Source organism: Nothoprocta perdicaria, unplaced genomic scaffold, assembly GCF_003342845.1.
Source record: "Nothoprocta perdicaria isolate Ctin4 unplaced genomic scaffold, notPer1 scaffold_128, whole genome shotgun sequence".
NCBI classification, from domain to species: Eukaryota; Metazoa; Chordata; class Aves; order Tinamiformes; family Tinamidae; genus Nothoprocta; species Nothoprocta perdicaria.
In genome coordinates this window covers 2,218,895-2,290,983 of record NW_020454405.1, presented here as the reverse complement: position 1 = coordinate 2,290,983, position 72,089 = coordinate 2,218,895, and the positions used below count along the sequence as shown (strand labels likewise).

Genomic DNA, 72,089 nt, shown 5'->3' with positions numbered 1-72,089 from the left:
CACAATGTGCATTATGTGTTTGATTAATATGTGAAATGAATTACTTGAAACATGTTGTATTACTGAACATGTTGTATTCTGAATTCTCTCAGTTCTGACTGAATTCTCTCAGTTCTGACTGATTCTGACTGGTTTGTGGTGTGACGGGGGCTTCTGACCTCAAAGAAGAGCAAAAGGACTATAGCTTTCAAAGAAAAACATAAGGGCTTCTCAGACCTTCTTAATTTTTTTTTTTAATGTGATAAACATACTTTTTTATCTTAGTTTTAGAACCAAATCTAAATTTCTTTGACTGTGGAGAAGTTGATGTAATATCAGCTTTAGGACTGTGTTTGGGTACATGTAGTATGTGCAATATACTTTAGAAAGRTTTTTGGGGAGGTGATGTGAGAAAGGAAGGAGACTTTGAAGTAAAAGGGTTTATATGACACACCTTTCCAGACATGCCAGGTTTTACCTAAATGTCCGTYGTGGTCATTGGTCTTTCTATTAAGWTTTTATTTATTTTCTAATGGCTAGTAACACCAAAGAGATGCAGCCAAGCTGTAAAGAAAAGAAAATAAAACTTTTTAAAGAGATTGTCAACTTATTTAACACAAGAACAAGTAAAGCATTACTCCTGCATGTTACTCTTTTCATTTTGAAGTCCTTTAACRGGATAAAACAGAGTGCCAGAGCTCTACCTTCAAGGTTTGCGTGAGCTTCCATTAATGTACTCCTGATTTCTGTTTGCTACTGCTCTGGATGTGGTTAATTATCTTGAGTATTAAGGAAGTACAACCGTCCTATAGAATATGTTGTGCTGTTGCCCAATACATGTGATAGCTGCTGACTTTTAAGATATCTAATCATAATAGTATATTTTGATTCTGACTTATTGTTTACTTTGTGTAAACAATGTGTATTGTTGTGTAAACTTGTGTATTGTTTACTTAAAGTATTTGAGTGTCTAAAGTTTGATCATAATATTCTACTTAATGATAACAGGCAGAGATAATATGGACTTGTTAAAACTTCTTAAAGTTCTATGTCTAACAGAAGAGTTAATACCATCAATATAAAAGAAATAATGTCTTGGCACAGATGCACATCCCTTTAATCAAGTTTCCTAAACAAAATATTGATTTTTTTTTTCTCAAACAGATATATGTCACTGGTACACACATGTGTGGTCTTATCCTGTTTCTAAAAAATAATTTAATTGATAAGGAAATGCATCAGTTATTAGCTCAGTTTCTTTAAAAACAAAACAGAGGTGTCAYTGTCTATTCAGTAACACTGATCATTAGTTCAGTTAAAACAGTACTGAAAAAATGAAATACAAAACTATCAAAAATTCTTTCAGTGACAAAATTTAGCTAGCACAGCCATACATGCATTAGCTTTTCTTCTCATAGGAAAAAAAAGTATTTTTATATACTCTCAAATTAATTAATGCTAGTTCAGAAAAAGGCAAATAAAAGAATAAAGRGAAGACAAACTAAACATCTTTAACATATATTATGTACAACAATCTGCTCTTAGCCCACTCTTAGGAGAAAGCCTTACCTTCAATACTTCAACAGTTGCAACCAGCAAAAATATTTAACCTTTCACGAGAGTGGTCCAACACTACTTTATGACCTTTTCCAGTGTTCTGGTTTGATTACAGCAGCATTCCCACAGATGGAGGGAAGAGGACATTTGTTTATGTCTTCTTTCCAAGAACTTCTTGGGAAGAGGAAATGTTCTCAAAGCTGTGATCTCTATGTTATGAGTAAGGTAGAAAGTATGCTTTTTCTTTTTTCTTTTTTTTTTTTTTTTTAAATCAGTCATGTTTTTCACAGTTAATTTCACTGATTTAGTATCTCCTGTTTGTCAAGAGTTAGGAAACATCTTGAGAAACACTGATGTGTAATTGTGAGATTTAAGGGTAGGACACCTCTTCTGTGACCTTCTCTGTCCTCTTGCAAATACACACTCTCTTCCTCCCAGATTCCTTAGGGATTTTTCAACACTTACACGATTCTGTGTGGTCAATGCTTCAAAAATACATATTGTGCAATAATAATTTGGCTTTAAGCCGTTTGCAGTTATATTTATCTAATGTAACTGAGTAGCAGGAAATAAGTCTACAAACCACCAACAGAATTTGATTAAAAATACATAATACAGAGGTCCACAACTGAAGTATCCATTTTTAAAAGGAGATAAGATTTCTCATTTTGTATTTCAGAAGAAGAGATTTCACATGTCTTAAAAATATATTTTGTGCTATACTGAGTTTAAAAAGGCATTTTATTCAAGTATTTGCCCTTTGAAGTACCCRGACTCTTTGATACTAGAGGAGCTCACCAAATAGAGTTAAATACTCACRTTCTCCCAGAAATAAAGCATGATGTCTTCACAGCACTCTGAGCTTCATAGTTTTAGGGTGAGCTAGAACTTAAGTGTATGTCTCAACTCAGCCTCTATCTCTTCCTTTGAAGTCATAATATAAGATGTATGAGAAGAAAGACTTATCCCTCATGTTATCGCAGGGAGGAGATGGGGAAATAAATTTGTATTTGTGGTCTTGTGTGTGAACACTTGCACAGTGGTTTGTCCTGCTTTTCAGCTTATTCAAAAGAAATGTCCCATCTTTGTCTGGCAGATGCCCGCCTGCAGCTCACACTGCACCTTGCACTGCTGGTCRTAACTGAGTGTTAGATAGTTGAAGGTGCTTTTAGGCTGCATCTTCCATGCTGTGGATCTAGTCAGGTGTCATCTTGTTGTCGTCCTACCTTCTACCTAACAACCTGTTTTATTTTGACACAATTAAGGTCCACATGTTTTCCTTTCGCAAGAAATAGGTGTGGAAGGATCTCTCTCAGATAGCTTTTCTGTCCATCTGAGACAGAATACTGTGCATAGTATCGCATATGTGAATAGRGGGGTTTCATGATATTTATGCCTTTACTGTGAACAATGTTTTGGAAACCTTGATCTTGTTCAGCTGTACAACAAACTAATGTAGATTCTTTTGCATGTAGTATATTCCCTGATAGAAAAAATAGCTTAGAGCAATTGATGATCAACAGAAAGAAGCAGAAGAAATACACATAGCAGATGGCAACCTGCTGGGATAGTATCAAACAAGTGAAAATGTCAGTGTGTGATTCAGAGCTAAGAGCTGAACAATCAGATAGTGTTAGAACAGTCCATCAGATTATGAATGACTGGATGAAACATGTCCTCTTTTTTTAGGAAAGTTAAAGAAAAAGAACCTTTTTTTTTTAAACCTAGATGGGAAACAAGAAAACATGGCTAAAAGATGCAAAATGCTGCAACAAGATAGCTATCAGATCCATCATCTTGTAGAAGTAATAGATATATTATTTAAATGACCATCTGGTTTTATGTTGTAAAGCGTATTTCTGGCATTGACTATTATTCATAACTGCACTTTATCAATCATTATGATGTGAGCAGTCTAGTTATGGCTGAGTGAGCCACAACTAGATTTTTGGTGGGGGGATATGGGATAAATATTTGACTATTAATATTCAGATTTGCTGGGATGTTTTTGCTAATTACTTGTGTAATTATACAAACCACTTAAGAGTTATTTAAGACTGACATGTATGAAGACAAATAGGGAGAAGCCAGAATAATCTTTGCAACATTTGAAGAGCACTTTAGTATTTCTTTTAAGTTAGAAGATTGGGAATGACAGACTAGTGCAGTAATGATAGTTCTGCTATCTCATTTTTGTATGGAAACATAGAAGCAGGGAAAAGGATAGTCTCTCTGAGCCACTTTTGCTATGTTTTCTTAAAAAAACACTTTTATTTCTAGTGTAAGATGCATATGACTTCTTCTGTTTATCAACATTAAACAAAAATCCGACTTAGATGATCATGAAGAGAGTGGCAGATGTTACCATCAAAGTCCTGGAGTGCAGAAATCCTTTTTCTATCTATGCTTATCTCTGTTCAGGTGACCAGTCAGCATTTATGAAGTCTTGTCTTTTCTGTGACTGTGGTATAATATGAAGGGCTATTTCATGCTGATGAAGTTTGTGAGCAGCCTCCCACGACTGAACRTTTTAAAGAGTAGACAAGCATAGTCTTAACCACGGCTATTGAGTGAGATGTTGACCCTATAGATATTCTAGTGAATATATTTTCTGTGTTGATGTCAGTTCCTTAACAGAGTTAGCAATAGCTTGGGACTGTTCAAATATGGATACAAAAGTTAGGATTTAATGCTTATTAAATGATCCCGTCTTTCAAACATTCTCAGCCAGTTGTTTTTGTATATATGTTGCCCTATGTTCCAGTATAGTTATTTTGAGTCGCAGGGTGAACTTAGTGGAATTATTTGAATTTAAAACAGCCTAAATTAGTTAAGAGTAGGTGGAAAGGCACTGCAGCTGAAGTGATTCTCCCTAATACTAAAATAAATTCTTATTTAACTATAACATTAGGATCAGTACCTGCTTATGAGAGACCTTTATTTGGATTGCTTTGGGTAATGCACTGATTTGTAAATAAAATTACCCTGCTATCTAGCATGGGATGGAAATTCAACTCATGTTTTTAATCTGATATCCTAACAAATCAAAATGTTCTCATCAGATTCAGTGAAATTACCACAAGATTCTGTGGTTTAAATTTGTATTTCTATCTCTTTGATCCAAACCATATTGAAGAATTAGCTAGGAAAATAAATGTAGCATTCTATCTTTAATTTATTAGGTTCTCTGAAGTGGCTTGGATTCAAGTTTTCCTACTCTCATGCTTATTCCAGATAGGCAAAGAAAAAACCTTTCCAAGTATTATTTTCATCCTGATGAATGTATTTTTAAATGGTTTTCTGATTTTTTTTTCTTGAGACATTAAAGAGATTTGTAGAATGAGAGCTATTTCCAGCTCAGCCTTGTGTATTTGAAACTGTTAAATACTGAGGTAGTGAGAAGGGAGCTCTCTAGTTTGCTGTGTGCAAGCTTCCTAATACACTTCAGCATCATTTTTTATGTGATTAGATACCAAAAAACTAAGTTCATTACATTATTTGGACTATTTTGTTCACCAGCTAACCATAAAAAATTATTTATTTTGCATGTGACAAATACASTAGCAAAAGCACAGTATTATTTGCAATGAAACAAATCCTCCACTACAATTTCTTATTGATGGACAATTCATCAGGTATCCCTGTTGTTTAATATACAAAGTTGTTGTTCTGCCATGTATGATATTTTTCTTCCAAGATAATTTTACTCTGTTCAGTAGAAATTGTCTGAAAAATTGAATGTCATTAAAGATATCTGTGTCTGTAAAGCACAAGTTAGCTGCCTTTCAGACTTCTGAGGTTGAAGTTATSAGAATAAAATGTGCTTCGTTTGAGATATGTTGAACTCCAAAATCAGTCCTTTTTCTGTGAAATCATGATCAGTGACAGATCTTATTACCTGTATTTTATCAGGGGAAGCAAGTAGAATTCAGAAAAAGATTTAAAATGAGATTTCTTTTTCAATTTGATACAGACAATCTGTATGTTCATCTTGATAAGGTAATGGGGGATGTCAGAAAAGCGTGTTTACTTGTAATCTTTCAGTACTAAATCTAATGAGATTGTGATGTACACATTCAAATATTTATGCTTTTGTCATAAAAGGTAGAATTTTAGCAGTTAAATATGAAAAGATTTCATATTTAGAAATATGAAGTCTAGCATCTAGACAACTTTACAGTAATGAGAAAAGTGATGTAAGAAGCCAAAAGAATGGAGTTATTAAAAGAGTATGAATGAATTATTTTCTGTGCCATTATTTGTTCTTGTGATTCAAACACAGAGAGCATGGTAGGTCCTTTGGGTGTTTCAGAGATATTGCAAATGCAGCATGTTAAACTCTCTGTAATGAGTACACCCCCGCCCCTTTTTTTTTTATCTATTGAATCAGATTAATAGCTTTCACTACCACGTTTCATTAAGTTCTTTATAGCTCTACTTTATTGAGCGCTCTTCCCCTCAAGGCAAATGAAGGGACTGAGATACTGGAAAAAGAAAAGTGCAGGAATCTGCAAAGCTACTTGTTTCATTTGCTTGTAGTCTGAAAAAACTACTTCAAAGTTGGATTTTTTGGGGGGCAATTATAACGTTAGAATATTTTGAATGTTATACTCTTAATTTGGACTGTGAAGTGTTTATAGTTTTAATTAAAAACAACAAAAAAGTTAAAAATAATAAAGAATTTCATATTCCTTTTGTTTTTGAAATTGTAAATGCCGTATGTTAACATTCAGATGAAGAGTATTTCTAATCTTAAAATAATCCCAAAGCAAAATAATCCTTGCAGTTTCATTTTAGGCTTATTCTTACCAGTAATTTTGTGCATTAATTAAAATCATTGAGTAAAAATGCAGAAAGCCCGAAAATCCCAATTCAGGACATTAGAAAGCTGTGCGTTAGCTGTGCGTTGTACAAGAGACAGCAGCAAAAGACTAGATTCCACAGCAAGGCAGTTTCACCTAGTTATMTCCTCAGTTAGATCTTGAGCTAAAGCTTATCAGTGTGTGAAGCTGTATGATAAATCAGTATTATAAAGTTCTGTTAATCTCAAGAAGTATTTTTTCATAGGCAAATTAAGAATCTGCATATTTGATTTTTTTCGCATAGTATTTTGCATAGCATGTCTGTTGCCTGGGAAGAGCACTATCAACAGTTAGCTATGAAATAGGTAAAAGCTTGGATTTTGATTTAGCTTTTGAGWAGGTGAATTATTTGGTATGCTTTCTAGCCAGTGGTGGTGTAAGAYTTGGAAAAAAATAATGATTCAAGGACAAAGAACTTCTATTGCCTCATGTTAGGCCAACCCCTTGCATCCATTTATCTGTTATATAGCAAAAGCTTGTTTTTACCAAATGTTGTTGACACTTTTATTTGTACTTTCTGTTTCAGAGCAGCAGTGGTGATTGGACTAAAACCCAGTGGAGACAGATTAATGTGAAACAGATGGATATAGAACTCGAAGGTTTGCCAAGGCAGGTTCCATAGCTGACTGTGYCTACAATTTATCTGTCTTGATGCCACCCCTTTCTCTCTCTTCCCACCCACTTTGATGTTTCAGTGGATTTGTTGCTCATGTTCAAACTGAATATTCAGGAATGTGTTTTGGTTTGGGAGCTCTTCTTTAAAATTTTATTCTTCTGGCTGAGTTTTCAGTCTCTGTGGAGATACATGGTAAAACCAGGCTGTCACTTCTCTGAATTGAGGCAGTATATAAAAGAATAAGGAGGGTAGGATTTTATGTCAGACCCTGCAACATGAAAGTCATTAGTTTTATAGACAAGTGGGATTTGCAGAGGCTTCTCTGCTGTGCTCTTGGACATAGTTCCATAGTGTTGGGAGGTTCAGCAAAGATATTTTTAAAGAGAAGATGCTTTCTGTGCTYGAAATACTTACAGTGTCTTTTATACAGTAGTCCTACAGAAGACAAAGAGGAAGAGAGAAATTTGAAGCAAAAATAAGAACTAAGGCCCTCAGCCTGTTTGCAGGTCCCTAAAGGAATGCTGTGATTCACAGATAGCTCAGTGTATGCAGGGTAGAAAGTCTTGAACCTAATGGATAAGACTTATCTTCTTCATTACACATTCATTTCATTTTGAAGTAAATAAGTTTCACTATATACCCCACTAGTGTTGCTGCAAGAGAAGAATCAAGCCTACAGTAGGTCTCTTCACTTAAATTGCTTCAAAATGTTGAGACTCCACTCAGTCATTTGCTGCATGCAATACCACAGACTTAAGATATGATAAGAATGGGAAGAGCAAGGGGAAGGTCAGAGCAGCTTCTGTGTTTGCATTGCTCAGTGTAGCAGACCAGGGCATGGGGCAGAAAAGTTGCTGAAGGCTTGTGTCAGGCTTATCACTTGCTGGTGTTTTTATTGCCCCTCTTTATATTACCATGATAAATATAGAAAGAGTGAACATAGTAGGATGTTTCTGTTCTAGTGTGCCAAGCATTATTTGCACACACAATTTTAATGAAAAGCCATTTGAAATTATTTCTAATGCAGAAAGTTCCTAAACAGTTCTAGTTTTTTTTTTTCCCCCTTTTTGAGAGGGGGGAGTGGAAAAAAATCAGGATTGACTGTGGTAAATCTTTTCAATATCTTGATTAAAAATCTGCAATTCAAAAAATTAAACCGATATTCCGAAGTAGTAACAAAATATAATAAATATAAAGATTTCCAGAGTAAAAACACTGTCTGTGGATTTCRTCAAATTTGATGGCAGATGTTCAAATAAACTTGCCGATTACTTCTTTGTATGTGGTACATAGTACATACTGTATGTTTAGATTTCATTTGGATACTTTATTGTAAACTTGAATGTGTTTTCTTGTTTACTTTGTCCTGTGTTGTCCTTTTTTAACAGGTGAAGTTTTTAGTAGCAGATGGTACTACCTTGACAAACCTTTTGGGACTCCAGCTTCATAAAGTAGGAGGTGAAATCGAAAGTACAGTTTACAAAGCTGTGAAAAAGTTGGATATTGAAAAGGTGGGAGAGCAATTCTTCCTTCTTCTGAACAACTGTATGTAGCAAGTTATTGTCTTGATTGTAATTCAGAACACCAATTAAGTTTTGTTTCAAGAAATCATGATAGAATTAAATAATTTAGTATGACATATCTGTTGAAAAAAAATTGCAGCCGAAATGAAGCATAGTGAAACTGCCTTCTTGTCTGTGGTATAATTTAATATCACTGTGCATTAAACATAATTAWTTTACAGTTCTAAACTAAGAATAAGAAATGTAATATGTATAGATAGGTGTTTTTACTACTGTTCTTATCCCCAGATTCCTGCAGAAAGAATGAGTTGCATTGCAGAAAGAATTTACTTATGAAGAGTATCAGAGGAGTGGAACWCCTTTGTTAGTCAGATGAACAACTGGTTGAAACCTTATATGACAATTAAGTATTTAATTAATAGTAATATTAGCATATCAGTATCATTCACTATCTTGATACATTTGGTTAGTTTAAAGGTTTTTATTCCTTCCTGAATCTTTACTGCAGAAAGCTGTATTTTCTCCATATGTTAGTCCTGTGAAATTATATGTATGCCTACTAACTAAATATATTCTAAGGAAAATTCCTGTCTCTGTGTAGGAGTTAACAAAATTACAGTTTTCAAGCTTATATTTTCTTAGATTTTTTGAAATCTTTTAATAATATGTTGTCATGTTACCATGTTTAAAAATATCTTCTGTTATGATTTACAACAGTAATAATGTACAAGAAAATTTGTTAAACTTTTCTTGGAAATGGTTCCTGTATTTGAGATATTTATTTCAATAGTGCATTTTTTTTGCTGTCCATTCTTTTTTCCTAGGTTCATCTACAAGTAATTCGGAGAAATACATATGTGAAATATTTCACAAAAGAAATGAAAAGTTTGCAAAAAAAATGGAGCATGGTAGATTGTCAGTTACATTTGGATGGGCATTCAACATACATAGACTCATCTAGAAAGTATTTTGATTGTATCTGAACATATCAGAAGCCAACTGCCTAAAGATGCAGTAGGGCTGTTTATTTAAGAACTCATAGATTTAGATTTTATGTTCATTTATCGGTATGACAGACCATAATGTAGATTATATAGTCTAGTTACAAAATATGTGTTCTAAATATAGATAGTCTGTATCTTGTATTCAGACTGTATGTAATTCAGACTTATATGTAATTAATATTAAATACATATTAATTATAGGTATCATGTATGTTTTTATATATTTATAGATGTAAAATATACCAAATATATATATATAWAAATATATAAATAATGTATATTCTCTMTATATATTTATATATATATAGTATGGATAGTATATATAGTTCTGTACAAACTGAGGATCTCTGTTAAGAACAGTAACAGAACCTTAACAGATTTCCTCATTGAGACATGTTGAAAAATTAATCAGGCTTGCACCATATGCATCACACAAGCAGAATTAAACACAGATTAATTCTTTCTGTTACTATTGTTTTTCTTGTTGTTGGAAGAGAAATTTTATAATTAAAAATTACTTATGTAAATTTATTGTTTATATGTTTATAATTCAAGTGGAATTTTGCTTCTGTTTGTTTGTTCAGTTTTAATTTTATAGACATTATTTCAAAAAGAACACAGCCTAAACTGGTAAAAAAATTATGCAAGGAAATTTACTTCAGTTTTTCTACAAGACAGCAGATTTCAGGATGAAATGGAAGTATCATAAAACTGCACTTTTGTTTTGAAGTTTTAATTCACTTAACAAATACGGATATTTTGTGTGCAAAAAGTATAAATAAATAAATAAATAAATAATATTTTCCCTAACTGAGGAAAGTACAAAGCCTTCAACATTTATCTTTGAGAGATAAAAGCATCACTGTGAGGAAAGTATTTGAAATTCTGTGCTGCCTCTTACTAGAAGCATAGCCACGTGAGATTTGTGTTTGGATTGTAGGTTTGCACGAGCAGAAAATGGAAAAGACCAATGAGATCCTCAAATTTATTCTGCTTCTGATCCAGACTGGTCAAATATCTGATATGTTACACACTGTAATGATAAATAGCACTGAAGGGTCTGTGGTCTGTATTACATTGCTACTGAGTGAGCTGCTGGCCATTGTACTAAAAATGTTTTTTGTAGTTCTCTCTTAAACACTCATCTGACAGGTTTTGTGGCAGTTTGAGGCAAATTTGTATTACACAGAGGCACTTTGATGCATTTCAGAAGCTTTATGCTATGTTATCTGCACACCGCAGGATATTCCKGGCCTCAGTGACTATCCAGCTCCGGCCATTAATTCTCTGAGTACGAGAATTATTGGTATGTTTCGGGCAAAACTTATTCAGAAGGAATGTGACAGAAGAACTGATACTTCCCCAGAGTCTGAAGGACTTGTGTGAAGCTTGAACCCTCAGCTTTATAAAACTATATTCATAGATCTTCACAGATTCTTCAAATCTCTAAATTCCAGTGACTTGCTTTATCCATTTGTTGTTCAATGTTACATACAAGAAGAGCAGCCAAGTAACTGTCCTGCTGCACTTATCAGAAATAGAGCATTCTCTATTCTCTATTGTCAGCAATCTTCAAGCTCCATACTCTTTGAGGTTTGTTGTTAAAAAAGGTATTTAGACCTGAATTGACAAATCTTTGTGAAGTAAGCACTTAACCATAAAATAGTAACAATCTCAGGACTTCGGTGTTACACGGATCTACTTTTATCCTTCAGACTTATCTGACCAGTGACAATAGTGTAATTAACTCTATTCACTACCAGTTTTGTGAACATCTTCTCCCTGCTCTTTTTTCTTTTTTTGTGTAGCAGAGATCAAAAGTAGTCTTCTCATTTTGTTTGAATGGCATGACTGTTCCAATAATATGGAAAAAATGTTTTAACTTTTTCTTGTCTCTAAATGTTAAGAATGAAGTTTTAACTGATCACTTTTTGTTGAGTGCACTTTACTCAGATCAGTCAAAATACTGTGTGCTGAAAAYATTAGAATTAGAAACACAGGTGTAATGTTATTGCAAAACATATTATTATATTATTCAGTTATCATATTATTCAGTTTCTAAAATCTATGCATGAAAGCACTTGGACAGAAAAAAAAAGAGATAGAAAGTTCATTTAAATTCTGGCATTTTGGCATGCAAGTGAGCAATCATTTTAGTGAACTTTTTGACAATGTGCTGTCACAAATTGTAAATTTGAAGAGCAAAAAAACTCTGCAAATACTGCCCTTGGAATGTACAGTAGAAAAAAAGGAATATTTTCCATTCCATGAAGAATGTGGATGGCAATGATCAGGTGTTATGTTAAATTTTCTTAATGCATTTTTTCATTTCTTTGGTATGTAAATTAAATAGGAAATTAATATTGGCCTGAAATGCCACTTTTTGAAATGAATTTTTTAAAATCAGCTTTTAAAAAATTACAGTTATTTTTACAAACTGAAGAAAAAAGCCCAAAACTGCATGATAATCTAATAATTTAATAAATTGTCTATCTGTCCCTCGTACATAAATATTTAAAGATGTGCAGAGTGCTAAGAAAGTATTTAGGAGCAATCAAAAAAAAATATTTCATCATCCCTGGCATTTTCAGATCCCTTTCTCCCCTATCGTTTATCAAACCTCTCCAAATGTCCATCTCTCTTCCATGTTCCCTGTCAGTTGGACAGGATTTTAGCTGTTTCTGAGCTTCACGTTTGCTAATTGCCCAGCCAGTATGTGTGCTGAGTAGCTGTAGGTCAAAAAGCACAGATCAGCAGTTTTCTGGACAATAACTTACTGTTCTCAGAACAGTGCTCAATGGGTAAGTGTTCACATTGCAGAAAGTCAATGTTGCGTTGGTTCCAATGATTGATTGTCTCAGTAGGGAGGCCTCCAACTGAATTGGCTAATATATGCAGCTTGCTTCTAAGAGATATTTTCTCCAAGATACAACTACATTTGAGTACCTAGCGACATAAATACGATATTGTTTGTGTTTATGTTGTGTTTGCAGAACAGAAAACTTAAAACTTCAGTACTTGAGGGACTAAGACAATGTGTCTGTTGATTTAAATCAATTGGATATGTAAAGAAAAACAGTGTCTGGTACCCTAGTGGTTGGGAAGGGCACCTCATCATGAAGTCGTGATGAAAAGGAAGTGTGGAGAGAGAAAATACAGAAAAAAAGAGTTAGTGTAAAGAATGTTGATTTAAAAAAATCATTTAGAAAGATAAGTTTCCTATATCATTAGAACAAAATGAAGTGTTTATGTAAATTTGGGTTTTTGTTTTTCTTTCAAAAGGTATGGGCTTGGTTACAACACTGTGAGGAAACTGTTCACAAAAACAAGTGTCTCTGTGTTATGGAGGCAATACTGCTTATTAAGAAAAGCAGAGAGAATGGTAGGTGATCAGAAGTCCAAGTTGCACTTACGAGTTCACAAATAGGCTTTAGATATAGATAGATAGATATAGATATAGATATAGATATAGATATAGATATAGATATAGATATAGATATAGATATAGATATAGCCCTCTGGATGCCCATCAGACTGGACAAGGGCCCTAATCAATCCTGAAGGATTACAAGAAACCGATATGGATGTCTTGTTTAATTCATTGACAATTAGTACAATGAAAATGGTTTCATTGAAACATATGAATAACATAAAAAATAATTTAATCCTGCAGTAAATTAACTGTTTTTAATTTACTGGACCTTTGTATCACATTTCTGTTACTGGATTTTCTGTGGGATTATTCTGAACAGAGATGATATCATAAAGAAGTGGCGCTTTAGTTTGTTTAAAGGAAGGTACCAGAAATATTCTGGGATGATAGACAACTTTATCAAAATTTTGAAACATCCTTTACTTTCATGCTGATATGATATAGGCATAAGAAGCCCAGTAAAATTGCTTGCTGTTTTTATCTTTYTAGGCATTTTCAAAATCAATTAGGATTTGAGTTGTGATTCTCAGATAACTTGCTTGCATGCAGTATGAGCCTATGCACTCTGAGCCTTTAAGTCTATCTCAGTAAAATCAAAACCAGTAAGCTTATATCTATATTACATAGTATAAATAATACAGAATGTATAATATTTAATATGTCTTTAATTCAYCCCTGCATTTTTGAACCCGTTTTAAAATGTAAAAGCATAGTTAGTCTCACACTAGCTAACCAGTAATTTTCTATTAGGATTATATTTGTCTTTCTAAAATTACATGCAGTAGTTGTGTGCATTTTTTTCTATTTGATATGAAACCTAAAATAACTTCCATAAGATATTTCTATTATGTAACTCCAAGCATAATCATTGATAYTGTGTTTTGTAATCTTTCCCTCAATTCCCTTACCTTTTCAAAAGTTCAAAGGCTTTTAAAAATAAAATCACAAAATTAAATCACTGAACTCTTCTAGGGTGTATTTCCAAATATTTTGTACAAAAAAATATTCTCATGCAATTAAGACACTATTTTTTTCAGTCTAGGGGATATGCAGATGGTAACCACAAAATTTGCAGTTCAACTTCATGAAAATCTTAAGAAAAATCTTCATCCTATTCTTCTTCTCCTGCCTACTTGATTATCTTCAGTGTTTCTTCTTCTCTGGATTGTTATTGTGGTTCTGATTGCCACTGGTGGTTCAAACATAGAGTTTGACCAGGGTTTATTCTGGTTTCTCAGGAAGAAGAAAATGTTTAGCAACAGTGCTAACTGGTACTGGAATTCATCTATTCTAAGAGGATTATTTTAAATCTTTTTAGGTCACACAACTAAATACTCTTATTGCCMTGTAGGATAACTTCCCTCAGGTGATTGACAGACCATTCAATCAAATCATGACCATTTGTACCATAGATGTTAATGCTAAAGATATGATAGCAATCATATCAATGGTAGCTCAAGAGATATGCTTTGAATCTGTTGTATTTTACATACACATTTGTAAGAGTTTTGAAAAGAATTAATATTTAAACTAAACTTGGGCCTGGATCTTCATGTGGAAAAGCAGAGTATTCGTAATCATGGGGACAACCTATTTCAGAGCTTTTTTGCTATGTCTGCATTCTCATGGGCCACTTCCGTCTGAATCTGGAATTGGATTGAAAGAAAGAGCCAAGTGTCATCTTCTACTTCTGAGAATCCTTCAAGTTTTTCTTAGGTTCTCTGTGAGCAGAAAGATATGTCTATTAAATTTCAGATCACAAAACTGAGTATAGATTATCCTTGGGCAGTCTTTTTTTTTTTTCACATGTATTTAATTAATCTGTCTTTAATTATTCCAKCTTCAGTTATTGATAGTGTGTTTTATTCTCTTCTTAGAGGCATCTATACATATCTGTAGAGCAAAACACTCTTCTCCTGGGTGGATTCTGTATAAGTTCATTTTGTTAATAATTTTAAGTGTTTGTGTAAACCAAAGTGTTCTCTCTTAGATATAGATACAACTTTGCCCAGGTAAACTAAGGTATCAGACACATATTTCTTGTTTGCATACACAGAAACTTCCACTGGACAGGAACTGAAATAATACCTAAAATGAGTTATGCATAGAAATTTTGGGAGTGTTCTTGTGACCAAGTCACTAAATTTCTGCTGCAGTGCTCAGCTTTCTCTGCCTGGAGACTCTGCTTTCTTTCTGTACACCAGTGTTACTGAATACTAACAATCAACAGAGCCTAATTAACTGTTTTTACTTTGAAGTAAGCTCCTTGTTAGCTCTGACTGACACTCTTAATTGTAACTCTCTTGAGCTCTGTTTTAAAAATGTTTGCACACATCAGTCATTTAAGTGACTTATTCTTACTGTGCTTAAATAGTATCTGTGTRTTTGGATTATGGGGTTTATTTTGTTCCTTAGACCCTCTGCCATGGCCGTTCCTGACATTGAACTGATCTGTGAAATTATGCTGGTTTGCTGAAGGGTTTATTGATGTATACTTCTTATCCAGGAAGTTTGCTATCTTCTATACTCTCTGCAAGAACCTGTTTTCTAGATGAGTGATCATCTTTTGGGGCTTCTGGATTTGACTAATTAATGCACATTCACTTGGAAATAGTACAGATGGWCATTGTATAATGATCATTTTTTATGTACATAGYCTTTGGACATTGTATAATGATCATTTTTTATGTACATAGTCTTATTTTTTATTTTTGAGACACTTCAAATCACTGACAGGTGTCAGTCCTCATATCATCACCAGGTATATATTTGAAAGAAAATACCCTATACTCTGACCTTGGAACTTGTAGTGCATTAATTTTGCAATAAACGAATGTACATCACTGCTTAGTACTTGGGATGGCTAAACTAAATTGTGCTGTTCTATAGTATCTTTATTAGAAATGAACCTATTTGATAGAGAGAAAAAAGAACTTAAAATAGGAATTGTTACAAATTATAAATAAATATTCCACTTAAATGAATGTTTGTGTAAACATCTTCTGGTAAATATGATAAAGATTAGCTTGAAAAATGGAAATACATCATTGTTGAAAAAAACAGTTAGCATACTAGGAATAATTAATATTCAAAATAGTTACTATAAACTCTATAATTTTTAAGACTGATAAAATTAATAATTTCTTCCCTGTAGGTATGCTACTSTAGAGGTACATAGCTTGCTTTTAAGCAACCTATTAAACCAAGCAAGAATTTACAAAAATCTGAAATACATTTAAGCAAAACTTATCAATTTTTGATTATTCCTAAATTTTCTGCTTTCATAACTAATTCTATGTTCAGTTTCTTTGGCTAGGTATAATATTTTGTAAAACGTGGAGAATCATTTTCATTGCTGATACTCTGCATCTTTGATATTTCAGAAAGCAAAAGATATTTTCCTTGCTAATAATGAAATGTCTTGAATTTGTAAATTACTTTTTCTTTTCTTACCTACATGATATATTTTGTACAGTTGATTCAGTTATTTACCATGATAGTGACATGCTTTGATAGTGACATCTAGCTTCTAAGAACTGCATATCATTAAGTTGTGATTTTGCTGTTATTCTTTCCCCGGTACCTTTTTTTTTTTCTTTTTCTTTCTTAATCTTATCAATTGGCCTATATTTTTGTTGAAGTCAAAGACTACAGTTTATGTTCATATGCAGTACCTGACTGGTAGCTAGCTACTACTCATCTGCTTTTTCAGTGGCTTTTGCAACTTGCRCTAACCTCAATGTAGGCACAATTTTACCACTAATTGTACTATTATTAACTATSTATGATCGTACATGAGCTGCAAGAACACCTTTCATGTTTCAGTGAAGTGGAGGCATAGCCTAATTTAGAGAGTCACAAGTTCATGGTAAATATTTTGAGCATTGCAAAATCAATGCTGTTACTAAAATGACATTAAGCTCTGTAAGAGTCTTCCCTTCAATCATATAAAGTGCTGTTATTCAAACTCTGTGCAAAGCTCCTAAACATTTCAGACTAGTTCTCTTTCTACTTCTCTGTTACCTAGGAGAGTGAAAGTCAATGTCACACAGCCCTGGAAAAAGGAGGAAGAAGGACTGAAAAGCACTTGTAAAGCGGGAAAAAAAAAAAAAGTTGTCCCTTCTAACATGAGATATTTGTCTTCCTACTGGCAGGACTTAACAGAAGATATAGGCTTCATCTATGTCCTTCCATTTTCAAATGTGTGTAGGTTTTTCCTCTAGTCCAAGTACCTGTCTAACTTGGGTAATAGAAATGTTTTTAAAAGATACTACTAATCTGAAAAAACTTCTTACTTGAGAACAGAAAGGTGTTGCTAACCTACAACTCAAAGTAGTAGATGTTTGGCAGCAGTTTTCTTTTGTTTGCTATGATACATCATTGTGCTGAATACAATAAGACTTGGAAACATCTTAGAAGAGGTAGGAGGATTTAGTGAAATACAAATTGTATGTGTAAGTGTTGAGAATAACTAAAAAGGCCAGCTCCCCAGGAAAACATATCATCTTTTCTAACAGAATTCTTCACTTGATAATTCCTTCCCCACAGCATACCTCTGTGATGGAAAGGAAAAGATTTAAAAATTAATAGAACCTAAGGAGTAAGGAACTACTGAACATTATGCAATGCACTCTAATTTCTCAAACTCAAGCCTGTTGAATTCTCAGCCTATGAGAACAGGGAGCCAGCATGTTGCATCCCTCTGTTTGTTACCAGAGGAAAAAAAAGGCTAAAATGGACCTAAAAGCTTCATAAAATCAATTCCATTGATGTTTCTCACAGTGTCCTCCTGGAATTTTTAGCTGGTGGTACATATCTTGGCATATAGAAATAGAGAGCAGAGTACTGGAATATTAAAAATCAACTAGACATRCACATTTCATCCCTGTATGCCTTTCTTTTGCTACACTTTAAACACTGACCTAAAAAGGACTGCAAAACAACATAAATAGTGAAGAAAAGATATAATGGTACTCGGTGTAAACCAAACTTCTTAAGCATTACCATTTACTTTAACTAATCATGCTAGCATAGGAAATTAAGGTATTTTCATAATGGACTTCATGCTATAAAGTCAGATTTGGAAACTGTGGGCTCGCTGAAATCAGGAGAAAAACAGACTGGAGGATCAGGTAAAATCTTCATTTAAAAGCATACAAGAGAAGGTGTTTCTTCTTTTCTCTTTGTTGCTTCTGTCTTTGAATAAAAACAAAATCCTGGAAAAAAAAGATTTAAAACTCTAGCAGTATGTGCTTTACCATTCTCTCCAGGTACATATGAACTCCTAAGAAACTTTGACTGAAAAGGTGATAGATGATATTCCAATTTTCATGGGATCATTGACCTGTTTACAAATCTGGACATTCAGAGGAAGAGGGACCTGCAGTTTGAGCAGATGGTGAAACAGTCTGCCCTAGCACTTCACTTGCAGCCTGAAAAGAGCTTTACTCTCAAAGTAAAAGAATTCATTGCTTTTAATTGCTCCCTTTAAGAGCTTCAATCAAAATAATTGCAAATGAGTTGCACTGGACATGAAGGTTATCTTTCATTACATTACAGAACAGATAAGGCATCCTCAAAGTCTTGCCATTTCAAAGGCATTTTATCATGGCAATAATGTGTCTCTGTAGGGTAAATATACCCTTAAGGGAAAGTATACTGTTAAAAAAAGAGCTGTCTTCATTGACAAAATGGTATCTGAGTGTACACTACGAAGTGCTAATACTCAGTAGCATAGTAATTACTATTGATTACTTATAGGGAGAAAAAATGAATGAGGGATCAAACAGATTATAAAAACAGGAACATATAGAATTGTAATCTGCCTGGTTACTTATGCTTTTTTGCTTTGGGGTATTTCTGTATAAAATAACTCATGTTAACTATTCTAACCACATAGAAATAGGCATGTCATGTTTTCATACATATGAAAAATGATTTTATGTAAGCTAAAATTAAACACGAATTTTAGTTTGAATTATAGAGACGGTGGAAAGGTGAAAGGTCAAGATATATCAAGGGGGGGGTGAGGAAAGCAATTTTKGTAAATACCTGTGTCTTTGTAGTAAGGGAATGACAGGGGAGCAAATGTGCTTATAGTATGTCCATTCTGTGTGGTAGGTTCTTCAGTTGGAGCAGCTGCTGGTAGTGCGTCAGTGCATCATTGTGTTTGTTGTTGGAAATGCAGGGACCTAAAAGAGTACGGTAGCTACAAAGAGTTTTTTCTRTCTTATTTTGGAAAGAAATCACTCTGTTTCTCACCAAAAACATTGTGTCTGGAATGTAATCTTTAACTGAAGCTCCACGATAATAATATCTTATTCCGGCCAGCCAGCCAGACACGATGTGCACTTGTAGACCTCAAGTATTACAAGAAAATTATACTTTTATATATTGTTTATGTGTTCCAAGTTGAGATTAATGCWTCAAATAATGAGTGTTCTATTTGACAGTCAGACTAGATAATACTACATTGTTCTAGAAGGCAAAGCAGGATACTTTAATTAGGCTTTTGGACAGAAACAGTGGAATATACTGCCAAAACAATAGATGAATATTTCTAATAGACAATGCTTGTCCATTTTGGCTACTGAATGTTGGCAGACATAGCTTTTTCACATAGATCAGGTTTTTTCACATAGATCCCTTTTCTATCAGGGAAGATGGACTTTATGCAGCTGTGTCAGAATGGGGATTCTCCCTTGCTCTTCTGACATGGCTATCAGTGTGGTGGAGGTAGCAAGGAGGCACCTGTAAATAAAGTAAATAAAGATGAGTATTTGGCCAATGAGGATTGGCAGTCTGAGGCTTGGCTCAAGAAAGCTAGAGGCTGTATCAAAATTGTGACTCTAACATGCAGGCTACGCCTTATTTTTAGGTTCTGAATATTCTGCATCACACACACTTGAACATGAGACAAAAGTTGATTTAAAAGTTTGATTTGGGGTTAGGGTTTGATTACCTTAACCCAAAAGCTGTATCAACTAAGGAACTTTGAATTTGTTTGGATTTGTACATTATTTAAGCTGAGAATAGAGAGAGGACATATAGTACAAACAGACACGAATTAGAATTTACTCAAATTTGGAGGAAATTTTGGAGATCAACTTCTTGTGTTTTCCTGTGTTTTGATGCAGTAAGATGTGAGTATAGAGCACTGATGGTTCTGCAAAGACTAGAGACAAAATAGCGTGCTAGAAGATAAGTACTAACCTGAATGATGCTGATGTTTTTAAATATGCAACAAAAGCTGTTTGTTGTTTCAGTATTGCAGTAAGACTTTGTAAGTTTTAGTACTGTTAAGTAAATTACTTAAGCACTAAAGTGATGGAATTTTACTGAAATGTAATTTACAGATTTCCTATCATCTCTTCTGTGGGACCAAGCTAAATATTACCAAGACAGGCCAAGCTGGCTAGTTTTGGATGGTGATATAGATCCTGTGCTGATTGAGTCAGCRCTGTTAGGGTTGTAATAAGTTAAGCGAACAGGAGGCCTACAGACTTCCCCTCTATCCATTTTCATATTTCCATACCCTTTTTTTATGGGGGGAGGGGACACAGGAGAGGAGGGCAGGGAGATGGAGGAGAGAAGGGAGTGGGTATATTTTTGGTATGAATGCTTTTTTTCTCTCAATGCTTTAGTTTTCACTATTGGAAAGCAATATTTTGACATCTGATTAACATAAATTACCTTTTGCCTATTTTGTACAAAAAAAATCTTAAAGTCATTTTGCATATACTGTAAGAGCGATTGCGCCTCCTAGTGTGCAAGTTGATATAATTCAAGATGTCAGTCATAAAGATTATTGAACCTGGCATTTGGAATTCCTTTCAGTCAGTCAGATTTAAAATTCCATTAATTAAATCCTCATATTACKGCAGCAAGAAAGCCTAGTATTACGGAATCTAAATATATGAATTTGAAAACTAGCAGTAATACTCAAAATCATTTTTCTTAACCTTCACTTACTTCAGTTATGCATATAAACCAATTCTGTTGCCTGATTGAAATGCTGTAACATACCGAAATCCAGATCTAAAATCTCTATGTAACTTCAGAAAGATTATTGTAGTTTACCTCTTACTCTTAAGTTACCTCTTACTATTAAGGTTTCCTCTTTTAAGTACTTTGTCTAACAAATGTAGTAATATGTTTTCAGGCTACTTGAAAAGCTGCCAATTTAACAATCAGGTTAAACTACGTGAATAGTTTATATGTGAATAGTTTAACCTAAGCTAACGAGGAGAAGACTTTTCTAAAGCATATTCATTTACCCTTCTGCTCTGAATCATTTTGTTTTTCATTCCATTTTCTCTGAGAAAAACTTACCTTCCCTCAACTAAAATCAGCTTTTAGGAGGCAGACTAGTCTTTTGAATGAATTGAACTGAAAAAAAAATCTCATAAGATTAAGCAAAAGCTTACGATTTTTTCCTTCCCTGTGTTTTTGAAGTAAAAACTGTAACTGAGATTCAACAAACTTTGTTTAGCTATATTCAAGAAAGTGTTTGTGTGTGCACGTGCAATGTTACCAATAATTTTCAGTCCTTTGTGGGGCTGTTAGAAACACAGACTTTCTCTGAATTGTATCTTTCTCAAAGTGTATATCTTCACTTGCTTTTACCTGGTATTTTACTGATAATATTGAGGTTCTGAGTCTCACAAGCAATGAACATGTGCCTCTAGCTCCATCAATGCAGTTGGTACATCAGATACACCACTTAAGAACTGCTACTCCATCTGCAGTGTCCAGAGCTGCTATTCTTTATCTCAACATCCAGGACCCCGAGTGGAATTCATGAGTATTTTACAATATTGATTAGCATTTTTAAGAAATATCTTGGAGATTAACTAGATCAATGGGAATAGACTCCGTCATTTATATTAATTCCTCCTTCAAGTTTTTACTGTGTTAATTCATGGGTGTGTTTTATATTTCCTTCTTATCCCAACTGCTTAGACAGGGCAGTAGTGTATTGACTGTTGACTCTTGACCAGGACAGTGTTTTAAGCAGTGAAGTGAATAAGTTGGCTAGTGTTTTCTGTCAGCATTGTCACTTATAACTAACTTTTATCTGAAACTGTTAAGGACATGGAGGTTTATAAATGACTTCAAAATGTCTTTCTGTTTCTCTTATCCCTCTGGATCACAGTAGTGTTTTTTTAACTGGTTTTGGACCTAGGTTTGCTTTTTTCTTAAGGACATGGATTTCAGTTTTTTTGTTTGTTTTTAGATTGGGAAGGGGTTCTGTTTTGTGTTTTGTTGTTGTTGTTGTTGTTTTGTGTGTGTGTTTTCCCTATAGCAGCATGAAAGTAGGGAATTTAGTCAAAGTACAACATGTGATTTTGAAACAGGCTCACTTGATTTTTTACCTCTGTTGACCTGGTCCAAAACAATTCCTATAAAATTGTCTAAAAAGCAATTTTTAATATTTTTCAAACAGTGTTTTTATTTCCAAACATCATCACTGATGTTTGATTTCAAAATTCATTTTTTTTCAGCACACCAATATGCCATCAGCATTTTCAGTCACTTCTAACTATCTATGTTAAAATAATATGTTGTTAGAACAACTGAAATTGAATGCCTTCAGTGCAGATATTTCAAAGAGAAATCTTGTCAGTAGGAAAACTTAAACAGCTTGAGGCTGTACAAGCTGCTCGCATGCAGGGATGAGAATCAGAGGGCTAGTATGAACAGGKAGAGGCAGCATGGTCTCTTGCAGCACATAAACAAAACAGTAGGCAACTGTCCAAGCAGAGTAGTTGTGAATGAGTAAATAATCATTTTAAAGAGCATTTGACTAATACTACATGAGCATAAGCAGCAATAATATTGCTATTATTGCTATCAATGTCACTGCATTGATCAATTATCAATGTTAATATTATAATATTGTTATCAATATTATTGCTATAATATTGAGATAATCTTAATAATATAGATGAGCATTAGTCTATTCTAAACTTAAGCATATTATAGTTACCATAATGATAAAGAATTGTAGGTTTTGGTTGTGATAGGAACTAGCAGATGAAGGGTTTTTTTTATTGCCATTGTCTTCAATCAACTACAGTTATATTTTCAGGCTGCCCAGGATTACATATATATATATACACATATTTATATATGCACATACATATATATACTACTAAAAGTATATGCATATTATAATTATACTATATGTATACTATACTATACTACATGTATACTTCAATGTRTACTACAAAATGTATAAATATATACAAAAGCACAAAATGTACTATTGTGTAGAGCTTGCACACTGGTATGTTAAGTAGTCTGTTCTCAAAAAACACAAAATACCTCTAGAATCCTTGCTACAACCTGCCTTTTGATGTGCCAGCAAGCTTTAAGAGGGAACRAACTATCAATGAGGACCTTTCTCCCTACCCTCCTTAGAGTAAAAGATGCAATCAAAGAAAGGGAGTATAGCCATATGCCAATCTACTCATAAGAGCTATCATTATAGCAGATTCTCATAGGCTCTCATAAAAGCCCTTAAAAATACAGCAGCATGACCTTTACATGAACAAATAAAAATGTTGCAAGACCAGCAGCACTGAAGTGCAGTTTACCACACTACTACTGCGTTGTGTGTGCAGTGCACTAATGGCAATTACAAGCAGTTCTCCAAAGTCAACAAAACCAATCTGTTTTTCAGAGCCAGAGGGAATTATTATTTTTTTTCTTTTCTTAATTTCCACCTCTCAAAAACTTGGATGCTGTCCAAATTGTTTTGCAGATATGTTGCTAGCTGGATAGAAACAAGAGGACACCAAGGAGAAAAGGCTAACTAATTCTCTTTGGTAAATATGTGCCTCCTTAATTAGAACAAGCTATAAACTGTCATATCTATTCCTGAGAATCGTATGATACAATAGGATTAAATCTATTTATATTTTAGAAAACAGTATTTCTGAAACATTTATTGAGCACGTGGCTCAATAAAACACAGGTGAAAAAACACTTGAAATTACCGTGAATCTTCAATGTAAGGGATTCACAGGTGTTCTGTTGCAGAGGTCTACTTGTAATGAGCTGAAAGATATTTATGGTTCTGGCAAACTTCTGAGTTTTTGTCTTGTTTCAATTATTACTGTTTCATGTAATTTGAGAGCAACCACTTAATGTATATAGAAGATTTTTTTCCTCTCTATAATGAAGTGCTAAAATTAGTAGTTATACTCTTTCTTTGATGATTATGCTATAGATTATTAAACGTTCTCACAGAATAGAGTTGAGCTCCATTTATTTCATACCCAAACAGTCTGATACTGCACATCATTGTGCTGGCATTTTAATTTCACTTAATATATCTAAAAAGTTCTGAGTGTTTACCTTACATAAATATGAGAAGGGAAAAGTAAGAGTTGTATGTTAAGAATTTACCATAACATATGTGCCTGCATTTTGTGCCTCTCCATGCTTTTGAGCATGCTTTTGAAAGGAGCAACTAGACAATATGGAACAAGGAGTTACAGTGTCACTGTCACCTCACTTTGTGGTCACCTCACTTTGAGGTCACTGTCACCTCCTCAGGGAGCAAGACTCACAGGTCATTCTTTTTGCTTATTTATTTATTGCAGACACGGTGTTCTCTATTGAATTGGTTTGTTGGCCTCTGAAATTGTGCCTCTGGATTTCCCGAGGGAGCACTATACTAAAAAGTTGTATTTACTTGTAGCTGCACATTTGATGTGGCTCTCTAAATATCAAGTAAGTTAGAGGAAGTGACTGCACTATCTCACTGTGCTTGAAAAACACATATTTTAAAACATATATATATATATTTAAATATAAAAGTTTGTATATGGCTTAATTTTGGTTCTACCTACATTAAGTGGACTACTCTGCACTAATAGACTCAGAACAATAGCCCATTTGTTGGCCTGTAGTGCATTAGTTGTTAGAGTTCATCTGAAAATGAGCTACCTCCACTGGAAGGAGTAGGCTGTTTTCCAGGACAAGACTGTGTGCACACTAGTTTACTATGCATGGAAAAGCTGAGTTTACTTAGGAAAGTGTTATTGGTTGTACCTTTTTATCGTACTAAGTCTCTAGCTAAGTAATCTCAAGGTACTCCTACCAGAATTAAAGGATCTGGTGAAGGGACTAGAAAGATTCATTAATCTTTCTGCTGGATTTATATCAAAAAAAAAAAAAAAGTAATATCTCCAAGTCCATTATCATGCTGACATATTTTGATATAAGGCTGCATAAAGTTTGTATAAAAAAGCTGTAAAACTTGATGATTTGCTTGGATAGACCTTAATTTTCTTGACAAATAGATAGTTATACCTGCTTACTAAAGACTAAGAAGAATACAATTATACTCAGTATAAATTAGATGAAGCCCCTGTGAACAAGGCACAAATTAATGCATACATAATCTGTAAATAAAGAAGCAACTTACTTAAGTTTAATCAACCCCTTATTGCATCAAGAACAAGAGACAATTGCATCAAGAACAAGAGAACAAAAGACAAGGAAATTCATGCACTGAACTGATAAGGTTCCAAATCATCATGTGTCTACAGATGCACCTTTACACGTGAGAAACATATGTGCCAATGACTACACTGCTGAGCAGTGTTAGATGCAGCARCATTTGGGAGCTTGTCATGATTTCTGATACCTTCTCAGATGCCCTTAAAGTAACATTCTCCATGTGTATATGGATAAATCTTCACAAGTCTGTGCCCTGAGCTATAGATTGGAGATTGGTGGAGAAAGAAGCCTTCTGTAGAGCTTTTTATTACTAAACCAGTAAACAGTATCCATATTCAGTTTGATTTTGGTAGAAAATCTTTTTCTGTAGCTGGAGAAGTTCTAGTTCCAAGTCTGTTTAATGATTCGAACATTGGGAGTCATGTGCACAACAACTGCACAGCAAAAATTGAAGCGTTAACATTGTTCTATTGCYGGGTTTCTGCACAGATATTCTTTTACCAAGTAAATTCTCCTCAGACTAGCAGAAATCTATGAAAGCAAAATGGCAGCAAATCATAAGAGATAGAGCCTAGTGAAAAGATGAACTTACAAAATTAGAATTAAATTTGTGAAATGTGATTTGTATAAATTGTGATAAAATTAAAGTGTATCCCTCTCAGTGGATGAATAGAAATCATAAACTAATGATTTAGTCCTTTGAAAGGGAAGAGGCATTCATATCAAGATACAAAAATGAGCAATTTTTATCAAATCTTGGTTCAAAAATAACACCTTAAAAGCTGAACACTCTATCCATAGTTTAGAAATTAATTTTTTTTTTTTACAGATAATATCACTTATAATTTTCTACTGGCTCCGTCTTCTCTATATCTACATAACCTTTTTTGAGGTACCTGCTAGAGTCAGTGAGATTAGTATGTAACGTTGCATTTTATTTAGTATTCCTTAAGGCATATGACTCATCAACTCTGCCTAGAAAATCAGAAAGCTGAAAATCTTACCTGATGGAGGCAGGTTCTGATGCAGACTAAATATTAGTACTTTGGGGCTTTTGACAGTACTAAAATCTTGAATCTGTAATCTTTAATACAGATTTTCAAGCAAATGATCTATACATGTAAATCAAGTGACTGTTCAAAAAAAAATTGCCAGATCTTGTTGTTTGTGGATATGTGTGTTGTTTATGTAGAAGCAGGGTTGCCTGTGCAATTGCAAGTTAAATGACCCTGAAATTTGAATCCTTTATTGTGAATCTGTGGAATGTGACAGTGAAAAGTTTAGGACCACATCATGTTGAACTTCAACATTATAAGAACGGTTAACACTGGTGGTTTTCTCTTTCTTTTTCAAGATGACTTGGAGGTTTACTCTAGTTATCCTTTTCTAGCTGTAAGAAAAAGAGATACAGTCAGCTAAAATTTCTATCAACTCAAAACTCACATCATAAAGTATAAAGATCTAATGAATGCTTTAGGGTATTTGAATTAATCTGCTTGCTGTTGTATTAAAACTGTTATCTGGTGCTTGGCATTCAGTGTCACGTAAGCACCTCAGTATATGAAATAGGCTGCAATTTGATATAATTGGACTAGTATTTTTTAGCATGAGAGATACCACACTGTATTCTTGATTAAATGTGAACTATTTTTAAAGGATATTTATCATTCATACTTGTGCACTTTTAGCAATGTTGATTTAAATGAATACTTCTATCCTGTGAAAAAAAATGCAGAAAAACACCATGTTAGATGATGAGTGGCTCCTTCCACTCTTCCCTTCTACTCCTCACGTCCAAAAAAGAGCTAGCAAATTTAGGATAATTAATTTAGTTGTTTATTTTAGCTATTCTTCAGAATACAAGTACATGTAGTATTATTAAACATGATAACAGAATGATAACAGAATTTTATAAAAGTGACCACCATGTACTGGAATAACAGTCTAAAAGGCATACATAACAGTAGCATTAAATGCTTATATATGAGATTCTTCCATATCAAAATAAAATCAAATTGAAAACTTTCTCTTTACACAGCATCTCACAAAACGATATTACCAAAATATTTTAAGTACCAAAAAAATTGATTATCCTAAATTCACTAGCTCTTTGGGAGAAAAACTGAAAAAAATGCTTGTAATTTTTTCTTTCAGTTTTCCTATTATCTCTTATTTAAGTTCCTCTGAGGAATGTGCTGACAGAAATTTCAGTATGTGCCTCTAAAAACAATTTCTGTTTCCTAAAATAGCAGTTTTCACTTTTAGGGTCAAATCTAGATGCTCAGTAAGTGAGTCAGAGTACATGTCACTCTGTGTACATGTCACTGCAGAGCAAAGTGCTGGCAGGATAACATGATGACTGCTACCACAAAGAATTCCAGGTGTGCATAGTTATAGAAAACCTTCCAGAAGTAAAGATCAAATAGTCCCACAATGGAAATGGATCAATGGAAAACAAAAGTATGTTGCAAAAGTTAGAGTTTATGGCCTCTTCAGAAAAGGATATACAGATTCTTCCCAGGTGTGGCTAAGATTTCCTGCATCTCCTACAAGGAAAGCACAAAATTCTTTTGCTTATTTATTTTGCAGAGGTGTGAAGAAAAGGTTTTTCATTATTTTTATCTTTTGGATATCTAGTGGATAAAGGAAAGAAGTGATCAATGATGAAAAAAATTAAAAGTACATAGAATCATGTGCGTGTTAAAAAGAGGTGGATGGAGAGACAGGCACCTCACCCTGTGGTGAAAATACCACAATACTTGGTTGAAAATACTAATTCCTCACAATACTTGGGTGAAAATACTAAGCTGACTGTCTGTACTCAGTTCTCTACTTTTTCATTATGTCTGCAGGATTTTTTTTTCCATATCATTAAAATTGAGGTTTCATAGAGAACTTTGCTTTTCCTGGCACTTATGTAGTTATCTCACTGTAGTTGTGACCAAAGCCAGGCTGTAGAATCTGTGCTGTTTTGATATCCTTTGGTGGCGATTCAGTTAAATTTGATAAACTTCTCACTGAGTCATACTCCATCGCAAAAAGCAATGACACCAGGTGTTAGCTGAGGATCTTGTTAAGGAACAAGACATAAGGAGAAAAGAGAAAGTGACTGCTGAATTCTAAAGCATCTGTAGTTTGACGAATCAAAACCAAGACATAAAAATCTCCATTTTACCAGACAAATTAAATTAGATAAAAGATGACCTTCCCGTTTAGTAATTTTAAACATATGCATCTAAAAATCCTAAAATGGAATAAATTTTTAGTTTTGCTGCAAACATATTGAAAAAAAATGTAATTCTTGGAAAAAGGAATAGAATGCATAGAGTGATGTCCTGGAAAGGATGTATTGATTTATACAGGGAGTGCCTGCCTTTTTCATGAGTATCCTTTTTCTGTGATTTTTTTTTTGAAAGATGGTGATTGCTTGGTACCTGTTGCAGTTGTGAATGAGTTATTTTTCCAAGTAAAAAAAAAAAAGTATGCTGTTTTCAAATTTGTGCAATCAGAACTCAAATTGTCTAATATTGAAAGATACTTTAAAAAAAAGAAAAAGTGGGCTTCTTAATTCACCCAAGGTTATGCAATATATAATTTGGAGAGACAGAAATAGAGTCATGCTCCCAAGAAAGAAATAATTTTTCTAAGCATGTCCCCTCCCTATTATATGATATTTTCTCCTAAGTATGCTTGATTCCCTTTTTTTACATAGCTCTCAGATCATTTTTTTTTCATTGAGAATCCCCTGAATTTCATACCAACTGCAGTCTTAGTCTGGCCCTTCATTTGACAAATATTCCCTTGAGACTTTTAGCCAGACATGCAACTGCTGTGGAACAGAATCAAGAATGAGGCTAGAAGGAGAGTGGGTCTTTTGATATGACAGACAGGACCTTGTATTTTCTCCATGTTTTCTCCTGTATTGTCTCTATTGTCATCTAGCACTTGATTGACTCTCTTGTAATGAAAAACCTTTATCTCTTTTTGCCTTTTCATTTTGTGAGGCATTTGGCAGTATTTGCTTTGAACCTCTATTCTCCAGATTCCCTGATTACCATCTGTAGCAAGATAGTTTGCTTCCACTTTCAGCAACAGCCCTTGCTCAAGCAAGCTCAAAACAAGCTTTTGCTCCAGTATTCAGTATTCAAGAATATTCCAACAATAGTATCATCAGCCATGTGTCTTCCCTGGTCATTCAGAACTTCCTACCAGTTGCTATTAAGTTCCACTSTATTTTTAATGTGAGAGGCTTCTCCAGCATCTTCAAGGTATATATCCTAGGTTATTTTTTCTGCCTAAAAATAGGTAAGAATTAGTGTGGGAATTGTGTGAAGGATATAATTCACACATTATGGTCCTTCTCATCCTATATTTGGTTTTCACCTGCTCTAATGTTCTTTGGAGTGCAACCTGTCATCCTCCGGAATATTTCACCTTGTTGATTGTCTTGAGGCAAGGAGTCGAGGATTTGTCAGGTCTCATATTGACACTGCCCTCTATGGCATATACTAAGCTCGCATCATATCTGAGCCTGTGCTGGCATTAAATTTTTTAAGGAAGGGAATTTGGGCTGACACCCTAGTGCTAATTTTGTCATGATAAACTGGATTCTGTTTTCTTGAGTGGTATTATAAAAGAAGGCCAGGAAATATGCAATGTCCTGGCAGTAGTGATTGTTCCTGCAATTTGCACTGCTCCAGAGCCTGAAACCATAATGAATTGTAGGGCTGCAGGTTTGACAGAGCACTGGAACAGGCTGCCCAGAGAGGTTGTGGAGTCTCATTCTTTAGAGATTTTCAACCCGCCTGGATGCAATCCTGTGCAACATGCTCTAGGTGTCCCAACTTGAGCAGGAGAGTTGGACTAGAKGATCTCTAGAGRTCCCTTCCAACCTTAACTATTCTGTGATTCTGTGAGTTACTTAGGTGTGCCAGTCAGTGAAGAGCACTTTGTTTTAATTATATTTTTTATTTTTAATTATATTTTTCCAGAGTTGGCTGAAAAACCTGATAATTTGCAGACAATTTCTGGTTCCCATTAAAGAATTTATAGTCTTGAGCACAACATGTTTTGGTTAGCTAGTCCCTTARCACTAAGTTCAGTGTATGAGGCAATGTCTTTAAAAAGGCATTCTAAGTGATACTCTGCAGAGTAACTTGTTTTGATGTCAAATGACAGTATTTTAAAAATAAATACTGTGTTGTCTTTAGAGCATTCTGTTTGTTACACCTGAATGTTTACAGCAGCCAAATGATCTTAAACGACCTTAGCTTCATGAATCAGCACATGTTCATGGGGATAAATTGCTGGAAATCAAAGACTGTAATTTCTTTCATAAAATAATGTTGGACTCTGGGCACAGGTGTTTTGAGGTATGGCAATAGCCTAGATTTTTTTCTTAATGCTAATGTGTTGAAAAAGCTTGGTGCCATTGTGAAGGAGTAGATTGTGGCTCTGTAATTCAAGCTAACCTCCACATTTTGGGGTTTAAGTARGGATTTTACCCTTCTCTCTGTCACACAAAAATTAACAACACATTCTCTGCAGCTGGAAAAATTTTTATTAATGTATAGGTATTCTGCCTTACCTGATAATTAGTACATAGAGCAGTGGGTTTTTACAACAGAAATAATCTTTTGTATTGGAGAAAGGAAAGTGCTTTTAAAATTAGGCTAATTCACATTAAAATAAACATTAATGTGCATTAAACATATTTGCTGAACGATACAACTGTGTGCAAGTGTTGAAGTTGATTGGTTGGCTAGCCTTGTACATTTTTTAATCTTAAGCAGTCCAGATTATTCCTATGACCTTAGATTTTTTTTTCATATGTAGGTTTTCCCTGTGTATTCTTAACTTATTTTGATATAAGTTAATTTTATTCTGACCAGGTAGGATAATTTCTTAGTATCACTCATCCCCTAAAATCTTGTATCCGATTTCTGAARACTTAAGTATATTTGCTTTATTCTTCTGCACAGAAGGAAAAATAGACAGTTTTCAGGAGAAGAAGTGAAGCTTTTGCTGAATCAGTAAGGTGCAGACTTTATCATTGCTCCTTGTCATTATTTATAATCTTTCTTTAATATATCCAGTCCTTCTATTCACATGCAATATCAGGGATTTCCAAAAAGAGAGAGACCCACGCTGTCAGAGTTTCGTTTTGTTAAGGCAGTTTCTATTATTTGCAGTGTCAAATCATTTAACATGGAACCTTTTCATTTAGTTGGACTAGAATTTCAGCTTCATTGTTGTTTTTCACTTTGCACATACTCAAGCAGGAGCTGTGTAAGAGAAGGTCTTGACAAAGCAGCCTATTATAGAAGTTTCTCTCCAGGAAGATTAAAAAAGAGCTTAAATTACGAAGATAATCATATGGATCTTTCATTGGGACTGTAGATTCTGTTTGACTGTTTGAGAAGTTGACGTGATAATCATCAAAATGCAGACTTCAAAATGCATGGCTTCTCAGATATCACTATTTTTTTCTTGAAAATGTTGGTAAGTCATTATCTTTTCTGAACTTTTGTGACTGGGAGTAGTACCCCAGTCTGACAAACAAAAGTGTCAGGGTGTCTTTRCCTTATAATTTGGCAGTGTTTGAAAAGCACATGTGAAATTGAATCCTGTAAAGTTTTTTTCTCACCTTCTGTAATTTTTTATGGACCCATTATCAAATCATGAACATAGCTCTACAGTGAGGTCAAAGAGGATTGGCTTACAGCAGTATTTTGGTTGGACATATTTCTGCCTCTTTACTGATGCATTCTGATTAGACATATTATCCCCTTGTTTATTAAAGAAGGTTCTCATGAATGCTTTTTCTTCAGGAAGGATTTTTTTTCAGTGGCATGCTATAAGGAGAGAATAGAGGGTTGATTTTTCTTTTTTTCTTTGAGATATTGAATTAAAAAGAAGGAAAAGATCCGCCATCAATTCCTSATCTGCTGATGTAAGGTGATAATAAGGATATGATTCCATTAGGATATTAATCTAGTTAAAAAATGAGATTTTGAAGGTATTTTTTAATGCTTCATTAATGTTTTAAGGTTGCATTATTAAAATATCAATTGAAAGAATTGTTTTAGTTTTGTTCTCTCTCAAGCATGGAGGAAATATCTAAATACTTACATCTGAAAACTCTAGCAACTAAATCTTGTCTTAATATTTGGGCAAATTGTTATTCCTCAGCATCACAGAATGGTTGAGGTTGGAAGGGGCCTCTAGAGATCATCTAGTCCAACCACACTGCTCAAGCMGGGACACCCAGAGCACGGGGCACAGAGTCGCATCCAGGCAGGTTTTGGAAATGTCCAAAGGAGACACAACCTCTCTGGGCAGCCTGTTCCAGTGCTCTGTCATACTCACAGTAAAGGAGTTCTTCACATGGATATGAATTTGGCCTCATTCATGCTTTAGTTATTCTATGATCATGAAAAACATGCCTTAATTTCAGCTTTTTTGGTATAAACTACCAGACATGTTCTAGAGGCCAGATCAATTCAAGTTAGCTAGATCTCTCGCTTACTTAAGTCAGCATCCTTCAGAATCCTGGAATGATGCTTTCGGGCAGCACAATATAGAAAATGAGCACTACATGTACCTTCACATGTACCTTCAAGATTTGACCAAGGAAAGAACTTCTTCACTGTTAGGGTGACAGAGCACAGGAACTGGCTGTCCAGAGAAGTTGTGGCACCTCCTTCAAAATCCAGATGTGATCCCGTGCAACATGTTCTAGATGTCACTGCTTGAGCAGGGAGGTCAGACCAAATGATCTCTACAGGTCCATTCCAAACTTAGCTATTCTGTGATTCTGTATGAAAACAGGTTTTATATCTGTTTTCTCAAATTTTGAAAAGAAACAGAAAACTGACATGAAAATAATGTGATTTTATGTGTCAGGAGAACCTTAGCATAAAAAGTGCTACTACTTTAAGTTTAGCATGATAAAGAGAAATTGAGAAAGCTGACTAATGTGGTCCTAACATTTGTGATCCTTAGTCTATCTGTGTTACTGTTCCTTTATCATCCAGTGYGGGACCAGTCCTATTCTAGAAGTCCCTAGGGTTTATGCATTTCTAATCAGAGTTCGTGGTAGCGGTAAATAAAATTTGTTGAGGTGGTGRTATGCATCTGTTCCCTGGAGGTGTTCCCAAATCACACTGAAGAAAGGCTATGGTTTCCAGTACCTCAGGATAACCTAACAGATATTATTTGAGTCCGTTGAGAGTTAACTGCTTCAACAGTTTGATGTTTTGTTGTTGCACAGGCTTGATAAATTCACAGGTGAGGCAATATAATACACAACAACAGCCTCTGTGGTTCCTGTTTTTCAGTTGTATTCCTTGTTTTGTTTATCTATGAAAATTTAGTGATGRAAAGGTATTTTTTGTGTGTATGTGTCTGTTTTTGTGAGTCACAGGATTTGGTTGTTTTTATACTCTTTCCAAGAGAGTTATTTCACACACTACAAATTTTTTCAATTAGGCATTTGTTAAGAGTACTTATACGTTATTGCAAATTTATCTATCCAGTGGATTAAAATTGTTGTGGATGAGTGCAGGGCAAAATTCTGTCTCTGCTGCATTTAATCAATGAACCTGCTCATAAGCAAAAGAATGTGTGTGTAGGACTTACAGGTTTTGGCACCTTCCAAGGATTAACGCTGTGTGAACAAACAGGAAAGGCAGGAATATTTTCTTCCTTCSTCTTCACTCTGTGCAGACAGCAAGCAGTGTTTCTGAATCTTAGAGTCAAAAGGCTAAATGAAGATCTGATTATGCTCAAATTTGATGCATGGTGGCCCCTAAGACACGTGTCCATTAGCTTAGGCCACGGTCAAGCCCCCATAGCATGTGAGACATCAGTTTGAAAAGAGGTATGTACCTATGTGTTTTGGAAAAGCAGTACGTGTTCCTCAATGTCTTTCACTTGCTATGCCCTCCTTCCCAAGGCAAATGAGATGCTGTCTGAGATATAGGCACAAGTGATACCTATGCAATTTCCAAGTGGGGAACTTCTAAACCTTGGCTAACAAGCTAGAGGACTTACCCTCTGAAGTTGATTACTTGTTCACATCACTCAGCATTGACTTGCTTCTGTATTCTGTACTTCAGATTCAACCACGGTCAAGTTTAAGTGATGTATTTGTTTTGGAATAAGATCCCAGAAAGCATTCCAGGTTTGTATGACTATTAGCACAGTTGTCCCATGTCCCTCTGTCAGGCTCCCATGTAACATGACAGTGAAAGAACAGTATACTCTTTTCTTTTTTCCTTAAGTGAAATGATTTAGGAGAATATTCCCATTAAAAAAGAAAAAAAAAGAAAACAGGGAAAAAAGCAATGAGGGTAAGGAGGAAGTGAAAAAATAACAGAGTCCTTAATTAGTGGCCTGCTTTCGTCTTTGTTACTTGATTGTGTCAAAATCATGGTGCTTGTTAATATATGTACAAAACAGTCAAACGGGCTRTTTTACCTTTTGATGTGATGTGGTAAATTAACAAAATATAAGTAAACTGAAAAGAAAAAGCATAAGGACAAGTCAGTTATGCATTGCCTTTCAGTAGCATGCATTTCACACTTTATCAACGTTTGAACAGAGCATGAATGATTGCCTCTTTTCCTTACAGGTAGATCTTGCCAGTTTGTACATCAAGATCAGTGCCAAGAACATGCCCACAGTGTTTTTGCTGACAGATGCCTAGGTTCCAGATGAACACTTTTTTTGTGCTGATTAATGACTTGATGGCATCAGGTGATTAGACCAGCACAGTTCTTGAAAGATCTTCTCCAATGACAAATGATCTGTGGTTGCAGTGAACTTTAAAGAGGTTATTTGTCTTTTAAATATTTGTATAGAGAGCCTTTACAGAAGCTATATCAATCCAGCCAACTTGAGCTTTGAGTCTGGCTTTCTTAAAAAAGCTTTGTCCAATAAGGAGACAAAGTGCTGAGGCCTGTCTTTCATAAATGCATTGGCCTTGGGGAAGGTAGGAATCTCCCTTTCACTTAATACCATATTTGCTTTGTTGCAGACTTCAAGTCATCCACTTTTGCGTACAATTGCAGATATAAATATACTTCTCCTAAAAGACTTACTTTTCAACATATGACACCAAGTTTATGTTTATGTTTACATGGCATTTCTTCATTCACAAGAATCCCACAGTAATATAACCTACAGGCTTAGTTTTGGTGGCTCTTGAAAATCACAGGAATTGTGACTTTCAAGCTCTACGGTGATTTCTGGACTGCCAGTGTAACATTATGTTAAGATATGTAGATAGCTACAGGAGAACTCCTTGACCGATACACTACCTTGTCTTAGAAGAAATCTTTGCTAATTTGAAGAATATTTTTACGTAACAAGTCTACTGAATCGAGTGAGTGAYGGTATACCTTTGCCTCTTTCACTTTACCCTATAACAGTTTTCTCTATATGGAGGCTTGGGATATGATAAATTTTACTCTTGTTGTTGACTACTGACTTCCTGTTTGATCATAGGAAAGTCAATGACTGAACCAATAAATATTAATTCTTTCTACTTTCTATGATATTTTGAAACATGGGAACATAACTGTAACCATGTAGATGTTTTTAGGTCAAAAAGCTGTTTAACCATACACATTAATGACACCACAGTTGTAAGAAGGTAAAGTAATTCTATCTCCTTTTGAGCTTCKTTGTAGAGGCAATGTTATTTAGACTATAATTATTTTTAGTAAAAAAGTGGAAAACAGAAGCCAAACACACTAATCTTGGAAYTGAATTTAGCAAATTCAATTTGACAATGTCAATCTTACACATCACCAGGAATGTGTGTGTAGCTGATGCATCACAAGTCTCAAAGCCCATTAACCCTTTAGAAAGAAAATTTTTGAAAGAAATATGTACCACACATACAAGATTTTCACTTATATCAATATGACTATATAGGTATATAGTTATATATAACCTATACCATTATATAATATATACCTTTCTCTTTTGGATTGTCTTTTGTGGTTTTTTCCTTTTTTTTTTCTTGCTTGCTTTAGTTTTGTTTTGCATGTTTCCTCCTGTCTCCTGTTTTGTTGCCTTTACTTCTAACTCTCAAAAATTTCTTCTATGATGTGAAGACTGGTGGAGACTTAAAAGCRTTTAATGAGACATATCGTGTACTGTTTTTATTTGTCTCAACTTCAGAGACATAGTGGTAATCGAGTGGTACTTATCTTCTCTGTATCTCACTCTTGTCAATACTCCATGTCTCTGATTCCTGACCATTGCATTTATGCATTTTTAAAGAATGTACAGGAAAAAATGTGATGTCTAATATCTCTTTTTATTTTCTTTATCCTCATTACTTTCTCTTTGTTAGTTCCTTATCTCCATTATTTTGCTCTTTTAAAGGGCTCCTTAAAAGCCAGCTTTCAAGTGCCTTTTATCTTGAAACCATTTCACCAGTTCCCCACTGTGGAAATTAGCACTCCTGGAGGCAAGAACAGGACATATCTATTCATGTTTCAGAGAAGCACAGTAGAGGCATTGTCGTACTGAAGGAGACATAAATTTCATGAGTTAACACACTGGCAGGTGTCTGTATGGACGTCTGGTTAGTGCATGGTAACCTGCCATTTCTTCTTTTGCCTAGATTTGCAGACTGGAAGACTAATAAAATGTGAAAGAGAACAATTTAGACAATTTCAGAATGTAAAAATTTAGTGATGTAGTCCCATTTTACCATTTCGTAAAAAAAAAAAATCAACATTCTGTGTTAACCCACATTTCCTTGTGATCAGCATCAGTCTTATATATAGACTACAGTCAGGCTCATGATGAGGAGTCTGCAACCCAGGAATACAACTATGCAGAGGAATTCGTTGAACCACTATAGTTCCATTCTTTGTGTGTTGTTCTTGTTTTGTTTGTTTTCAATCTGGAACTTGCGATCAATTCTGCTGTTAGCATAGCAAGAGCATGCTATTTCTCTAGGTGTAAATACAAATGGGAGTTGCTGCATTGTAAACTATGGGTCACAATTATGGGAACACATGTGCACCCGAAAATTTCAAAAACACTGGTGATGAATGATGAAATAAATTTATAAGGAAGAATGTAGCTTAAGCTACCAAAGCTGATGGTCAAATAGAAATGTGCTTACAGGACTAGGCATGTCATTGCAGAGATTGGGAAGTTTCTAATACAATGAGTTCTGATGGTTTTTCAGTAACCCTCATCTCTATGCAGCAACTGCTCCTAAGTACTCAGTAAATTTAACAGGAACCAACTATTCTTATAAAACAGAGATCTGAGKCATGGTCGGCTAATACTTGTATAGATCATCATCTGCTTTCCTTTGATATCCATCTGATTTTATTATTCCCTGGGACTGAGCAAACTGCACCTCCATTAAACTTTTTTTTGCACAGAAATGGGACATACGTCATGGTCAGGTCATGGCCATGCCCTAGGTYATGTCCCACACAAACATAGTTTTCAGTAAATACACTCCTCCCAGCATTTCATCCTTACAGATTTTACGTTTCTCATAAGCATCTCAATTTCCTTATTGCTCTTAAACGTTATTATATGTTATGTATTTATTATATGGCTTTCCTTCTGAACTGTGAAAGTTTCAGTTACTCATTTCTTGTGCAGCCAGTTTTCTTCTTCTTGAATCACTAATCTGCAACACAAATGTGCTGATCTGTTCTTGCAAATGTTTGCTGCTTTCTTGAAGAAATTTCYGATTGTCCATTTTCCTCCTGCTTCTATGTTTACAGTCCCTCAGCATCAGTTGATGTAAAGTTTCAATATTAATATCTAAATCTTGTACTAATCTGAGGAGAATGTCATTTCTCCAGTTGATATCAATAACAAAACTGAGTTAGATTTTTAGAAGTTTAACAAGGGTTTCACATRATAGCCTTTTTTAAGGTTTTATCCACACTTAATTTCTCTTTATTATGAAATCATGCAAATTTAAATCTTAAAAATGTTAAATGCAAGACTTACATGCTCTGTTTAAATTTGCATTTCTTGCAAAGAAAAGGATGAATATATCTTGGAGAACTTCTTAAAACTTTCTATTGCAAAATATACACGTTTTGCTCCTGGTTGGCAAAATATATCCTGATTCACTGCAAAATATGAAGCATACATGACATGATATATTTCCTATTACGTTTTTTTTTTCTTTTTTTCATCTGTCAAATTAGACAGTCATTTTTGCCCTAAGCAGAGGGTAAATATATTAAAAATATGACCTCTTTGCTTAAGAAAAACTGATTGAAATGTAGTAAGTAATAATTTTTTTTCCCCTATAGCTTTCTTGTTATTTGATCACATGGTCTTTTTATTAGTCTGCTTACAGAGCATGTAAATGTGTAAGGGAATTCAGTAGGGGGAATACAAATGAACCCTGAAAATGTACCACATCAAATTCTTACCTGATGTGAATTGACCAACCTTCACTAAAACCAAAGGAGATAGCAGGCTTTCTGCCATWATGAAGATCTGGTTATCTGCCATTTCTAACTACCGTTTTAAGCATGTACTGTGCTTATATCATTAACAAAGTATAATTTATAGAGATATTTAATTAGAGTGGTACAGTATAGATAAGGCTGTACTGTAATTCCCTAGCAGTAGAATAGTAAAATTCATTCAATTTTAATGATGTTTTAGAGAAAAGTAGTGGAAATCATAAATCTCAGTGTATTTGAGTTTGAGCCCTAGAAATAGCTATTCCAATAAGTAATTTAAAGTATTGAGAAAATGTTCTTCTAAACTTCATCCTGRCATGATAATGTTCCAAGTCTTGTGTAGGTAGCTAATTTTATCCATTGTACTTCTTTACTGGAGCTAATTTTCTCTTTTGATTCTCCTCAAGGTTTCTAGGATTCAGATCTGCTGTTCTCTTTTTTTTTCATTGGCTTTTGCAGATCCCCKTATACAAACTCCATCTTTTTACTCTTCACAGCTATTCTTTTTGACTGTCATCTGCTTTGTAATTGAAACTTGTGAAATAATAGATGGGTGTTTAAATATGATTGGTGCAACTGCATTTCATGTATACTTAGTTCTTCTGCCTTTACACTACATACTTTGGGAGTTGTTCACAAAGTAGTTATAACAGCTAAGCCCAGGATACTTTAAATACATTATCTTTTTTCTTGGTTGGGTTTTCCACATGAGTAATATTGCTAGGACTAAGATGTGCCCTGTATTTCTTGCACAGACTATCAGTAGGACTCACGACTCTTTGCAACTCTTGCTTGATGTGCTGTTGCTTCAACCATTTTTTTTTCATCTCTGTCTTCACTTGTTACTTTATTCACCCCTTCTTACACACTTATTATAGATTTTTTGAGAGGCTTTTGTGTCCTATCATGACCCATATGAGCTCCAGTATTACTGTGCTGGATAAGCAGAGATCAGGTCAAAGATTAGAACATATTATTAGAATATAATCTTTAAAATCATAAGAATGTGGGGRGAGGGACCAAAAGGGGAGAACAGATCACTTTTGGGAATGTAGTAAATCTAGGATTTAGATGCTAGATGGAAGTAAAGAATCCTGAAAGGTCAATATTACCTTGTCATGGATCTGCAGTGCATATAARCTAATGCAGCTCCTTATAGATACAAGTAGTTCTTTTGAATCACCCCAACCAAATGACCTTGGGTAGAGAAAGTACTTTCTTCCTTAAAGTTTAACTTGAGATTCATGACGCTGTATGAATAATAATTATTCCACACAGATAAGTATATTCAATATTTACATATGATAAAATGTTACTTTATAGTAAAAGGCAGAAAAATATTAAATTCCAATTTTGGCAACAAGTCCAAGGCTTTGATTTTGACTGTCTTTGCAGCCCATTATCAGAGAGTTAAGTCTAAATGTATGTGAGCCATGTAGGAGGGTGAAGGAAATGAGACTGTGTATCTAACAAGATTATGTATGCTTTACAGTCTGGAGGGGGGGTGATAGATCCAGACTGGCAGCATTGGCATAGCAAGGACACATGCAAGAAGCACTTTAAAAGCAGGAGAGATACCTATAGGCTCTCTATTACTGCTGCTACTGTAGAGGGGATCTCCTGCAGATCTGCAAGGAATGAGTAAGGAGAAAAATGAGATGCCCTAAGCATCCAAATCTATTGCTGAGTCTCAGTTTAATATTATATATGAATATAGATTTTTATCAGAAAATGAGATGACATGAATCTCATGAGGAGAGAGAGAAGGAGTATTAAATTGAATGACACGTGATATAAGAGAGATGAAGCTTAAAAAAAAAAAAAAAAAGCCAAAGAAGTATTCAGGACTCTGACAATCCTGAAATGAACTAGCAGATTCTTAGCCTATTTTACATCTTTGATTCAAAGTCTGCAGGTGAGGGAGGAGGTAGCAGCTTCGGTGGTGTCAATTAGGAGACCATTTATTGTTGCATATATTGGCTATTTCTCCCTTCTTTGCGCTCTTTTCTCACTAGCTGGGTGCAATTTTGCTGTAAATTCCAAGATCTTTTTCAAAATTTGTAAAGTTTTAGTCTAGCATTTGCTACGTTGCTAGAAGAGATTCCTGCATGTACATCTCAGCCATTGGCCTTCTCACATTGATCCCGCTCAGTATGTATGACAATTTGTTCTGTACCCTTGGACCACAGTGCCAGTCAGCCTGTCTTTGTAATATCCACAGGCACCCTGGACTTCATTGTCCTTCACAAGGGCATAGAGTGAAAGCTGTATTTCTGCCACAAATCTCAAAGAGAGGGCAGGACTTTATTTTCTTGTGAATGTGGGAAAATGCACTGCTGCTTACAGTAATTGAAGGTCACAAGTGCTTGGAAGCCTTTACTTTCTCTTGCTGACACTTTCTCTAGTTCTTCTGAAGTCAAAAACAAAAATGACCATTAGTTAGAAGATTTTTAGGTTCATGTGAGAGAAGTATTTTTCTCTGATAATAAACTGTATCAACAAGAGAACCAGAATAACTATAGTATTTCAAAACTGTGGTTTAACATGGAATAATCCTCTGCATAGTCCTTTCAATGAGAGAAAAAAGAAATGTACTGTGATATCTCATAGCTATAGGAAGCTGGCGGGCATGTTGGAAATCGAGTAGCTTACTAGAGAATATCCTGATTTCAGAAATAAAGAAGTAAATGGACTAAAATATGGTAGAATATTCAATAAACTGACGGTGTGGTCTGAATTGTGTGTTTGGGAACTCACATTTATTTTATGTTTATGGTTCACTCACCAGTAAACGTATCAATGATTTCCTTTCTATTTTTGCTCCTTTCAGTATTTTAGTCTGTATCATTTCTTTTTTCTTCTGTCAGTCCATGGAAGGCTATTTATTGCCTCTGCCTGCCCTTTTTGCTTCTTTCCTCTTTTTTCAGCTTTTTCTCTCTTCTTTTTCTTTTATGAGTTCTTTTTACCACTGCTTTTCACCTCCTGCATTTCCAGAGTGAGTCCCACTAGAAGGCATCATTTGTTGTGCTTTTCTTGCTGTAAGCTTAGTTGTATCATATCCTTCTGAAAATAGTCTCATTTATCTGAAACTGCCTCTAATCTCAGTCTCTCACTCAGTTTGTGCAGCTGCGAGAAAGGTTTTTGTGAGTCACAAACTGATCAATGCTAGTGGCCAGTAGCCATGTATTAATTAATTTTGCTGAAAGCTCTACAAAACTGTACACAAAAACTGTCCTAGGAAAAGTTTCTGTCCATAGTGATTTCTAAATGATAAAAATGTGCTTGCCTTGGCTGTGTAGTGCGAAAGTACTCTCTGATAATAACTAATGATTAATTACAAAAAAATTTACTTGCTTTTTTTTYCAATATATTTTGTGTGAGTTTTCCATAGTTTCCAAAAACTATGAGATAGTAGCAAATCTTTTCCATTTTCCAGATGATCTCCTTTTGAAATACTATACAAACTTGGCATTTCCCAATATTACTGTCTACTCCTCATGGTCTCCTTTCTGACTGCTCCAAAACCAAGTGCTAATTTTTCTCAAGTTAAACTCCTCCTTTCCTCGTTCCTTTTTAGTTCTTTACTGTTCTATTCTGGCTCCTTTTTTTCAGACAATTTTATGTTAMCATATAAAACTGTCCATGACGGGTAACTCTAGAGACAGAATATGTAGCTGTCACTTCCCTGGAGTACCCTGCTAGGCTTTGTCTTGGTTTCTGTGGCTGCTGGGGAAATAATCTGTTCTGATTGCATTTGAATTCTTTTTTTTTTCTAAAAATAACAAGATTGATGCCACATAGTTTGAAGTACTTCTATATAGAAAAAAAAATCCATTTTAATATAAAACCGCAGGTGATAATCCATTCCTGCTGTAAATAGGCTTGTCACTTCCTAATTAACAAAATCCAAATCCAGCCCTAGGTAGGCCTGGTGATATTAACAGTCAATCACAGAATTTCTTTTCTTTAAATACTTTAGCCTTGTTTGAACATCCCTTTCCACCTTCTGTAAAGAGTAATACTAAAAATTCATATGCAAATTAGGAAGGATGCTGTGCTCATTTCCTTCACATTCTTTTAATAGAGTTGCAGTGAATATTGAAATAAATTTAAAAGATCTGGAAACTCAAGAGCTGGTATCGTATCTCAGTGATCAGCTGCATGTATACCTTCAGGATGCCTGTCTCTGTGCAAGCCTTTGTGGCTGCGTTCTTATTTATAGTTAACCAAGTAACTGATAGCAACCTGGAGAGACAGGAAGGAAACTCTAAGCACACTCTGTTTGTACAGCAAAGGATTAGTAAAATGTATTTGTCCAAAGTAAATTCTGGTTGACTAAAGTTTATTAACTGCTGATTTGATCTGGAATTTCAGCTGTGAGCTGGCTTGCTCCAACTCTGGGTTGTGGTTCATTGCATTCCTTTCTTTAGTCACATCAGCTTGCTTTGTGATTCTTTTCTCTCTCTTCGTTCCTCATCTCCAGAGATCGTTCTGTGTTTCTCTCCAGCTTGTTCCACGCTGAGAATTCAAGCTCGGAAGTTCCCAGACCTAGTTAACTGCACTGCTATTGACTGGTTGCATGAGCGGCCACAGGAGGCCCTGTGCTTGTCAGCAGGAGGTTCATTAAGAAAACAGAGGGGATTGAGGTACAGGATTTCAAGCTCATCAGTCSTATGAGAAAGCAACAGAGATCATTGAAAGATCAATAACTGAATAAGCTGGAAAAAAAAAAAGAAAGAAAAAAAGATTTCCTTTTTACTCCTTCTTGCATATTTGTTGTCTTTAAGCTGCCCCTTCCCAAAGCTGCTCTGTTAATGCCCTGCCRCAGCCCACTTCCCTCAGCAGAATTGCACAGGCAGAGAGAGAAGCAGGAAAAGAAAAACTGTGATTGTAACTCAAAGTGCTATCTTATGTGTAGAATATCTTAATTCTAGACTATTTATTTGGATGTGGAATTTATTTAACCCCTTTCAGAACAGCTAGATACATTTAGTAGTGCACCAGGAAGTGAGACTGAAATACTGCTAGGTACAGCCTAGCCTAACTATAGAAGAGCTGTCAGTTTTCCATTCGCTCAGCAACTAGACAGGTGAAAATTTACCCAGAAGACATACAACAAATTCATTTATCATTTTAATTTCTGAGTAATTATTCCCTCTTATCAGTCTAGGTAAAGAAAACACTTTGGGCTTGTTTTCAAAGTACTCATATTCTAGTGAGTGTCTTCAAGTTTTTACGAAAATGGTGGTATTCTTCTAAGTGTTTTCTCACCCGGTTTGCTGTCACTATTGTGCTAGTGGTGAGATTATCAAGTTTTTATGGTGGAATAATTCATGTAGATCTCAAAAAATAAAAATACTTATTTTCTTTCAACAACTGTACTTGCTGCAGTTGCTTTCAACAACTGTAGCTGCAGTAGTTTCAGTTTGGAATGCTATTATGATTGGGATTATTTTGTTATATAGGAGGGCTAGGAATTTCAGAAATACCTAAAGAAAGAACATTCTATTTTGAATCAATATTTGAGATGATAGTAGTTAGTGGTGAAAGCCTGGCATGGGTATGGGCAGGAGGTAACAGCTTTAACRGTTTACAAAACTTAACACCGTAATGTATGGGCAACTCAGGTAGTGATTCAAGAACGAAGAAATATAAAAGCCAATTTCTGCAGTAAACTTAAAATTACACAAATACCTGAGAAGAGAAAGAAAAAAAAAGACCTGCTTCCTGTGTAAGAATGATGCATTTACTGTATTTGTCCTCCCTTCAAACCCACASAAAATAGATTAGGAAATAAGGGTCCAAGGAGCAGAGAGCTCTGCAGGGACCCTTGCTGCTAGCAGGATGCCTGCCTGCCCTTCCCTCTGCAGGGTTTGTGTGACGGAGAGGAACCAAGGGCATGTGCTGGCTGTCCGGCACTGGCCGGGCACGCAGGCAGCAGCAGCAGCAGCAGCAGCTCTCAGGGCTTGCTTTGGCTCTCCAGCAGCATACTGGTGCCTCCTATAGGGCTGCAAGAGAAAGTGATGCCCGCAAATTCTTAGGATTCGTATTTCGCATGTGCCCTATATTTTAACGGTTTGTAAGATGCTTGAATTTCTATTATTCTTCTGTCTGTTTCAGTCAAACTGTTTTCCCCTCAAAAACTGTCACATTTTTTCCCTGTCACTTGCAAATCTTTCTCCAGTTTCTTGCTGGTATTTTCTGAACTTTACTGTCTTATTTCCTGGTCTTCTAATTGGCTGTACATGCAAATGTGACTAAAGAACTAAGAACTGCACATAGGAGATGAGACAGAAACACGCACTAAATGACAATATCATGCCGTGTCATTTTATTAGTCGTCGTATTTTTAACTTGTTGGGAAAGGTAAGAGGTGTTTAGCAAAGAGGCTGAGGAAGAGTAAGAGGGAAGAGAAGGTGCTATGATCACAGAATAGTAATTAGTAAAGGGAGAGGAGGACAGGAGATTTGCAGAGTTATATTGGGATATTGAAAGAATAAGAGAAGCAGGATGGAAAAGGATAACCCTAAAGTACAGAGGGGAATCTTAGCTGCGGTCTGGCATTCCCTGTCAGGGTAACATTTATCCGTGGTGTTTTCCTTTCCTTTTCTCCTTTATAAGATGAATGTGCTGATATTAGAGCAACAAAGATGATTAAGGGAATGGAACATCTCTTGTATGAGGAGAGACTGAGTGAGCTGGGCCTGTTTAGCTTGGGGAAGAGAAGGCTGAGAGGGGATCTGATTAACATGTATAAGTTCAGGAAGGGAGAATGCAGGGAGGAAGGGGCCAAGCTCTTCTCATTGGTGACCAGTGACACGACAAGGGGAAATGGGCATAAGCTGAAACACAGGAAGTTCCATCTCCAGGTGAGGAAGAACTTCTTTCCTGTGAGGGTGACAGAGCCCTGGAACAGGCTGCCCAGGGAGGCTGTGGAGTCTCCTTCTCTGGAGATCTTCCAAACCCACCTGGATGCTGCCCTGTGCTCTGGGTGTCCCTGCTGGAGCAGGAAGGTTGGACTAGATGATCTCTGGAGGTCCCTTCCAACCTTGAACATTCTGTGATTCTGTGATTTTATTTCGCTTGCTCCATTTTAGATATTTCAGGAAAGCTTTTTTTTTTTTGGGGGGGGGGGGGTGTTTGTTTGTTTGTTTTTTGTTCTTAGCAGAGAAATCCTGCTACCTGCAAGTCATATATGCTGGACTTCTGAAAAATATTGTAAATATACTGTCCATAATGAAGAACAATGTGAAGTCTGCTATATCTTGGTAAAAATTAGTTTATCTCTGTGTTTCAAAACAAAGTAGTTAGKTTTAGATTTTTTCATCATTACTGTACTTGAAATTAAGTTAATGATCTTTCATTTCTCTTACAAGTTTAGCATAAATATGATATCATATCTGTATAACTTTAATGTAATAGGAAACTTTCTGTATAAATGCTAAGGGAAAAGCAGGAAAAAAAAGATGAGTTGAATGTGTGAATGGGAAAGGAAGTAGTGGGTTCTCCTTCTTTTAATCTTCAGACCAAGCCTAGGTACTCTTCTGGAAGATAYGGTTTATCTGGGGGTGAGTGGGAACAGATTGAGCTCAGCAGGCTGATGGTGAGCTTCAGTGTCAGTATGTGCTGTAAAGGGTGATCTGAACATGCCTTTTCCCCTATGTAAAAGTGTCTGGACAGAAAAAACAGGTGACCCTCCCTAGTTACAGTGTTTGCTAGGTCACATGCACCCCTTCCTACATGAGATGACATTGGTCAATGTATTGGTTGAAGACAATAGATTGTGAGTTCAGAGATATTTGGACGTAAATGGAGAACTTCAGAAGTGTAATTGATTTGAATGTGTTTATTTTTTGGAAAAGCAAAAAAGAAAGGAAAAGAACCCTCTTCTGTTTCAATATTTCAACTGCTAAACCTATATTTAAGCAAAGCAAAAGAAAAGAACCCTATTTTGAAATCTGTATATGGAGCTTGAAGAACTTACAGAAATTTCTTTATACCTTATCTGGTATWAAGTGTGTCCTAAAGTATATTAAAATAGTATCTTTGTCTCTAAAATATGCACGATGCATAATCAACATGTTTCTCACATAGTTTCATGTATCACTATTGAGCACACAGTRAAAGAATACATGATTGTTTAATCTCCCTTTCTTAAAACAAGCACAGTCTACAGCACTACCATCTCCTTTGAGTCTTTTGCTATTGCTGTCTTGTATGCAGCTTCCTTGGTGCTTAACACTAAATATTGCATGCTATTAAGTATACCTAGAATAAATTTGTTATGCTTCATATGCCTGATTCAGTGCATTGTATTTAAAGTTATTTTATAACAGGTGATGTGACAAAGCCTAAATTAACTTATTTGCATTCTGCCCTTCCAAGGGGAGAACTGTATTGCCCCTCTGCTTCCCAATTATCTCTTTTTTCAGAAAAAAAAAAAAAAACTAGTTTTGATAATTGTCTGCAGGATGCATTCAAGGAGTTCAGTGGCATTGGTCACTTTTGCACTTTGCTAGGCGTGTTTCAGCTAGCTAAACCTTAACTGCAAAAGGCTAAGATCAGGCAATTTTGTAGTGACTAAYTTGGATCCTGAGGAAAGCAAGAGGGAGAACTCAGGCAAAAGTCCCCTCCAAACTTTACTAGTRATTTTATTGTTTGAATTTTACATGTATAAAAGTCTGTCAGCTAAGACCTAATTTGAGAAATTGCACAAAAATGAACGGACTTCAAAATTTAATTTTCTTTAAAATCACAAATAGGTTTATTGCATAGTCTTCTTTAGGAGTGTTGAATAGTTTTGAATCATAACAGCCTGATTTCACTTATTGGCTTCAGGTTACTTTATACTTTCTAATGAACTGCAGTTAAATCAGATTTTTGTTACCGCATCAATTCTTTTTTTTTTTTTTGCTTTTTTTCTTTTTAATAAGAAAGGCTAAATTAGCAATAATAGTTTCCTTTGCCTACAGTCCTGAATGAGCATATATTAAAAAGTACAATGTAGTATTAAAAAAAAAAGGAGATAAATGAATGGCAGAATAAATAATTTATGCTAATGAAATTACTGCAATTAGTAGTTCCACAATGACCCTTTTAAAAGCCACAGCTGTTAATGTCAGGAAGTGCTGTCACTGCTGACCTTATCATAAGAGAAAGTGACAAATTGAAAATGCAGGGAAGACCAATCATCAAAGAGGTCTGTTCGGGAACGATTAGTGTTTTCTGAAAAACAGTGTGAATTACAACCAGCTGCTCTCTGGCTCGGCATGTCTCCCATGCTGTGCCATTTTGTTAAGCTTGATAACAATAGTTATTTTGCCCCATTGAGACAAGTTGTCTCTGGCCACTTCCAGCTCTACCGGAACCCACTTCTTCCCTCACTGATTTACAAATGAAACTGCTGTTAAAGGGCTTTTCAGGGCTGCTGCCTAGAGACCTCTCATAAGGATCATGTGTAAGAAGGTTGTCTTTCCTAGGAAGATTGGTACTGCAGGGTATGTGTATATCATGGGCATGAAAAAACCAAGGGGGAAGGAAAAAGGCTGAAAGAAATTTCTCTTTGAGGCTGCTCAAATTTGCATTACTGGCCTTGCCTTTTAAAATTATTTTGGGGTGATACGTGCTATAAGGTGAGTTTATATGAGCTTTGCTTCAACAAATGATATCCTGATTTTTTTTTTCTTACTCATATCACAATTTATTTCTTCCTTCCCCTTATGCAAATCATTCTTTATTTAGTTCCCCATTTTAATTTCTGTTRTTGTAATTATGGGTGAAACACGTATTCTTTTAAACAAGCTTTTAAAAGTCTTAGGAAAATAATGAGGATTCTTACTGAGAAAAATGGCAAGTCTTTCTGCATCAGCCTGATTGTAATATTAATGATGTAGGCTTAAAACATTTAACTGCATCAACAGCCATTCGTGAGCAATTTTCCCAAAGATCTCTAAGCATTATTGACAATGCTTTGGTAAATTATGTGTGACTTTCCTAAGAGTTGGTGTAGCTCATTTAATTCATATTAATTGATTTTTAGGCTTCCCTTGATTAATTGAACTGGGTTCATCTTGCACAGAATGCAATAAATAATCATTAAAATGAGGGAGATGTGACTCCACAAATTATAAAGTTAAGTATGCTAGAAGTCATAGAGGACAAAATGGAAGTTACTTCAATAATGGATTTAAATAGATTTTCTTGGTATTTCCCTGTTAATTTTGCATGYGGTGCTCTTTCTTAGACATTTATGTGAATATATTCCAGTAGATATAGAAACAATGAATTTGGGGATTTCTAGTTCCAGCTTTAGCTCAAAGAAGTATATTCTAAATCAAAGCAATGTAGTAGTATCTGCTAATTCAGTTTTGGAAAAGTTTAAAAAAAAAAAAAAAAAAAAAAAAACTTAGAGCTTTAGACTTGTAATTAAACAGCATTTTATCTCTGCATTTTGCTCAGGACTGTGACTAAGTGACTGTTTTGAACCATTTTAAATATGCCTAGCCTATTTCTTTTATCATATAGTATGAAAAAAAGGTTCCCAGTCTAACAGCTCTACTTCCCTTCTTGTGGTGAGAATGAAATCTCATGCAGTAATGTGGTCCCCACCAGAGCCTGCGCCAGCTGGTGAAAGGCTCCTGACTGGCTTTTCCTTCACTACCTCCCCACTTGCAAAATGCAATGTGCTGCATTTTGCTCAGAGCTGTGGGCACACATTTTGATTTGGGGGAGTGACTCTGAAGTTCATAAGTTGTAATTACCCTTCTCATCAAAACCCACTCAAAACTGGTAATTTCTCGTTGATATCTGTGAGGCTGACAAGGTGAGATTTCCAAAGGYGAAACAGCAAATTCCTGGAGCACTAGCTCTGCATATAACAGTATAGTCATTTATTTTGTCACTATTTTTAGCCTGTAGGAGTACTTATTAAAAAAAAAAAAAAGTATATAAAGTATATTGCATCACTCGACTCCTATGGTAATGAAGAACTAATGAATACCAGCGCAGAATTAATAATAAATTAATATACTAAAAATATGACAGAGGCATATTCTTGTTTAATGGTTTTCATGTGCTGACAAAATTACATTTTGGATAGACTGAAGAATATTGTTATGAACAATATGTCTTTAGAAGCGGAACCTTTTCTGGCATAAATAGACATATTCAATTTTTTGGAACACTTCTTCGCTCTTATGTTTAAATTTGTTCCTTTTCTTTGCTACATTCAGCTACTTATCCAGGACTCTATTAGCAACTTCATGGCTTATGCCCAGACCAGTGTGAATGCACTGAGTGCCAAATACAATTATAATGAGAAGTGATACAATTATACCACTCCAAAGACTTTTCTGGAGCAAATCATGCTTTATATGATCCTATTAGAGGAAAAAAGACAGGATATCAGGACATATGGGGTGTTTGGTGAATGGCATAGAGAAGATAAAAACTTCTATTTCACATGGAAGTTTTTTTCATATAGAAGTTGCATTCTTTTCTCTCATTCTTTATAATTTTTCTTTTTTATTATTACTAATAAAGAAAAGGTCGCAGCACCTTTTCATTGTATTGATTAGTTCTGGTACAACATCTTTGTGCTTTTCACAGAAATTACTTGATTTGGGAAACTTTTAAAAATTTCACATAGCCCTGCTTTGTGCTTTTTAGTTGCCTTTGGAAGGATGGGTCCCTCCATTAGTCCAAGGCTAAAGCATAGACAGAGGGAGAGGGAAAGAGATAAAGGTGTAGACAACAAGGGAACAATGGGGACAAAGGGAACAAAGGGAACAAGAAGGGACAATGTCCATGCTGAGGCGTAACAAAGTTAGGAGTAACTGGTGGAAAACCTTTACGTTAGTTGTTATCATCTCCTTGAAGGTATAGTCCCAGATAGTCCCTGAGCAATATTTCTGCCTCCAGTTGAATTTTACAGTTCAGTTTTTGGTTAATGAAAAAGATAAAAGCAAAACTTCTATTTTGCAATTGCCAAAGATCAGCCAAAATCCTTTGTGTAAATTTTTCATCTTTTTTGTAAAGTATGTTTTATATAAAAATCTGCAATGAGATCATGCTCATTTACAGACATTGCATAGCTTGGATTGATTGCATAAAAATTGTAATAGGACCCTGACTGGCTTGTTTCATTTCTCAAGATGAAGATCTTCAAAAGCAAACGGGCATCAGAAAGCATAACTGTTTTTAAGTTTATTTTAATAAGATAWCCTATATGACTAAAGTTTTAAAATTCTTTGTATTGTTGTTTGACAGTGGCTAAAGGTAATTTGAGGATTTTAGACATTGCATGCTGTCCTAGCAGACACAGTTCCTAAGCTGTGTTTAGCTTCTATGTGGTCAGATATTTGAACACTCAACTAAGCCCCTCTTTCCAGCCTGGAGCTCTGCACAACAATATCAAGTAGAGCAGTCTATAGTTTTTCAGAATGAAAATACAAAATCAGGTCAAATCAATTGAAAAGGAAGTGTGGAGAGAAACTTTTTTTTTTGATACTTTATTGCTTTAAGAAGTCAGTATTCCAGCTTTGTTTTCTTCACACTTCAAAATGAACAAATTTTAAAAAGATAAATTTTGTAGGTTTTGTAATAGAGTGTTCACAAACAAAGAGCCTTTAGGACCTTTCACTTTCAGAAAGTTGAAGCCTGCTAATATTTTTCTTTGTCTTATGACTTCTGTGATAAGGTTTGGTGTGTCAGGTTAACAGTTCTTTCTAATTAAAATATAATTTCATATCATGAATAGCTGCCAAATAAAATTCTTGGAGGGATAGGCAAGAAAATRAGAGAGATTTAAATACACCATTTATATATGGAAGAGTATTGTCGGTGAATTTCTTCATATTGGCTTCTGGCCTGGCAAGCAATAAATTGTTCTTTCAGCAAGCTAACAGGTAATCTTCGTTAATCAGCATCAGAATTTGGCTTAATCTTCCACCAAACCTCTACTAGTAATATCTTTTCAGAGTGAACAATGAGCATTTTCTAGCATGTCTTTTTGCTTTTATGCTTGCATCTGTGCCAGGCCCTGTAGCAGCTTATGTTGTGCTGCTTAAAAGATGTCTAGTTCCATCAGCAACTGGACAGACATTGCATATGGCATCTTGGTGGAGCTATGAAGTTTCTCATGGGTGCAGTTAGACTGTCTTTGTTTAATCCTTTAGGTCAGAAAAATTGTGAGCTACAAACGTGGAGATGTGGCATAGAAACAAAACAAAAGGCAAAAAAAGGAAAACATGACGTTTTTAGCACAGAAGCCTTTCAAATGTCCATGAATTATATTTTCAGCTTCAGCTTTTTGAGGCACATACAGTATAGTCTTTCAAGAATCATAGCTAGTATCCCTTGCTCCCAAATAGTGCTTTGTCTTTTGCCCTGCGGGTAGAAGATCTAAAATCCAAACTTGCTTCTCAAGAGGCAGAACTGCAACTGAGAAATCAAGGTGCTGAAGCTTTGATTGCTAAGATAAGATTTCAGACTCTGAAAGTGAGCCAAGAAAAGACCATTGCAGATGCAGAGGAGCAAAAGGTCAGTCTAATTCCCCATTTAGTGCTGTTGAGCTATATTTAGCACAGAATAAACCTTTTTAGGTGAACAGTTTTGAACAACTCCCTCTCCAGGGAGCATAAAGTCTGAAGAATTATTATACTTACACATGTAACAGCATTTCACACCATGATTACCACTTGACCTTTCTTTACATTATGCCTTTTCTCAACCTTTTAGCTATTTTAATGAGATGAAAGAACAATAAATACTGAGCTCATTCAAGCATTTAATGGATGTGGATCTTGAGAATCAAACCTATTTGTAACACAGAAAAGGTCAGGGAGTCATCTCTGAGCACTTCAGATTTCTAAAGGCTTTAAGGTTTTAGGTAAATTGAACAACTCAATTGATATAGAAGTCCATTCTAGTATCCATATCTAGTATCTAGTGTACACCAAAATTTCTTGCAATATTCTAGGCGTAAGCCACATATTTAAGATTACAATAACATTCCTAATCAGATTTTTCATTGATCTTCTACCTTTTCGTAAGTTCAGGATATTTACATTAATTATCAACTTTCATATTAGAGAGAGGTTTGCATGCATCTGTCTTCACCACAACTGGATGAAAATGCAGAATTTCATCCAGATAGGAGTGTGGATGGTCCTTCCATAGGAAGTATCTTTGGAAAAAAAATTAAGTATAGGATGATATAAACTGAAGTTCCTCCACCTTAAAGTCTGAAGGTCATATTCAACTCTGGCATTTTGCTACAAAATCTGTTATATGTTGTGTCTTTTACCAATACTAACGAAAGAAAAAATTAATGATTCATAATAGCTTTTGATTTCTGATTTACAAATGTGAAAGCTTCAGTTTACCATGGGGAAAACTACACGATCTGTGAACATTCAGAACTTCATCTTCTTCTTACATTTCATTCTCTTTTCTCTTTCTTCTTCAAGATTTATTATTATTAGATGATATTTATTACTTTTAAAAATGACATTGTGTCTTATCTTTCTTTAYTGAAGAAAAAGAGATTTTTTTGCCAATGGCATTAACAAAGACCAGATAGGAACGTTTATACTTTTTTAGATGATGCTTATTATGAATTCAGCATTTTACTGATGCATGTCTTACATAGGACCTAGAAAAAATTTTCACAAGGTTTAAAGTCAAAAGACTGAAATTAATTAAATTTGCACAAGTTTGTTCAAAAAGCTCAGTGTCTAGCCAACTCCTTTTTCAGTGGTGCTTTTCTTCTATTAGTTCTGTGTGCTTCTGGTAAATTTAGGATGAGCAAGAAATGTCCTTATACAATTTAGAATACTTTATTAAGCAGCTAGTTAAAAGAAACAGAGTGATTACTTTAAACCAGGGATGAGGCTCAGCTTCACGCTACTAACAATCGCCAAACTCCCCTGTTCACTGCTTTATTGCACTTATGAAATGTTTACATTGGAATGCAAGTGTCATTTTGTGCTACATGAAAGTTTTTTTCACCATGATAAAGATGCTTTCTAAATATTAGTCTTCTATTATTTTGTTATAAAATTGGCGAGGATTCATATTTCAGCTAAATAACTTGTGCACACATAATTAATTAAAATTGACCACCCTTTAAAAAAAATCCTGGTCTCTAGGTTTCAATCTAAAGTTTATGAGATTGTTGTGTTTTAGGTATTTAAGGCAGTAGAGGCCTTAAGGCCTTGTAGGTATGGCCTTAGTGTGGTGTATTACCTAAGAAGGATGGAAGTCACTTTAGATCWGATTCATGAAGAAAAGTTGAGTCAGTTTGGATGTCCCATATCTGTGGAAGTTACATATCTGTACAGTAATCRACTGGAATCTGACTATGAGTGTCACTCTGTTCAGATTTTAAAGTAGTAGGCCCTAACATTGCTCTCATTTTGCTAGTAGTTTGCATGCCCTTTGCATATCCAGGGTGCTTTACAGATAAAGATGCATGTGTTTTTCTTCTAACACAACGGCCTATCCCATCAAAGAAAGAAAACAAGTAGTGCATGGTGTACATCTGCAGTTGATACTAATTGAAGATGGATCAAAGATCCAGAACCAGAATTCTCTATTTACCAAAACCTAGCTGAAGTACACTCTTTATTTACGTGGTATATTTGAGCCACTATGCTCATGGTCTGAGTGCTAAGGGCGCACAAAAGGACACGCTTCTTCCAGCTTTCTAGCCGTCGTCTAGCCATTCTAGCAATTTAGCCATCATTTAAGAGCTTTATACTGTAGGAATTACTGATGTGAATGGAAATAAATTTCTAAAGAGAAAAATGCAATGCTTCTTCGTCGGCCCCCCCCCCCCTTTTTTTTTTTTTTTTTTTTTTTTTTTGTGAGAGGAAGTAAATTTGAGGAACCTTTGTACAGCTTATCTGCCACTTGTTCTGTTTAATTTTTCCTCCTTAAGAAAAATGAGCTTGTCTGATTTCATTGTGCATCAACAAGCTTCAACTACGCATAAGAAAAAAACAGATACAGAGTAAGTTTTGTGTGACTTGAATGAAGAATACACGGTCATGTAAGAACCACAATGTGTTCACATACTTACATTCTTAATAACTGTGAAAGAGTATCTTGGTTATATATTTAAATGTTTTTCCTTTTAAGTTAATTTTAGTAACTTATGTCTCAACCTTGTGTAGGGAAAATATAAGCCAAACCAGTATGCAATATTTAATTTTAGAAATATGTTTTGGCTAAAATGTCAACCAATAGCCTTTGGAAATTTCATCCTAAAACTTCCACAACTACTGTTTTGGACTTGCCTTTCATGAGAGATATGAAAAAGATTAAACTTTTTTAGTAACATGTTCTTTATAATGTGCTACATGTTGATTTTTAATCTTTGTTCTCTCCTTGGATAATGTCTATATATGTCCCATATAATAAGTGTTACATGGAAAATGCCCCCAAACAATGATGCAARTTAGTTAAATTTTAATTAGTTAAATTTAAAAATTAAATTATTATAGGGACTTCTTACTRCCAGTGCATATTGCTTGATCCAGTTATTAACATCTTGATCACTGCAGTATCCCCTTTCTCTGTAATTTAACTTTGGTTAAGCAGGGCCTATCATGAAATGTTTGCATGAAAAGTTATTCAATGTAAGGTACAAATATAAAGACTGACCAAGTATAACTGACTTTAGCACCATGTAACATATCCGTAGATAATATTCCAAATATTCCACTTTAATCACAGAATGGTTAAGGTTGGAAGGGACCTCTGGAGATCATCTAGTCCAACCACACAGCTTTCCTTTCTTTTATGACTTATTTTGAGATATGTATATTTATTAAGAATTACAAGTACTTCTTGTACAAAAATAGTCTTCTAGTGTTTTTTTTATATAGAGCAATCACCCCTGAGTCTCGCAATGTCCTCTATTTATTTTTTAACRTATCCTTCAGAGAACACCACCTATGGTTTTCCATTCCATACTGACAACAATTAATATAACCTTTTCATATTTGAAATATTCTGTCATTCATTAAGTTTCCAACTGTAAATCTAGCACTGTCTTTTTATATTTATTTATTTCCTCTTCCATTTCTTTGTGGATTTTTCTACGGGTCATTAGGAGTAGAGTTATTTTCTCAGCTATGCTGAACTCCTAGTAGGAAGAATTCTGCACCACAGATTAAATTATGGTTCCTCTGCAGTTAGCTCTTTCCTGTGTTAGGGCAACAGTGGTCAAGTTGTCATTTGTAATGAATACTTTTCTTAACGACTCTATAAAATCCATCATGCCTGTTCAGCCAGGCTTCCTTTTACAAAGCCAGAGGCTTCAGTTAAAACTGTTATTTTTATAACTGATTCTTACAGTAAATGATCAACTTTATGAATGTTTTTAAGGAGTCATAACTACGTTGTTGTAACAACAGTGAAGCCCAGAGCTCATGAAACTATTGAATGGAGAACACTATAGCTGGTGAAATTCACTCCTGATAAATGCAAAATCCTACATATTGGAAGGAAAAATGTGACTATTCATAAATAAGTCTTAGTGACTGTTTATTGCTTATTAGCCCAGGGAGGAACATCTGGCYGACTGTGAACTATTTGAAGAAGACTTCTAAAACCAACTGCCAAAAAAAAAAATACTGTTCAGCTTATTAGGAATGGGATGAAACCCAGTTCAGAACACATTAGAGAGCTTCAGTGCACAGCCTCAGGAGAAAGCTACTGTGTAGAAATTTCTATTTTGGCTTGGAAAGGCCATAAAGAATTAGCTGGGATTCAAAGCTAGGTAATAAGACTGATTTGGGGTGAAAATATATTGGAGGTTGAAATTTGGTTTCTCTAGTCAGTAAACAAATGGACATTATGAAATAAAAGGATAACAAAAAGGCAAGAAGCAAGAGTCACAGATTGCAACAAGGGAAAATACAGCTGGACATAATCAAGTAAAAATTATGTCAAACTAATCTAACTTTCAAATTAGCCCTGTTTTGAGCTGGCAGTTGGACCCAGTGACCTGCAAAGGTCCTTGTAGCCCACATGATCTTATAATCCAAAAAAAGAAACTCATTCGGTGCATTAATACTTCACAAGGGGATGCACTTCAGTAAAAGAATAAAAAAGAAACACTTCTCTGTGCAGTGTGKAAATCAACTGTGCTTACATTCCTAGCACTTAAGACAACTGGTATGATGATATACTAAATCTGCTGCACGTAGAGTCTTACTCAGGAAATCTTGCATTTATTTTCTTGTAAAAGAGTTAAGATTGAGTCCATAAATCTGAAGAAATGAAGAAGTGATTTGATTTTTATCTATGATATATCCAGAGATGTGAAAACAATTTTGAAGTTGAGCAAGAACTTCTGAAAACTTCCATAAAGGAGATCTTAATCCATCTATTAACTAACGAAGAACGAAAAAAAAAAAAAAAAAAATTTAGAGCTTATTATTTCTTTTGGAAAATTCTATGTCCACATGTTGTGTCTCACAGTCTACATGTTGTATCTTATGTCAGAATAAGCCTCCAATGTCAGTGATTCTGCTATGTCTCCAAAAATTTCACTTCAAAAGTCTGTTGCAATGAAATTCTTTGTAAAGGAACTTTGAAAAACCATCAGAGTTCATCTAAATGTCTTGCAAATTCTGGGTAGCAATAGGACTCTCATCTCTTTCCCCAGGTTTCTAAAAATAGGGGCTTTTTATTATAGAAAAAATAGATGAGTTTTTAATGMTCTCTCCTCCTCCATTCATGGATGTTCTATGCCCCTTGACCCTCAATGCAACTTTCATTTATTTATTTATTTATCTATTTATTTTGGTGGAGAGATATAGAGATATTTGTACTTGTTTTTCATATGGAAGTTTTCATGGCTGGCTATGTTCTGTAATGATAATCAATGCAGATGTTAATAAGCAATAATAAAACTTCAGCCTAGATAACACAGTGAACTAGCCTGCTTTCTCTTTTAATGGGTTCCAGGTTTTATCTAACTAAAAAACCCTTGTCAAATACAGATAAACCATTAATTAATGTTATTGCAGTAATTTTTTTTAAAATGTCAAAAATATAGAGACTGGTACAAATACAGTACATCGTTTTATATAATTCCAGTGTTTTAAAGACAACTGAAGTATACCTCCGTGTGGTTTCTTGCAGATTAAAATTTTAAAATACAAGCACATATGTTTGTCTATCTAGTCCAACAGTTTCTACCCAGTTAGAGTGAGGAGTGAGGAATGGGTTAGAAAATAAAAAATAGATTTCTTCTTCAAGAGCAGAATTATTTTCCAAATATTTTGATCAAAAAGGAAACAGAATTCCATCTTTAAAGCACAAGAGTTTATTCCTAGTAGCTGGAGTTGCACTATACAATGAAGACTATAGTGCAGATGCTCATGCCTCCAGAAGAATATTCCTACCACCCTTACTGTCTTTGAATCTTTGGTGAATGTGTGTCCTTTATTTTAAAGCAGAGGTTCAGAAAAACTAACCCGCTAGCTGCTTCAGTCTAGGCAAACATTAGCATTTTCCATTTTTTCCCCTCCCATTTTTGCTAGTGCTGTTTTGGCATTCTTTAGCTTCCTGTTTGTTTCCCTAGCAGCATCCTATGGTTTAACTCTGTAGCATTACATCTCTGTCGGGTGTATATTATCACACAGACAAACCTGAGATGTGTAGAAATAGCAGGTCCTTTATTTTCTTTTATTTTCTGCATGCAGAAAAGGAGAGGAAAAAAAAAAAGAACTATTTCTATGTTGATTCATTTTTACACTCATTCATAATAGATCTCCGTCAGTCTGCTTCATGAAAAGAACTCAGCCTTTACCTTCTCAATTTAAATGTATCGCCATTAAAAAGTGAATTGGCTGTCCCATTATTCCCAAGGAACTCTAATTTGTAGTTTCATATTTTCCCCCTTTACTATTGCATCATGCCACTCATTTTTAATTATATGCTTATTTTAAAAATTTTGGATTGAACATCACCAATTCAAGCACTGGAAACTTGCAAGCCACAATCTGTCTTGTTTCTGTGTTTTGGGCTTTCTTTTAATAGTCTTCCAAGTTCTGCTCTTGCATTTGATTTCTGTCTTACCTGATTAATTGCAAAAATAATATTTTTTAAGATGTTAACATCATAGCTTCCACCACCCAGATGCCTGACTTTAACATCTTTCTTTTCAATAGGACTTTCTGGGTTGCTCAGAAAAGCACTTTCTTTTCTTCTGACAATTAGGAAGAATGTAAAAACTTATCTTCTTGGTAAGTGAGAAAACTGAGAAAAATGTTTTCGTTGTTTTTGTTCTTCTTGATAAATAAAAGCAATATGTTGAAGGTTTTACAAGGAAAAAGGACATATATACAAGGAGAAAAAAACTTCTGATTTTTTCACCTTTTTGGATTAGTGGTTAGCATTTTTGAACTGTGACTATTTTAATTTTAATCTTAAACTTTTTCAGAAGAAGAGGGGAGTTGAATGGTCTTCAACAGTGACTATATCTCTTATTCTAAGCTTTGCTTAACTATTTTAGTCAAGTAGGCATTAACAGAAACCTTTTCAAATTRTTTTATCTTACAACTACATGTTTTCTTAACTGCTTAAATAAGATAACGTGGAGAAAAATCTGCAGATCAGGAAAATGTCAGTGGCATGGCAAGAGTGACAGAGACTGCAGACTAAAGGATGATTGGCTAATGTCCTTATCTCCACAGAACTCCCAAGGTGCTTCAGATTAATAAGCATAGGGGAGCAAACATTTCTTTGCGTCATTATTAATAATGTTTTTTCTTTGAGTTCAGGAGCTAAGGTGTCCTACCAGAAGGAATTTACTTACTATGTGGGTTTTTTTTCTCTTAAATGCTTTAGTATGCGTAGACGTAACTACAATGTCCTCAAACGTTTGTATTGAATCTGGTCCAAAAAACTTCTGACTTTGTCTGGAACCATTAGATCCTGCTATATTGTCATTATCATCAAACAGAAATGCCCTGTTTCAAAATTATCTTTGAGCACCTGATTTCCACTGTTGAAATGGGTATTTAGTAAGAGTTTTGTTCTAATTTGTGGTAGATTTGTAGACAGAATTAAGAGTACAACAATCCTTCCTCAAAGTTTCATATCCTTCAGTCTGAAAGAGGCTGTAAAAATATTACTATTAACATATATATGAACAAATAACTTAAACTGTAATTTACCCATCCCTTTTTTGAATAGGATCTGGATTGCAATATGTGTCAGCTCATGGCTTCATTCAGGAAAACGATTGCAGGGGAATTCTGATGTCAAGATGATGGTAACCACACAAACATAACTACTGACAGAACTTGAGGTAAGAATATTTTGTCTGAATGTTCTTACCAGAGTGAGTTTTGAAATACTTAGAATAAACTGGTTAAATTCTAGGTTAAGCCTAAAAGATTACTAAAAACAGAGTAAAAGGAAAAAGCAAGGGAGTGAGGAATGACAACATGCCCTTGCTGAAAAATGATTTAAATCAATGCAGGGAGGATAGTTTAAAAATAAATAAAAACCAACCCATCGTAAAATCCAGGGAAATGAAATGTACTGCACTGGAAATGACAGATACTACCTGCACTTGCCAAAAAAAAATGTGTGCTACTGAGTGGCCTGAATTGGCATGGTCCCTAGAGAAAGATCTCYATGACTAAGATACCACATTTATACACAACTGTGAATGCATTTGACAGCCTGGGCTGCCTCTTGCTAATGAGCTGAAAGAGTGAGTAATCCTGTAGGTCAGGGTGAAGTTGTCCTGTGTCTGCCCCATTGCTGTAAAGAAGTGGAAGGCACCAACCACATTAGCTCCTTGTTTTTTCTTTATCCTTATGCAGAAACCATCCRTTTTTAATTACAATTAGATTGCATTTATGTTAAAATTGCCGTCTTTTCAGTGTAGGTATTATCTTTATTTGTAGAAAAGCATGACTGAAGCTAGCACATGCCTATTTAATGGTCAGTTTCAAGAAAACCATTGAGGTAAGCCGTAGCATTGCTGTGCTGTCTTCCTTAAGTCTTGGTAGAAATGATGTTGTCTTAGTCCATCGCTTAGAATTTTACCCATTCCTTTTTCACAGAAACACAGAATGGCTGAGGTCAGAAGGGACCTCTAGAGATCACCTAGTCYGACACCCCTGCTCAGGCAGAGATACCTAGASCACATTGTACAGAATCACATCCAGGCAGGTTTTGAAGATCTCCAGAAGAGACTTCACAATAACACAAATTAAAAACAGCAAAGAGTATTCACACTACTCATTTTCATGAATTTCCCAGGTGGTCTGATTTTTCTTAAATATGAAGTTGCACTTTGTAAAATCTGTCTTGTTTTACAAGAACAAAAAAGGAATAATTCTATTTTTGCAAATCTGTCGGTGGAAGTTATCAATCAAGAACACAAAATCAGGTTGGAAAACAGTATTTATAACTATCTAAAGAAACTAACGCAATTAAATCAGATAATCGTATGATACCTATTCTAAAATCCATACATCAAGAGAGGTAAAGTACATAAATAATTTTCCTTTGCTAGGAAAACAGCAAAACTGCTAAGGTATTATATTATCTGTACATGAAAAGTTTTGATTTTCTCCAAGACACATTTGAGACTTTTGCATTTTGCAGACCCCGAAGTCATCAGAAACTCAATGACCTTTGCACAAAGGCAGTGTCCAAGTCTTGGACTTGAAGGCTTATACACAGTTAAAGGAAATTTTTCTTCAAGATTTGAGGGGTTTTATTAATGATCTTATTGTATAAGTTAAGGGAGAAGATATTTAAAAGGATTAATTGAGAATGTCAGGTCTTTTCCTCTGAGAATAAATTCTTTTTGACTACAACAGGAGACAGTTAACTTCTGAAAAGCATCAAGACTGATGATTTTGTCTATATAGCATTGACCTGGAAGCTCAACCATTCAGACTAATAAATCARGCAATTTATATTTAATCATTAACTAACTCCCGAGCTGAACAGCTGTTCAAAATTAGAAATGGGTCACCCTGGCCAGGATGACATTACAGGCAATCTATAATGCATTAGAATAAAATTATAGTGATTTTTAACTGTCTGGAAATTTATTACACTGCATGTTCAAACTCTTAAACCCTTGTTAGCCAGTGTCGCTAGTGATTTATGGTGCTTGGGTGGTATAGTAAAATTACTGAAGATTTAAATAGACGATCATTCTATGTTTAGTAAATCTTCAAATTTCAAAGCTATTTTGGAGAATGAGGTGGGTGCTCTTTATTGTTTATGACTTAGCAGTCAGTGACAACAAGAGGGGAGAATGGATAAATCAAAAAAAGCCCTCTTGTAAATTAATGGATTTATTGTCTTGTTGCCTTCAGTTGATGATTTAAAGAAGACTCTAATGAGTTCTGTAGCAAAAACTGGATATCTAAAATACTTCAAACCTGCTACATTCTAAAGGTCTCTGTTATAACTTTTAACAGGAACAATCCTTTACTCATCATTTGTTGGATATCTCTTGTGAATGCAGTTGGGAGTACCTTCATCCATATTAATGAATTTACCGTGAAAAAAAGAGATGAATATTCACTCTCCTAAGCACTATAKTTAGATATATTTATTATATATTATATATTAGATATATTTATTATATATATTATATATTAGATATATTTACTATATATATTATATAGATATATTTATTTAGATATACTTCTGTTTTCTTTGAGGATATTTTATATTCCCCTTTTATAAAAGAAAGAAGAGTTTGAATATGCTGTTATTGTAGAATTCTATTTCTGCCTCTGCAGAATAGAATAGTTAATGATTTCAATAAATATTTATGAATTTTCTAAAAATTAAGTGAAAAATATATCAAAAATGTTAGCAATTGTTCTCTTGCTTTATTTTTGTGCATATAGAAATTTATTTATAAAAATGAGAGCTGTTTAATGACATTGATTTTATACATTTTAAGGCTTTCAAGAATGAATGCATCTCTGAGTTCAGTGAATACAGAGTTCTTTATTTAAAAGGTCTGTATTTAAAAAGCCTATGTTTAAAAGAGACTGTGAAATACTCCTTGCAGATCGGTATTTGTTTTCTAGTATATATGCTTTTCTCAGATTGCAGGTACATTTGAGGGAAGTGAGGGAAAGAAGACAATTTTCTTTTGGCAAATGAAAATTCKCTCACATTCCAATTCAGTATACCAAATTCTGCCCTTTGCTGACACCTTTGTAACAGCAAATCCTATAAATGGTTGTGCAGTGGTGTAAAGAGCTCTATTTTGCTTAGTTTTCCAGCTCTAAGAAGAGTATAATAACAAAATCCTCTTTTCTTCATACATGGAGGAAATCATGATAAGATTAAAAAAATGCAGAGTTTTCTCTACAGTATTTCCTTTCTTGGCTGTGGCAGTGTGTTACTCTGGCCTCCTGGAAACATKCCTCATATATCAGCATTTCAGGAAATGCTGCCATTCATCTTTCCTGCACACAGCTTACAAAGTATAGCTGTAATATGRTATGGTCTGAATAGCATGAAATTTCTCTCTGTTGTTCTGTCTTTCAAATTGGATTATTCTCTTGTCACCATCTTCACCACTATATATCACTTAGCCCTTCCTTCCTTATCTTTTTTCATGAAGCTTTGGGCTGTTCCTGTCTCCTTACTACTCTGAATGCTCCTGACCCTCTTCTACTTCTTCAATTTTTCCAGTGTGCCACAAATCACAATATTGTCTCACAATTAATATAGCTTATTCTCTGAGCATGTGAAGTATGGAATCCCTGTTTTACATTGGAATTAATTTTTAAATTAACTTTGTACGTTTTAAGATGCTTGCACTGAAGAGCAGTTAATGAAATACCTCTTCTTAGTTTGGATAGTTTTCCTGCCAGAAAGAGACTCTGGAGAGTCTGTTAGATAGCTCCTTGTTTTCTGATTTTTGTATAGATGAATACTGATTTATGTTTCAGAAAAAGAAAACATATTCCAGAACATTAAATGAGCACTGAATTTGCAATATCTAAAGCTACATATATTGAAATTTATTCTGTGTATTTTTTTCAGTTTAACCAAACTTATTAAACTTAATGAAATAAATGTCTTAAGGGGAAGCATATCTTTTTGAAAACCCATGATAAATATGATAAATATCTACTTTTCACATCTTCTGGTATATTCTTTGGCATCTGACAGTCCAAAGGGGTGGTTCTTACTTTTCTGCCTAGCAAGTTTTAATTTATATCAATCCAGTTATCTTATGCATTGCACTGGATCATGTCTTGCTTCTTTGCAGCCTTGACAGATTGTTATRTACTTTTCTGATTCAAAGCTTCATGTTCCTATAACCAAATACCTGGACCTGATTGCCATGTGTAACACCATGATAGCAGCCTGGAATAACGGCGGACTGCCCAGTGATAGAGTATCAGCAGCAAAAGCCACTTTCCTAATGCACTGTGAGCCCTGGCCTGCAGGGACACATCCCCAGCAGGAGGGAATTAAATGGATAAAAAATAAATATGAGACTGACCTTAAAAGCCATTTAGGATAGGAAGAGTATAAGCCTGCTGAAGAATTGGCTTTTGCCTGTACTGCCCTGAAGTTCCCCTAATTTTTATAGGGGATTGGTATTTGTTGAATTAACCTTACTTGAAATCTTGAAACATTAGAGTGTCTCAAAGCTGCTGCTTATTTATAGGTATTTTCCATTTGAAATGGTGCTTGAAAGAGAACCTTTTGCTACTTATTTTAGAAATAAAATGGAAGCTGTGGTGTGCTGCTTATGAAGCGCAAAACACTTTTTCAACAGGTAGGGTGCAAATTCTAATGATATGACATTGCYAGTATTGCATAGGTTAGTCTACAGGATGCTGCCTCTAGCAGAGGAAAAAGTCCAATCCAGTGTATCACATTCAAGGCAAAAACAATTTTCAGGTCCTTTGCCAATAAACAAACAGCAAAAAACATCTTTCAACAACTGTATAAGTTATAAAACATTTTGAGGTTTTTAAGGACTATGAAGGGCTATCTGAGTTTATTTTAATGAAATCCAGACAATTGTACAGTACAGTAAACCATCATAGTAATGCCTTATTTTTTTTAAAAAGCAATTATCATTTATCCTGTGTTCTCCCCTGAACAAACCCTATTCCCCGTCTGCCCTCATGTGTGGGGGAACTGGCAGACTGGATTTGGATTGAAGAGTTTCTTGGATTGAAGATATTGAAGGGTTTTCCAGTACTAATATCAATCTAAGGAAACCATGCCTCAGCTTTGCATGGTCTATTGGGACATATCATGGGACAAATCAAGGAACTGGTCTAAAAAAAGTGAAAAAGACTAATGAGAAAGAAAGAAGGGAGTGAGGGAAAGAAGGAAGGAAGGAGGGAGAGAGGGAAAGAGGGAGAGAAAGAGAGTTACAAGACGGGTCAAAAAAAGAGCAGCTGGAAGAGGAAATTCTGTACACCAGTATTGCCTCCTATGCTCCGTGTGTCAGAGCAACTTGCTGCCAGCATTTACCAAAGCAGCCAGGCAGGGGCAGTGCTGCTTCTGGCTCTTCAGGTTTTGTTTTTTTGTGTTTTTTTTTTTTTTTTTTTTTTTTTTTTTTTTTTTTTTTTTAATAGAACTAGTCTACTTGCACCAAAGCTCACATGCTCCTTTTCTCATGTAAGTGCTCTGAACACCTTACTGCAGAAACTATTCCAAACTCCCCCTTCCACTGACAGGACTACAGCTCTGATAGCTTTGAATTTGGTTATTCAAGTAGGTAATTCAAATTCAGATCAGGTAACAGAAGACTGAATTCATGCGTCTTAACCAAGACTATACCATGAGTGATAAAGAAAGCAGAAAAACATGTTTTGGTCTCCTATGTTGCCTGTGTATGAATCTTCCATTTCTACTCCACCACCACCGTTTTTCATCTAGAATTTGAAAACTTGCTGTCAAATTTGAAAAATATCAAAAATATTTCCTAAGATCTAATTAAGGTAGTTCTAGATATGAATCGTCAGGGATGATGATAGGAAAAGTTAGGAAACTAATACTTAGGCCCTGGTTTTATTCATGCTCTTGATCACTTTTTCATGAAGACTTCCATGAGTGGTTAAGTCTTCAATACWGCTGTAACAAGTTGAGTCACTTTAAAAAACATTGTTGACTTCTGGTTGCAGAGTAATTTTTTTCCTATATATTTCTCCTTGTGAACTGAAATGCTGTTATTGACTATGGTCAAAATGATTTTATTTGGAATCCTGAAAATACCTCTGTCTTCTTCCTCTTCCTATTTTCAAAAATCACATCAGCAGCTAGACTTTCAATAATAAAGAATACAGAAAGATAAAAAGTYGATAACCGCCAAAAGCAGTTCTGGATTGGCCTCCAATTTTAGTCACAAAGTTTTCAGACTGCTTGCACAGTTTCAAACTATTAAGAGAGATTATGAAAGGAATGTTAAATAAAAATGCTATGCAGTTATGATCAGATCACCTAAGTTCTCTCTCCCTCCTTTCCCGCTCATAAATTTCAGGTGTTTGGTGCCTGAACACTAAATCTAATCATTATCCAACAGCTGAATCTTGAGTACATAAAGCTTCCAGAAGATGCACCCATACCCTGCACATTGTCCTCTTAAAATGATTCCTTTTATTGCGTTTTTCCTTAATGGCATTTGAAGTGCTACTGAGTAAGACCAGAAAAAGTCTGATTTATAAAATCTGTGGTGGAGAAACAGAGTGGAGAAACTTTATGGAAACTTAGAATTMTATTGGCCTTACAGAAATAGTCTGACATCTCTTAAAGAATGAGACAAAGAAGAATTTAAAACAGTAGAAAATGGTTGAGTTGAAAAGGACACAGGTCACAGCAATTGCATTTACTTAGCAAAAGCTTTCCAAGAGTACAACTGAGTTCCGAACATACACACGTGCATATGAAAATACTCAAATATGAATCAAATTCTTTTTGGTGAATATTTTAGCAGCATTATATGACCTCACATTCTCTGTCTCACTGAAGATGTAGTAAGTCTCCCTTGTGGGGCATATATGTAAAAATATACTTTTACCAAATATGCAAAACTTTTGTTGTTCTGGTTCATTTCTGTTATTTGTTTATTTTAGTAGTCATGTCAGGCATTTTTTTTCCATCCTAATAAAGAAAGACTAGAAAGATATTTTTGATAGATATGGTACAGTCCAGCAGCTGAAGTTCATTAATAATTGGAATGTTGCAGACTATGAAGTAATGAATACTAATTACTCCTTTCATGTCTGACAGCACCCTGTGGACCAATACATCAGCCCAGACTTTAATTTGGTTCTAGTAATGGTTTTATCAATAGTACATTAATTCTGTGTTTGAAAAGATATACAGTTGAACCTGACCCACACAGTAGATACCACTGTCATAAAATGGCCACATACTGACAACAACTGGATAATTACAAATAATTAAATCCACTGAGCTTCAGACAATCCTAATTTTAAGTAAAATATATCTTATCATATCAATCGACAGAAAGCATATCTAGGGAGATATATCAGCTTGTACTCCTTCCAAAGCAAATTTACTATCTTGCATATTAGAGAACTTGCTGATCTGTGAAGCAAAGTGTATATCTCCCTCATTGTTTACCAAGACTGTGCTGGTGTTGGAGTCTTAGATGTTCTGTAGCACTGACTTCTGGGAGTGTTGCTGAATTAGGACTGCAAAATATTCAGAGAACTTCAGAGAACATCGAATGCATGTGTATAATTGGTTTTCTACTCGCCGTATGGATGGTTGCAGTATGAACTATAGGTGGCTGTTTTCTCTGAAAATGAAACTTATTAAATTGTCTTATACTTAGAAGTCCGACAATCTTTAAACATTCAAGTCTAGATATTTTGTTTTAACTATGCAGTTTCAACTGCTCAATGATTTTTAATATATCTTAGATTATTGCCTTAATTTATTAAAATATTTTAGAAAAATTTCTTTTTTGGGAAAATAAAATGAGAAAAAAATATTCAAAAATTGCTAATGAATGGGGCATGGGTTTGTGTAAGCATGAAAGGTACAAGAAAACAAAAAAGTAAAATCTAGATGCAACTTATACACAGTATATATAAAAATGACTTAGAACACACATACCTAGATCTAGTGGAGCAGCTAAGTTAAGGCATAAGTGTAAACAGATGCCAATTCTATGCAGTTGTTGTTTGTCAGTACTTTGCTAAAAGAGAATGGATAAAATTGAATAGGTTTGATTTAGATTGGCTTAATGTGGGTATTTTATGTTACCTCTACAGCTAGCACTGTTTTGGAGATAGCTGGATGTGGCCATTAACTATAATAGATCAATGTCATTTTGGCTTGTATGGGAGATGATAGAGGAAAAAAAAAGTCATTGTTCATAAGATTCCTAGTTGCATCCACACGAAATGTCACATCCCTTGAAATTGTTTGTCCATTCAAAGTGGCATTCATGTCCTTCCACTAGCAAGATATAGTTATTACAAGGTTCTTCAAGATATCTTCAAATTTGATTTATGCACTAATGTAGCTCATGTGAACAAATATCAATTGTTATGAGACATGAGCATTATGCATGAAAGAGCCAGACAGTTCAGTTCACTCACTTTCTCTATAGGAATAGTTTTCTTTGCCTTGAGCATCCCGACAGCTGRGTAACTTTAAGGCAGCACTTTTCCCACTGAACTAATTTGACCAACTCACACAGCTTGCCTACTGAGATTGCCTAGTAACAGCTCCATTCTGCACCAGGTTTCATCTGATTTGTTCAACTTCATTCGGTACRTTACTTGCTGGAGTTCACACGTCTGTTCCAGAAGCTTTTAATTTTAAGCAACAGGAACTGAAAGAGACTCCTCTGGAAAATATGTGTTTATCCCTCTTCCTTCATACTGAAAAATATTGTTTTCTATTCCTTTCCTATCCAAGAATTTATCACTTCTCTCCATTCTTGCTGAGCTGATCCAAAATATTTAGCTATAGGAAACTGTCATACATTCTGCCATTTAGAATTACAGTACATTTTGGAGAGCATCTGCTTGGAGGTGGACATTTGTTCGTTTTGAATTGCATGAAAGTCTTAGTTAAGAAAAATGTTTTTGCCTAAACTCTTGATCTATTTCATAATATAAGGTCTTTTTTTTTTTTTTTTTTTTTTGTCTTTATCAGATGCTGTCTTTGAAAATCAAAGGCATAAGCATGTCTGTTTCCCTAGGCAGCATATCCATAAGGGAAAAACTGTTCTTTGTGCAGATAAATTCAGATTTTGACACATGAGACCAGGTGTTACATTAATTCCTGGATTTCTCATAGATCAGAGTTTGGCTGCCTGCTAACTTCTGAGATTTGTTTATTTTTTTTATTTGTTTTTGCTAAAAAAAATATTCATTCAAGTATCTTCCAGGATTTTACAAGTGCTTTGARATTCTTTCTGAATCACTAAGTTACTTTATTTTAAGACTTACGAGAATTACAACAAAAAAATTGTAGAGAATGATCCTCTTCTGATTTACTTTGTGTATTCTTAAATGAAAGGTAATTGGAGCTTATATGAAAATGCTCTGCCTGTTCCAAGGGAGAATGACAGATTAAGAGAGTCCATTCTGTCTGTCTTTGCTGGTCAGTTAGGAGATTTTGAGGGAAAAAATTACCAAAAATAGATTCTAGTATTTTCTTTGGAAGCCATTTTTGTTATGTCTTACACCATGGACTTCAATAGAATTGCATCATGTCTTTAGAGTACATGATTAACTTGTAAAATAAATTGAAAAGTGAGCAGTATATGCGATTTTCCCACCCCTGTTCATCATGGCTACTTATATTCTTTGAACTGTGAGAGAGCAATAACAAAACATTTATTTTTCCCAGTCTGTAAATAATAAAAACCCTAGAATAGGTTCCATTGTGTGAATATTGAACAGATTTTTTAAAATAAAAACTTGTTGCTAATATTTAGATCTCCATATTTTGAAGAAAACATTAAAATAAAATATTTTAAAAAGCCATCACTCTGCAGAAAATACTGTGTTTGTACTGGTGTATAACATGTAACTGATGAATATTGCTGTACTGCACACTTTGCAGTACAGGATATAAAGCTGTAGGTGTGTACTCACACCAGACTGCACAGAGCATATACTGCAGTCTATAAACAGTGTTTCCATTTTTTTTAAGGCCTATACCGTAAAAACAGGAAAGTCAACTTTATATCGATTCATCTCTATGCTCTGTTGTGGTACTTTAGCAGAAGTAGTATTACTGCATGGGACAGGTTGAGCCCTCTTCAAAAGTTAGAAAAGACAGACTATATTTATGATAACAGTTGTAAGACTTGGCAGCTATCTGATTAAACTTGTTTGAAAACTTTCCTAACTTTTCAAAGTAATAAAGACAGACATTTACTTATCACCTATACATTCTTTAGTTCATCAGTGAATAATTTCTGGTATCTTGCTCTATATGCAAATTAAACTATGTCAATTAAAAAATGCTGTATGTATTCTTCATATAATTTTGGTCTGTTCTGTCATCCTTCTTTTTTAATTTTCTCTTACGCTGCAGGTACTTGAAGTTTGTTTTATATYCGTTTCCTGTGATGCCAAGATTATATAGTACTCATCTTTTATATTATAGAATTTTTGTGAATTACACATATTAACTGAGATTCCCATTCTTGTTCCTTTTTTTTTGCTTCTCAGATATATCAAGATAAAGACAGAGAATGTGAATACAACAARAATTTTAGTCTCAATCTTCACACTAAACTGCCTAAACCTCAGTATAGATCAGACCTGCTGGCTCAGACCTCCCTCATTAATTTAACTGTCGGAAGAGATGAGCTGTGAGACCGACTGTTGGCTGAAATTGGTGGTTCTCGAAGATAAAACTATCCTTTGATCCATCAGATTTTAAAAAGAAAATATATCTGTTTGAATTTGCTGTATAGTAATTGTTAGTAACTCAAATATCAGAAAAATTTTAAGGGTCAGATTCTGCAAAGTACAGAAAGTGCTAAGTGCCTATGCGGCTTCTGTTGATTGGTTTAAAAATGTGTTCCCAGGTGTCTGGGTTTTGTCATGTGGGAAAAAGCTCTATTGGAAATTAAATTAAATATATTAGTATATTTAATTTAATATATATATTAGTATATTTAATTTAATATATTATTATCTTGTCCCTAATTGCTCTTTGCATTGCCTTTCATTTACAGTACAGGATTAAAGCCCTCTAAAGTGATTTGTGCTTTAGTGATCTTGAGTCGGTAAATTCCGAAAAAAATTAATGCCAGCTCCTAAGAGGGTATGATGGCACTGATAGACCCTAGGGAATTTGGTTAATCATGCTCAGGATTTATTCCTGCAAGGATGCCGTACTACAGCTGCTGCATCCAGKGTAATGTAACTTATGGACTCATGAAATAAATACTTTTAGAAATGGTTGTAGAAAACACTTTGAGCAGATTTGGACTATGATCTGACAAAAAATATGGGTGCAAACAATGATTAATAATATTATTGCCTGTTTCTCAATTGTGTCTTTCCAATTATCTCCAGTGCAGAAGTCTCCAGTGCAGCCTTCCACAAATCAATCCAACAGTCTTGGATTCAGCTCCAAGAATCACGAGGAGAAACAGTGGTATGTCTCTAACTTGCCAGAAGCTGTCATCTACTCAACCTTTCTTTTCACATGCCAAGGACTTTTTGAAAAAGATAAGCTAATTTTCCAGGCCCAAGTAGTTTTTCAAGCAAGGAATAAAATTCTGAATGATGATGGTGATTTCTTGTTTCTGCTGTTTTGTAACTAGAAAGTGATGCCTTTACTCAAATATCTATCTTCTTACCTTATGGCTTGTGCAGTTCAGGAAATGTTGCAATTAATGCTTCAATATAAATAATAATTACAGAGATTCCAAAGATCCCCTTATGTAACACTTTGCATTTATAATGTTATAATGATTTTCTCAGGCTATATTGAGGATAAGTGGCATGATTTAGCTACTTGTGGCTTTATAATTATTCACTAAATAATACACATCTGTAACAGATTCAGGCTGTGATTTTTCCTTTTGCATTTGAGTATCTGTAAGCCCTGGGGGAAAAAAAAATAAAGGATTTGATTGTACTCAGCAACAGGTTTTGCCCTGTAGAGCTCAAAAAAAGAC

General features: G+C 34.8%; 3 long non-coding RNA genes across 4 annotated transcripts in view; all 3 read left to right on the top strand.

Annotated features, from left to right (window-relative positions):
* LOC112942431 overlaps positions 1–6,999 on the top strand; it is a 17,942-nt gene extending 10,943 nt beyond the window's left edge. For both annotated transcript variants that reach the window (XR_003248382.1, XR_003248381.1), the window contains one exon: positions 6,925–6,999. This is a non-coding gene — a long non-coding RNA (uncharacterized LOC112942431). The remainder of the gene's footprint in view (positions 1–6,924) is intronic.
* Positions 7,000–8,441: 1,442 nt separating this feature from the next.
* Positions 8,442–9,176, top strand: LOC112942430. Its single transcript, XR_003248380.1, has 2 exons — positions 8,442–8,525; positions 8,826–9,176. It is a non-coding gene; the product is annotated as an uncharacterized LOC112942430 (long non-coding RNA).
* A 49,935-nt stretch (positions 9,177–59,111) lies between these two features.
* On the top strand, positions 59,112–62,535 carry LOC112942433. Its single transcript, XR_003248383.1, has 4 exons — positions 59,112–59,178; positions 60,131–60,245; positions 60,853–60,913; positions 62,389–62,535. It is a non-coding gene; the product is annotated as an uncharacterized LOC112942433 (long non-coding RNA).
* Positions 62,536–72,089: the final 9,554 nt, after the last annotated feature.